Source organism: Mixophyes fleayi, chromosome 6, assembly GCF_038048845.1.
Source record: "Mixophyes fleayi isolate aMixFle1 chromosome 6, aMixFle1.hap1, whole genome shotgun sequence".
Taxonomy (NCBI): domain Eukaryota; kingdom Metazoa; phylum Chordata; class Amphibia; order Anura; family Limnodynastidae; genus Mixophyes; species Mixophyes fleayi.
Window position 1 is genome coordinate 26,012,108 of NC_134407.1, and position 72,089 is coordinate 26,084,196.

Below are 72,089 nucleotides of genomic sequence, written 5' to 3' on the forward strand. Positions count from 1 at the left end.
TGCCATGCTCACGGACCTGACTTCTAGGGCTGGTCAGAACACAAAATGCAGTTTGCGATGTTCAGCATTTGAAGTCTCTGTAGTGTTTTACTTACTGATGACAATAATGAGGTGTATACACATTGTGCTCATCACAGGACAATGTACCACAGGTGACTATAAGCTGCCCTTGAGCATAAGCCCTTATGTTGCCTCTTGGTTGTCATGGCTCTGAATGTGGCCATTGTATTTATTACACATTATAGAAATATTTAGCATTCTCCATGCAACAAGGTTTTGCAAATGATCCAAAGGTATTTTTTATCTGCTATATTTACATGTGGAAGGTAAAACATGGAAATAGAAGGCACTTCCCCATAGACATCAATTAACCCTATTTCACATGATGTCTAAGCTGTGATCAGCATGTGCTTGGTCCCAGGTCATCTATAGGGCAGCACGGTGGCTCAGTGGTTAGCACTACTGCCTCACAACGCTGGGGTCATGAGTTCAATTCCCGACCATGGCCTTATCTGTGCGGAGTTTGTATGTTCTCCCCATGTTTGCGTGGGTTTCCTCTGGGTGCTCCGGTTTCCTCCCACACTCCAAAAAAACATACTGGTGGGTTAATTGGCTGCTAACAAATTGACCCTACTATGTGTGTGTGTGTATGTTAGGGAATTTAGACTGTAAGCCCCAATGGGGCAGGGACTGATGTGAGTGAGTTCTCTGTACAGTGCTGCGGAATCAGTGGCGCTATATAACTAAATGGTAATAATAATTATACCACTGGCCCTGAAGCTGTGTTGTGTTCATGCAGAGTTAGTGCTTAATTCAGAAACAAAAGCCCTTATTTTTAAAAGGACACTAACTATTTAATCATAACGTGTTAGTAAAAGGTAAGAATAATCGCTGCCCTACAGTCATGAAAAGTGGAAAGTGATTTATCTCTATAGCCAAACATGGTCACTTGTATCTCAGTTAAAGACACTTTCTCTTAGATCACAGTTATATCCATTTAACTCCTGTAAAGATTGATGGAAATCACTTTGCATTCCCTGAAAACAAATACTCTGGTGTTTTGTTTTCATTGTCAATTATTTAAAGTCCACATCAGTCCACAGCTAGGAGAACAATAATGAGCTAATGTCTTTGTTTTAATCCGTACCTTGAAATTCACATTATAACTAACCAACCAATACTAATTTAAAGTGTGAGTCCAAATGGATGAGGAATTAAATAGATGATTGAGATGATGGGCAGATGGGGGGATGAAAGAGCAGAATGACAGCACGGGATAGTGTAAATGCATGGTAATTGTGGCTATGAAAGAGTACAATACTAGGACATCAAGGGCAAATAAATGGACTGGGGACCAAAGATAAATAGACTTCTCTCCTCCGCCCCTTGTCTTGTTCTGATTCCAGTTTAGTGTCTTCCCCTCCCCTCTCTTTCTCGTGGCTGCTGCTATGTCTCCTCCTCTACAGAATGCCCACTAAGTCAGAGACTCTCAGCTCACATAAACGGTTGTCATCATAGAGAGAATACACCGAGACCATCCTGTGTACAAGCTACAGCCTAGCACCTGACCAGACTCATTCCTGCTTAGGTCAATATTCTCTAGCAGACTCACAGGACTCCAGGCTAGCTGACGGCGTCCAGGGACCTGGCTGTAGGTGTGACTCTCCAAAGATCACCTGGATAAAACATGGGAATGGTAAATTGTGACACTGGGGAGGAAAAAGTTAACCCTAATCAGAAACATCTGCACACTCCTTTCTCCATTGTGGACATCTTGAGTCAAGCCAGAGGCAAAGGACCAGCTGAGAGGTCCCAGGAGTACGGGACACAACACGGGGAAGCAGGTGAGGTTGGGGCTTGTTTGGGGGACACTGATGGAAATTGTAGGGGGTGGTCGTTTGATCATGTTATACTATAAATGTGATAGTATCCTCACTGTGACAATCATTTAATGCGTGTGTCTTTATAGTAGACTTAGTTGACTTGTCGCTCTCGTACTGTTGTTGAACTGCAAGTCCCAGCACACCTTGCCACCTAGAAACTAGCAGGCACGTGCTGGAACTTACAGTTCGCCTACCTGACAACTGCACTTAAAGTGACCGAGTGCCCTGGTAAAGTCTTATGCTGTCCTAGAAAGTTGATTTTGATGAAGAGTTTAAAAAAAGTCATTGTGAGATAATAGAAGTCTGAAGGTTTCTGATTAATTAGCACAAACAGCTAGAAGCAATATTAACCCAATTTAAAATCAATAGCACAAACTTCTCATAAGTTGCTGATAAGTGACATTTCTCTGTTACCTATGAGAATATCTTAGTCAAGGCCAGAATACAATATTTTACAGCTGAGTTTGAATATTTGGTCCCCTTTTGTATTTCTTTTAGAACATTTTATATTTACATGCAGACTTGATACATGTGAATCTTACCCCTAATACAATCTATAGTTTATGTCTGGCTGCAGAATCACATTAGAAAACAGCACTGCAGGTGTTGGGTTACCTACATATTTTCCTGCACATTTAAGCACTAGTGCCCCTACACCTTGCTGACGTCACTGGATATAAATGAAAGTGAAATAGAGATAAGAAGACCTGCTGATTACTCAGAGCCTGGGACCCTGGTAATTGCTTTGGCCCCTTCGGGACGCAGGGGCAGGTAGGTTTAGTTGTAAGACTGCTGTCGCTGGCATTGATCAATATCCCATTACTGGTGGCTGCCTATCTCTGTGCACAGGCTTCCTGTGTGATGAGAAGACCCTGTATTACAGAGATGACAGCTATCGATCTAATCATTGGCCGTTCACGTTATCAGGGCAGGGAAGCCGGCAATTTCTTCTCAATAAAACCTGCTAGCCGGTGCCTGCACTGTGTACAACACGCAGGGACACAGGTCACTGTTTCCTGACAGAGAGCAATGTGACACATGTACAGTGGCAATATTCTGTATACCAGAGATAAGTAAGCTCTGCTTGCTTCTCGCAAGCATTTTTGAAGCTGGACTGCCATGGTCCATGACAACTAAGAGATTGTGTGGACAAGCCACATGCATCAGTACATCACTGTACAGGACTCTCCAGCCTGCTCTTCCCATGCCCCCCAAACACTAGGAGGTATCACTGCTATGGTCCAGTGACTGAATAAGAGTAGAGAAAAAAGTTGTTTTTTCCTTTGTTTAGTTCTAACCTCTGGCTGGCAGGGCATGCTGGGATTTGTAGTTCCGACCACTGGAGAGCCACAAGTTTCCTAAGCCTTTCATATACAGACACAGTAAAAACAAGCCTGTTACTATATCACTAATATTAGCATGTCATATTTCATTAAATGCTCTGAGATATTTACTTATGCGTTGTACCTGGAATCTGGCACAGAAACACACAGGTCACCACTGAACGTGGTTACAGTTTGTATTACAGTGTTAAGCACACTGCCTAAGATATCAGTGCAGTGAATTAAGTTAAGAGAATTGTTGGCAAGGTTATCTGGACTTAGAGAAAAGAGTTGACCCCTGTGTTCTTATGTGTTACTAAAGGAGAGGCTGATGGAGGATGATATTTACAGTTCTTGAGTTAATTGAGTGTCAGAAGCACTCGAGCATTGTCTTGACAGACAATACCAATGAATCAGTGTGGTGTGTAAGACATATTAGTTGGTTTTCCTTGTCTTCTAGATCAGATTAGAAACCTCTGATGAGCAGAATGATAGACTGCTGTGCAACTGTGATGCTATATACATTATATGACATCTCCCAGAGATTCGGGGGCTACTGGAGACACAGGGGGCACCACCCTAGTCTGTCTCTGTCTGTCTCTGTCCGTCTGTCTGTGTCTGTGTGCGTCAGGGAATTTAGACTGTAAGCTCCAATGGGGCAGGGACTGATGTGAGTGAGTTCTCTGTACAGTGCTGCAGAATTAGTGGCGCTATATAAATAAATGGTAATAATAATAATAATAATAATAGGGGAGACGGTGTACCTGTCTATTCAAAGAGTTACTGACATAGCGGAGACGGTGTACCTGTCTATTCAAAGAGTTACTGGGACAGGTGAGAAGGTGTATCTGTCTATTCAAAGAGTTACTACGATAGGTGAGAAGGTGTACCTGTCTATTCAAAGAGTTACTGAGATAGGGGAGAAGGTGTAGCTGTCTATTCAAAGAGTTACTGAGATAGGGGAGAAGGTGTAGCTGTCTATTCAAAGAGTTACTGAGATAGGTGAGAAGGTGTACCTGTCTATTCAAAGAGTTACTGAGATAGGGGAGAAGGTGTACCTGTCTATTCAAAGAGTTACTGAGATAGGTGAGAAGGTGTACCTGTCTATTCAAAGAGTTACTGAGATAGGTGAGAAGGTTTACCTGTCTATTCAAAGAGTTACTGAGATAGGTGAGAAGGTGTACTGGTCTATTCAAAGAGTTACTGAGATAGGTGAGAAGGTGTACCTGTCTATTCAAAGAGTTACTGAGATAGGGGAGAAGGTGTACCTGTCTATTCAAAGAGTTACTGAGATAGGTGAGAAGGTGTACCTGTCTATTCAAAGAGTTACTGAGATAGGGGAGAAGGTTTACCTGTCTATTCAAAGAGTTACTGAGATAGGTGAGAAGGTGTACCTGTCTATTCAAAGAGTTACTGAGATAACGGAGACAGTGTACCTGTCTATTCCACAAGTTACTGGGACAGGTGAGAAGGTGTACCTGTCTATTCAAAGAGTTACTAAGAGAGGTGAGAAGGTGTACTGGTCTATTCAAAGAGTTACTGAGACAGGTGAGAAGGTGTACCTGTCTATTCAAAGAGTTACTAAGAGAGGTGAGAAGGTGTACCTGTCTATTCAAAGAGTTACTAAGAGAGGTGAGAAGGTGTACCTGTCTATTCAAAGAGTTACTGAGATAGAGGAGAAGGTGAACCTGTCTATTCAAATAGTTTTTAAGCCCTGCCCTGAAAAAGCTCAAACAGGTAATTTTTGAGACTTTTCAGTACTTATCCCACCTGTTTGTACAGAAGGGAACTCTCAAAAAAAAGTGACCTGGTGGTTTTTATTTAAGACTATTATGACAAGCCCTGATCTATATACATGGTGCCTCTATTCCTTCCAGTTATGCTATTTCACAGTATGATAAAATTCCATGCCCATGTTCCTCTTCATTAATTAATTACAGCAGCCTGATTTGAAAGAGTTAGTATAAAAAAATGTAACTGCAATGTGTAGATGATGTAACTGGCAGGGCATGCTGGGTCTTGCAGTTCCACAGCAGCAGCTGCAGAGCAACATATAGTTTAAGCAGCACTGTGTGGGTAGCTTGAGTGCAACATCTCTGTACTTGTGCGCCAGTCAGGAAGTCTGACACAATCAAGCAAAACACAATCACGTGTTTGTTATACCATGCAATTTGCATTTTAGGTTTAGTGATACTTTAAAGAGAACCTATATCTCACTAGATGGGCTATACAATACAATTGATTTTCGGAAAACACGTGGGTGTAATTTATTCGGTTCAGAAAGATTTTTTAATATCCCATTTTCAACTAACTCAGATAATGTAATGATATAATAATGATAACATAATCTATATACAAATAAACCACTGCAAGAGAATATTCACATTAGTATAAGAAAACTTGGATATGGGCATTTGCCATAAAGGCTTGTGTGCCTGAGAATATCAGTGGGCTGGTCTGCGTTCCTCCACAAGGGGGCAATAGTGAGATACTGAGCAAACACTTGTTTGACCTTGCACATGCATGAGAATGTGAATTGCTTTATATATCAGGGTTTGTTTTACATCTCAGTTTGGCCCTGATACTATTCCTAAGCAATTACATTTCATCTTCACATCTCCCATGGATATGGAGAAGTAGCTGTTACTTTGCATAACAATTTATTTAAATAATGTACTTATTGCAGCAATTTTGGACATTATCACAGCTTGTTGCATATCTTTGCATTCATAGAGCCTCAAAAGACTTTTTTTTTCCAGTTCAAGCTAAACCATTTTGTGTAATAACTTTTGATATTTATCTTTCTTGATTACAATATTAATAGCAAATTGCGACTACGTTTTCCATAAAAAAAAAAAACTTCTGGTTTTATTTTTGGGACAAACCACATTCAATACAATTGAACATCTGGTACATACAAGCTATCAAAATAATGTTGATTGATGTATATGCAGTCTCTTTACCTGACAGCAGGGGGCTCTCTCTTACAGCTCAGAAAAGCTGAAAGGTTAATGTTTGTTTTCATAATAAGATAGACAATTTATGACAATATTTGCTTATCATCTTATCACTTGGATAATATGAATGGAAACAATTTTGTGAATATCTTCTTTAATTGTTTTGTTAACATTTTGTAGACTGATGATTATGCATGCAAAGATCCTACCAGCTAATATGTCAAATGGTCAAAGAGGAACACTTTGATTTCTATGCACCTCCAAACTGTTAGGTGTCTATTTGCTATGTAATTGCAGAATTGCCAAAAATGCTGGTGGCTTTTATTGGAACCTTACTCATTATTGTTATTATTGTCTCCTCATCACAGATGTTCCTGGAGCAGGAGATGGAGTAGGATCTTCTCCAGCACCCCAGCCAGAAGAATCAGAAGAAGGGTCAGTAAAAGGGGAGAATCAGCGGGACCACAAGGTTCCCGCTGCCAGTTCTAAGGCCCGCCGGGCCCGCACTGCATTCACATATGAACAACTTGTGGCGCTGGAGAGCCGGTTCCGCAGCAGTCGCTATTTGTCGGTGTGTGAGCGGCTGAGCCTGGCTCTCACCCTCCGTCTAACAGAGACTCAAGTCAAGATCTGGTTCCAGAATCGAAGAACGAAGTGGAAGAAGCAACAGCCCACTGGAAGTTCTGACGGGAGAGGGTGTAACACGCACCATTGCCCCAGGAGTTCTGGTCAGCAGTATATTCCATCGTTCTCATCCTACCCCTGCCCTACACAACTTCCTCACATTAACCCTAGTACAAACCACCACTTACCTCCTTTTCCCAAGCTCTTCCTGTCTCCTTCCTCCAGCTTCCCACTTTCACCAGCATGTCCGTTTCCTCAATTTGTAAATTCAGTCAGCATGGCATCATTCTACGTTCCTACCCCCTGAGGGGCACATAAGAGGCCCATAGAGCCCATAAATCGGCTTGTAAGGGATGCAAAGACTCTTCATGACAATTGTAACGGACTATAGAGAATGTGCTCAATTGATGAACAAACCAACCTGTTCTTCTAGACCTCAGCTTTGATTCTCAATATTTCCGCTTGTGATGTGAGAATAACAAGTTATTTGCACTTTCATCATATCACCTTTATCATAGTTACATCACAAGTACACAAACCATTCCAGTGAAACAGCGAACCGGAAAAAAGGAGATTACAAAATATTTTAAGGAACTTTTAGACTTTGATTATTTTGTTATTTTCATTGGACATTGAAAGCTTTGTAAATATACAGTTATTGGTATTAAAGTATAAAACTTGTGCAAATGTGATATATGATGAGTAAATTAGGGTAACGCTATAAGGATATGTGCAGCTGCTCAGTAAATGGGGGTTTTGTTTGTTTTTTCAGGTATCTGCATTCACAAGTTTAGAAAATGAGGCATCATTTACACACTTTCTTAGCGTCTTTTTTTAAAAAAATTGTTAATTAGCATTTAGATTCCCTATTCAGCAGAAGGAACTGACTCATAGCTTCATGTAATGGGACAAGGGTCAGCCTTATTGTCTACATGCGTGGGGCAGGTCCAAAACTGGACAACTTTCTTACAATGTGTTTGAAGGCACTACAGTGGATTGCCCATTAGAAATATGAAAGACACTTTTTAAAGTCATTGTCTGTGAATTCAACGTCCCGTCGAACAGAAAAGTGTAAAGATACTGGTCTAATGTTTAACTCTTTTACCATACTAGGTAGTTGTTTTGCCCCCCTCTGCTAAAAAGTGCCCTACATATCGGCACTGTAGTCAGGGCCGGATTAAGGGAATGGAGGCCCCTGGGCTAAGGAGGCCTCCATTCCCCCGTGAGGGCCCCCCCCCCCCGTGATCGGAGCTGCCCCCGCCCCCGACCGATAAATACTGCTGCTGAGCACTTTCAAGGGCCCCCTGGATGCCATAGGCCCCTGGGCTGTAGCCCAGTTAGCCCTATGGTTAATCCGGCCCTGACTGTAGTATACAGCAGCCGCGGCGCTGTCTTTTATTTTTTTTCGGGGGCGGAGGAAAGCCCTCCCAAAAAATCTTCCGTGCGCCCCTCTGACCCTAATGTGCAAAGGTGATAACGGCTCTTGCAGAGGGCATGGGCAAGAACCTAGCGGGGCCTAAAGAGTCCACCTGGTGACATTTAAGAACAGTGTAATCATTACTACTAAAAAACATGTACCAATATACATAATACTCTAACAGTTACTGGTCAGAGGGGATGCCACGTGGGCTTCATTTTTATTTTCAAGTAACGTGGCACCCTGCTCTTTTCAGAAAAGGACAGTAGGAAAACAAAGTCATGTGGATATGAATAATTCATCTGACTCAATAGGTTGTATTTAAAAACATATCTTTATTGTGTGCCTGGTTGTTAGTACCTAAATTATTTATTTATTACCAAACATACAACACTGTTCCGTACCTTCCCATGAAATGGAACAGAACTGAGTAGAGGAAACCGTGGACTTCTCAATGTCACCAGCAGAGGGCAGTTTACAGCTAACGGTCGTTTAAGCTCATAAACTTTCAAGCACCAGTGCGTCCAGACGGCCATTTCCTCCAGGTATGCATAAGGGTGGATGAACATTACACACCCTCTAATCCCTGAGACTCTGGAAAACTAAAGCAGTCTGTACCAAAACTACATGGAATACAACGTTCTCAGATATAAAGTAAAGGGTGAATGTCTTAATGTATAGCTATTTCTGTAAAAGAACCACTAAGCCTATATATGGGCTGTCTTATGTAAAACAAATGCTAATAAACCTTCACAAATATATATGTAAAAGGCTATTTAAGAGAATTGAGATACATGTATAATGACGGGGAACATACAGTTATGAACAGTAGATGTTTGTTATCCCATTGAAGCACAATGCAGGCAGCGTGTTTATTTATCTGAAAAGGGAGATAACAGAAATCATAATCTTGTATTTTAGTTATATAGAAAATACAAATATGTATACGCTTACCTCCCATCATTTAGAATCACAAAATCAGGACAAGATGAGACTTGTCCCTGTTACAACCAAACTCCGCCCACAAATGAGCACATTTGGGTAAACCTTTACTCACTTTTGGGAGGTATGTACTATATATAATATCTCAAGTTCTATCTAGGTATAGGAACATATTTTCTTGAATGATATTAGTAACTCTTTTCTATAAGTCAATCTATAGTTTAGGTTTAGTGGCCCTTTAAGTGGAAGTTGGTGAAATGATTCTGACATTTTCATTATTCATTAGATATTGGCTTATTTGGGAGTCTTGCAATTGTTTCTCAGGCATTACAGGTAAAATGTGAGGTAAAAGGGCAGTTACCTGCTGCCATATAAATGCAGCCAAATGACTGAGGAGCACTGCAGTCAGCTGCTGAGCACACTCATAGTAACTTACTGATACTAGTCTGACTTTTACTATTACTCTCCTTTATTCAGGATAGCACCAACATATTATGTAGCTCGGTACAAGCTGAGAAGTTTATGCAGCATACCAGACCCTTCAGCTTACATATTGTAGCGTGTTCCTAGCGCTACACCTATCATACAGTTAATCTGTCTATTTTCTCTTTAGTGTTTGTACCTAGGTCTTACCTTCATAAATTTAGATAGACCCAGGTACAAAAACTAGAGAGAAAACAGACAGATTAGAGCTGGGACAGTCTATTCTCAGCAGCTCCATAAAGTATGGAACCAATACGGCTACTCCTAGGAGACACTAGAGCGCAACTTAATTTTGGATCACAAGCAAGTTTAGATACACACCTGGAACAATTGTTCTCAGAAGACAATTAACCTACTGGTACGTCCTTGGATGGGTGGAAGCAGTGTCGGACTGGGGCATGAAGGACCCACCGAGGGACTGGAAGGCTAGGGGCCCACCAGAGGGGGTGTGGCCAGCCATCATAGAGGCGAGACCAGACACTAGAGGCGGAGTGGTCAACCCACGAAGGACAGATAGCACCTTAGTATAGTATATAAAGAATGCAGCGTGTATATAAAGAGTACGCAGTCTTGATCTGCCCCTTCCATTGGGCAGAACAGTCACCAAAAATTGGGATTGCCCCACTAGAATCAGAACATTTGACAGACCTACCTGTTCTTGTCACTTTCACCGCCCGTGGCTGCTGGTTTCTTTAGTTGTGGCTTGTCTGGATCCTGGAATGTTGGAGACCCTATTTGTAAAAAAAAATGGGTACATTTAGAAAATTCCAACCAGGCCCGGCGTTAAATCAGTATGACCCACGATTAATACTTTTGCCTTCTCCCCCTCTTCTTCATCACTCTGTGCCTTTTTGCCCACCCTTATTCTTCATCACTCTGTGCTCCCCCTCTTCTTCATCACTCTGTGCCCCCCCTCTTCTTCATCACTCTGTGGCTTTCTGTCCCCTCCTTTTCATCACTCTGTCCCTTCCCTTCTTCTTCACTCTGTGCGCCCCCCCTCTTCTTCATCACTCTGTGCCTCGCCCCTCCTCTTCTTCATCACTCTGTGCCTGCCCCCCTCTTCTTCATCACTCTGTTCCCTTCTACCCCCCTCTTCTTCATCACTCTGTGCCTTTCTGCCCCCCCTTATTTACCACTCTGTGCCTTTTTGCCCCCCCTATGAAAATACAGTCAGTATTTAACTTATGTGCAAAACAGAAAACTAATTTGCACCCCTTGCATTGTAACATGGTTTTGTCCAGGAGACTTAAATAAGAAACTTCTTAATTTAAGATCCCTAATGAATCAGGCCCCATATTTCTTAGGTTAAACCAGAACTACCTTTGCGAGGAGCTTGTAAGTGGTAATTAATGAGGCTAGTTATTAAATGAGCATTGTCACTCACCAGCCTGTGAGTGCTTCTTCCCGTGTATTTAGGAACCGTGGCCGTCCACCATCCTGAGGGTCTGCGCATGCGCAGCCCTTTCAAACCTTCAGTACCTGTCCCTTTAGTTAATTGGCTGATCAGGCAACACTCCCTATTTAAAGCACCTGAGTTCCATACCTCGTGGCCTGATCTTGGAGTCTCATTCCCCATGAGCCTCTGAAGGTGTTCCTGTGTTTCCTCGTGTATTCAGCGCTGCTGATTCCTGTGGTTTCCAGACCACTTCAACTCTCCTGTGGTTTCCAGACCACTTCAACGCTCCTGTGTTTCATCGTGACTGTTAGCTGATTCCTATCCGCTGCCTCCGTGCACTACAGTCTTCAGATCACTTCAACTCTCCTGTGTTTCATCGTGACTGTTTAGCTGATTCCTATCCGCTGCCTCCGTGCACTACAGTCTTCAGCTCACCTCAACACTCCTGTGTTTCATCGTGACTGTTTAGCTGATTCCTATCCGCTGCCTCCGTGCACTACAGTCTTCAGACCACCTCAACACTCCTGTGTTTCATCGTGACTGTTTAGCTGATTCCTATCCGCTGCCTCCGTGCACTACAGTCTTCAGACCACCTCAACACTCCTGTGTTTCATCGTGACTGTTTAGCTGATTACTATCCGCTGCCTCCGTGCACTACAGTCTTCAGACCACTTCAACCCTCCTGTGTTTCATCGTGACTGTTTAGCTGATTCCTATCCGCTGCCTCCGTGCACTACAGTCTTCAGCTCACCTCAACTCTCCTGTGTGTCACGGGCACTAGGAGTCTTTACCCAGGGATCACCAGGTGGTAGGCTTACCAGAGCAATGTAGATGGTAATAGAGTACTCTGGTAGCAGGGTGATCACGGAACAGGCAATGGTAGATGATGAGATGCTCAGGAAAGTCTATGACTAGCAGCACTGGTAATATGGAGGTATTAATACACGAGGAACTGTATGGACAAGGACACGTGAAGGTAGTCAGTGGTCTGCGATAGCAAGTTGTACCACTGCTATAGTGAGGAGGAATGTCCAACAGCAACGAGGAGGTGATGAGAGTCAGCGGTCTGCGGAGAGCAAGTTGTACCGCTGTCTGAGTGAAGGAATGGAATCCAAGTGGAGGTATCCGGGTAGTCAGTGGTCTGCGATAGCAAGTTGTACCACTGCTATGTGAGAGGATACTGGAACAGGTGATACAGGAAACAGGGATCAGTGGTCTGCCTTCAGCAAGTTGTACCACTGAATATATATGTGAGGAGGTATACGGGGAGAGACTGCAACACAGGATGTACACGGACACCTTAAACACGATCCACAATAATATGCACAATATATATAAATGACTGAACAGGTCTGCAAATATAGAAAGTCTCTTGAAGTAATCCAGCACAAGATAACACAGTCAATGATGGCAATAGACTCAGCGGATAGCAGACTCCAGAGGAGAACCAACACAGTCCAGCAAGGTATGCAATACACCAGCACAGTCAATGAGAAGTATGCATACCGTGGTTCAGAAGTAGGCAGTCAGATAGGAGTGCAGCGATACCTGAGCGGCCGGAGGCCGGGAGGATGAGAAGTCCCTGGAGGAAGAGTCTAGTAGGTGCAGCGCACAGGTAAGTAGACCAACAGGGACACGAATCCACAGGAATCAGTAGAACGTGGAACTGGACTCATGGAGGACCCAGGAGAATGGAGATGATCTAGCAGAGGAGTAGCTGATGAGATACGAATCCAATGCTGACAGGAGGGTAGAGACCAGCAGGACACAGGAAGGCGTGGAGAGCGGATCAGCAGCGGGTGGACGATAGCGCTGACAGCAGCAGCAGGGCTCTGCGGACACACGGAGGTAACCAGTAGCAACCAACAGGTACCAATAGCGATGGAACACGGGAGAGCAGAGTAGACCAGGAGCTGTTGATCACGAAGAGAAGCAGATGGTAATAATAGCAGCAGTCTCGGGGAAACACGGGAGAGATGAGATGAGGCTGAGGTGCACAGGAGCAGCGGATAGGAATCAGCTAACAATCACGATGGTAAACACAGGCGAGTTGCAAGCTGGAGACTGTAGTGCACGGAGGCAGCGGATAGGCATCAGCTAACAGTCACGATGGTGAACACAGGCGAGTTGCAAGCTGGAGGCTGTAGTGCACGGAGGCAGCGGATAGGAATCAGCTAACAGTCACGATGATGAACACAGACGAGTTACAAGCTGGAGCCTGTAGTGCACGGAGGCAGCGGATAGGAATCAGCTCACAGACTTGATGATGAACAGGTGAGTGGATGTGGAGAGAAGGCTGTAGTGCACGGAGGCAGCGGGTAGGAATCAGCAAACAGTCACAATGGAATATGATAGCGTTGAAGTGGTATAGAAGACTGTAGTGCACGGAGGCAGCGGATAGGAATCAGCAAACAGTCACAATGGAATATGATAGCGTTGAAGTGGTATAGAAGACTGTAGTGCACGGAGGCAGCGGATAGGAATCAGCCAACAGTCACGATGATACAGTTGATGGTAGAAGTGGTATGGAAACCACAGTAGTAGAAGTGGTTTGGAAACCACAGAGGTAGAAGTGGTTTGGAAACCACAGGAATCAGCAGCGCTGAATACACGAGGAAACATAGGAACACCTTCAGAGACTCATGGGAAATGAGACTCCAAGATCAGGCAACGTGGTGTTGACCACAGGTGCTTAATATAGGGAGTGTTGCCTGATCTGCCAATTGAGTTAAAGGGACATACACTGAAGTATAGGAAAGGGCTGCGCATGCGCAGACCCTCAGGATGGAGGACGGCCACGGTTCCTAAATGTCCGGGAAGAGGCACTCACGGTCCGGTGAGTGACACTGTGTTTCATCGTGACTGTTTAGCTGATTCCTATCCGCTGTCTCCGTGCACTACAGTCTTCAGCTCACCTCAACTCTCCTGTGTTTCCTCGAGACTGCAACAGCTGATTCCTATCCGCTGCTCTCCGTGCTCAACAGTTCCAGCTCAGCTCTACTCTCCCGTGTTTCATCGTGACTATACCTGCTGATTTCTATCCGCTACCTCCGTGTACCTGCAGAGTCCTGCTGGCTGCTACTCCTCAGTTCTACTCGTGTCTGCAGCAGCTGATCCGCTCTCCGTGCTTCTCAGTGTTCCTGCTGGTGTCTACTCGCCAGTCTGCATCGGATCTACGCCTCACTGCTTTCATCTCGTCTAGACCATCGCTACTCTTCAGGGTTCTCCAGGAGTCCAGTTCTACATACCGCTTCACCCTCCCGGGACTTCGCATCCTGCCGGCCTCCAGCCGTTCAGGTATCTCTGCACTCCTGTCTGACAGCCTGCTCCTGAACCACGGTATGCATACTTCTCATTGACTGTGCTGGTGTATTGCATATCTTGCTGGACTGAGTTGTTCTCCTCTGGAGCTTACTATCCGCTGAGACTATTGCCATCATTGACTGTGTTATCTTTTGCCCGGATAGTTTCTGTGACTTTGTATTATTGCAGTGCTGTTCAGTCATTACTATATTGTGCATGTCATTGTGGATCAAGTTCAAGGTGCCCGTGTATCCTCTGTATTGCAGTCTCTCCCCGTGCTCCTCCTCACTTATATATTCAGTGGTACAACTTGCTAGAGGCAGACCACTGATCCCTGTTTCCTGTGTCACCTGTTCCAGTGTCCTCTCACATAGCATTGGTACAACTTGCTAACGCAGACCACTGACTCCCCGGATACCTTCACCTGGATTCCATTCCTTCACCCAGACAGCGGTACAACTTGCTAAACGCAGACCGCTGACTCTCATCACCTCCTCGTTGCTGCTGGACATTCCTCCTCACTATAGCAGTGGTACAACTTGCTACCGCAGACCACTGACTACCCTCACGTGTCCTTTGTCCATTCAGTTCCTCGTGTATTACTACATATATATTACCAGTGCTGCTAGTCATAGACTTTCACGAGCATCTCTATCATCTGCTGTCTCCTGTTCCGTGATCACCCCGCTACCAGAGTACCATATTACCACCTATACTGCTCTGGTAAGCTTATCACCTGGTGATCCCTGGGTAAAGACTCCTAGTGCCCGTGACAGTAAGATCAGGCCATGACAGACCCAGATACGGAACCTACAGCCAAAGAGATGCTGCAGCATCTGGTCACCCGTGTGGAGCAACAGGAAATTCGCCAACGGCATTTACTGCGGTGCTACCAGGCGTTAGCCTCCCAAAGAACATCTGTGCAAAATACCACAGCTCATGGTGAAGCTCCTGTGCTTTCCTCCGTTTCCCCAGTGCCATCCCAGGTGTCTACGGCTTCCACGCTTCACCTGCCTACTCCGTCAAAATACGATGGAGACCCCAAAACTTGTAGGGGTTTTCTCAACCAATGCTCAGTTCATTTTGAGCTCCAACCTCAAAATTTTTCTACCCATCGTTCCAGAGTGGCCTATCTTATCTCATTGTTTTCTGGACAAGCTCTGGCTTGGGCTTCCCCTCTGTGGGAGAGAAACGATCCTGTATTACAAGATAGTGCCAAATTCATTTCTATGTTCCGAAGTGTGTTCGATGAACCAGGTCGTGTGACCTCCGCTGCTTCCAGCATTCTTCGTTTACATCAGGGGTCTCGTACAGTAGGCCAGTACGTCATTCAATTTAGGATATTAGCCTCTGAACTTCAGTGGAACACTGAAGCATTAATTGCCGCCTTCTGGCAGGGGCTCTCCGATAAAATTAAAGATGCACTGACTACCCAAGAGCTTCCTACGTCATTAGAAGATTTGATTTCTCTTTGCCATCGTGTAGACATGAGGTTTCGTGAAAGGGAATCTGAGAAAACAACTTCAGTTAAAGCACCTCTTCGCTCAACCCCTCAATTTCGTCCAGCTTCATCTCCTGTGATACCCATGGAGATAGGTCGCTCCAAATTAACTTTAGAGGAGAGGGACCGAAGAGTAAAAAATAGACTTTGTATCTATTGTGCTGATTCCACGCATATGCTCAATTCATGTCCCAGGAAATGCCGGGCTCTAACCAATACTGGGGAGATAAGGTTAGGGTTCCTGGAGTCCGCTCCTTGTTCTACGAAATTAAAAGTCTGCGCTTTTGATGTTTCCGTTTCCTTTGCTACCAAATCCTTTAAGTCCCAAGCACTTATTGACTCTGGAGCTGCGGGAAACTTTATTTCTGAATCCCTCGTGAATCAATGGTCCCTACCAGTGATTACTTTAAAGACACCGATTACTGTGACTGCTATAGATGGATCACGTCTCATCAATGGTCTCATCACCCAGAGTACGTCTCCAGTAACGCTTCAGATTGGTGTGCTACACCATGAAGAGATTTCGTTTTTAATTCTTCCTGTAACTACAAGTCCGATTGTATTAGGCCTTCCATGGCTTCAACGTCACTCTCCCCAGATTGATTGGCACTCTTCTCAAGTTACGTCTTGGGGAGCTGAATGTCATCATCGTTGTCTCTCTCAAGTGGTTCCATTCAAAAGACAGCAGTCGTCTATTCCACCAGGTCCTCCTCCACAGGATCCTTCATCTACGGATCTGTGCGATAAGGTTCAGTCTGAACGCCTTCCTCCTCATCGGGCGTTCGTGACGTCCTCGGGTGTTGAAGATGGATCTCAGGAGTCATCTTCAAAAAGTCAAGTGCTGGTGGTTTACGGTCACCATCCGTCTTTTCCGGAATTTCCTGCCCTCCCTCCCACCCAAGTTCCTGCTGTAGAGACTGTTTGTCAGACCTTCAAAAATATTTGGTCTCAGGTCAAAACCTGTTTAAAGAAGACATCTGCCAAATATAAGTCTTTCGCAGATAAGAAGAGGCGGGCTATTCCACCACTGAAAATTGGAGATCGTGTCTGGTTATCTACCAAAAATATTCGTTTGAAGGTCCCATCTATGAAATTCGCTCCCCGTTTTATTGGTCCATATAGGATCATTCAAGTGATAAATCCAGTTTGTTTCAAACTTCTACTTCCTAAGAACCTTCGTATTTCCAACGCCTTCCATGTGTCCTTGCTCAAACCTCTCATCATCAACCGTTTCTCGGCTCCTCCTTCAGCACCTCAGCCAGTTCAAGTTCATCAGGAGGAAGACTTCGAGATTACTCATGTATTGGACGCAAAAATTTCGCGAGGAATTCTTCGTTTCCTCGTTCATTGGAAGGGCTTTGGTCCTGAGGAGCGTTCATGGACCAAAGCTGAAGATCTCTACGCTCCAGCTCTTCTTAAGAAGTTTTATGCCAAAAATCCGGACAAGCCCGGTTCCAGGTGTTCTGTGCCCACCTTTAAAAGGGGGGGTACTGTCACTCACCAGCCTGTGAGTGCTTCTTCCCGTGTATTTAGGAACCGTGGCCGTCCACCATCCTGAGGGTCTGCGCATGCGCAGCCCTTTCAAACCTTCAGTACCTGTCCCTTTAGTTAATTGGCTGATCAGGCAACACTCCCTATTTAAAGCACCTGAGTTCCATACCTCGTGGCCTGATCTTGGAGTCTCATTCCCCATGAGGCTCTGAAGGTGTTCCTGTGTTTCCTCGTGTATTCAGCGCTGCTGATTCCTGTGGTTTCCAGACCACTTCAACTCTCCTGTGGTTTCCAGACCACTTCAATGCTCCTGTGTTTCATCGTGACTGTTAGCTGATTCCTATCCGCTGCCTCCGTGCACTACAGTCTTCAGATCACTTCAACTCTCCTGTGTTTCATCGTGACTGTTTAGCTGATTCCTATCCACTGCTTCCGTGCACTACAGTCTTCAGCTCACCTCAACACTCCTGTGTTTCATCGTGACTGTTTAGCTGATTCCTATCCGCTGCCTCCGTGCACTACAGTCTTCAGACCACCTCAACACTCCTGTGTTTCATCGTGACTGTTTAGCTGATTCCTATCCGCTGCCTCCGTGCACTACAGTCTTCAGACCACCTCAACACTCCTGTGTTTCATCGTGACTGTTTAGCTGATTCCTATCCGCTGCCTCCGTGCACTACAGTCTTCAGACCACTTCAACCCTCCTGTGTTTCATCGTGACTGTTTAGCTGATTCCTATCCGCTGCCTCCGTGCACTACAGTCTTCAGCTCACCTCAACTCTCCTGTGTTTCATCGTGACTGTTTAGCTGATTCCTATCCGCTGTCTCCGTGTACTACAGTCTTCAGCTCACCTCAACTCTCCTGTGTTTCCTCGAGACTGCAACAGCTGATTCCTATCCGCTGCTCTCCGTGCTCAACAGTTCCAGCTCAGCTCTACTCTCCCGTGTTTCATCGTGACTACACCTGCTGATTTCTATCCGCTACCTCCGTGTACCTGCAGAGTCCTGCTGGCTGCTACTCCTCAGTTCTACTCGTGTCTGCAGCAGCTGATCCGCTCTCCGTGCTTCTCAGTGTTCCTGCTGGTGTCTACTCGCCAGTCTGCACCGGATCTACGCCTCACTGCTTTCATCTCGTCTAGACCATCGCTACTCTTCAGGGTTCTCCAGGAGTCCAGTTCTACATACTACTGCTTCCTGAGTATTTGTTTCCCTGCTGGTCTACCTACCTGTGCGCTGCACCTACTTGATTACCGCTTCACCCTCCCGGGACTTCGCATCCTGCCGGCCTCCAGCCGTTCAGGTATCTCTGCACTCCTGTCTGACAGCCTGCTCCTGAACCACGGTATGCATACTTCTCATTGACTGTGCTGGTGTATTGCATATCTTGCTGGACTGAGTTGTTCTCCTCTGGAGCTTACTATCCGCTGAGACTATTGCCATCATTGACTGTGTTATCTTTTGCCCGGATAGTTTCTGTGACTTTGTATTATTGCAGTGCTGTTCAGTCATTACTATATTGTGCATGTCATTGTGGATCAAGTTCAAGGTGCCCGTGTATCCTCTGTATTGCAGTCTCTCCCCGTGCTCCTCCTCACTTATATATTCAGTGGTACAACTTGCTAGAGGCAGACCACTGATCCCTGTTTCCTGTGTCACCTGTTCCAGTGTCCTCTCACATAGCATTGGTACAACTTGCTAACGCAGACCACTGACTCCCCGGATACCTTCACCTGGATTCCATTCCTTCACCCAGACAGCGGTACAACTTGCTAAACGCAGACCGCTGACTCTCATCACCTCCTCGTTTCTGTTGGACATTCCTCCTCACTATAGCAGTGGTACAACTTGCTACCGCAGACCACTGACTACCCTCACGTTTCTTTTGTCCATTCAGTTCCTCGTGTACTACTACATATATATTACCAGTGCTGTTAGTCATAGACTTTCACAAGCATCTCTATCATCTGCTGTCTCCTGTTCCGTGATCACCCCGCTACCAGAGTACCATATTACCATCTATCCTGCTCTGGTAAGCTTATCACCTGGTGATCCCTGGGTAAAGACTCCTAGTGCCCGTGACAAGCATTTTCATATATACCTCACCATTGGACCCTTAGTGCTAACAGAGAGCGATAGCAGACCGCCCTTAGCACCCTTTTTAAAGTGTACATGCATGTACAAAAATGCATAAATTTATGCCCAAATCTAAATGATGCCCTTAACCCCTAACAAAAATGTTAATGAAAGTAAAGTTTAATATTAATATATAAATTCCCCAGTTCGTAGCAATGTTTGCAGACACTTTTGTTAATTCTTTACCTGCTTACATATAACAGTTACTGGCAGAAAAATGTTGAATCTCAACACTACGGACATGTGTCTGTAACTGCTGAGGCAGCCGTCCAATCATCAGCTAGCGATACAAAAAGGTCAGAACAGAAATTCAAAATGATTCTGCGTCCAATGGCAGAGCCACCGTCCAAGAGATTGACAATGTGAGGGGGATCCAATCTCTCAAGAATATTATTATTATTATTATTATTATTATTAGCCTTTACCTCTATGGCACCACAAAACAAGTGCAAGAGATGGAGGATGAGAGAGGATGAGGTAACCAGACATGGTGACATGGTAAAGCGGATGGCTAGTAGGCTTTTAAGAATAGGTGGGTTTTCAGTGCCCGTTTGAAGTTGCACAGCAGGTTCATAACTAGGGCTGTGCGACGGGGGGGGACCGCCCAGGGCGCAATGCTGAAGGGGGGCGCAATTTAGGAATATTTTAGGTTAATTTGGTTAAAATTGAGGACTAGGGGGGCGGCATTTGTCTTTCTCGCCCAGGGCACTAGAATTCTAAGTTACGGCTCTGAATGCACAGACTAGGGGATAGTCTGATAGAACGAGGGAGATCGTTCCAGTGGACATGGGGCAGCCCTGGAGAATTCCCGGATTCAGGAGTGATATGTGGTGATCAGAGACAGGGGAGGAAGGGCGACGGTCATTGGCCAATCGTAGAGGATGGGAGGGAATGTATATGGAGAGGAGGTTGGATATGTAGGGAGCAGTGGATCGGGAGTGGGCCTTGTATGTGGGGGTGAGGAGTTTGAAGAGGATTCTGTAGGGAAAGGGGAGCCAGTGTAAGGCTAGGCAGAGAGGGGAGACAAATGTAAACCGGCGGGAGAGGAAGACAACTCTAGAAGCCGCATTGAGTATAGATTGAAGCAGAGTGACATGGAAGCAGGGGAGGCCAGTGAGGAGAAGGTAGCAGTAGTCAAGGCGGAAAATGATCAGTGAGTGGATAAGAGTTTTGGTAGCATCCTGGGAGAGGAAGGGCCGGATGCAAGCGATGTTGCATAGCTGGAAGCGTCAGGCTTTGGCAAGAGATTGGATGTGGGGAGCAAAGTAGAGGGAGGAGTCAAAAGTGACACCCAGGCAGCAGAGTTGGGGAACAGATCAGATAGTGATCTTGTGTACAGTGATAGAGAGGTCAGGAGGGGAGGAGAATCTGGATGGAGGGAAGACAATGAGTTAGGATTTGGCTATATTGATTTTGAGAAATCGTGAGGACATCTAAGAGGAGATGGCGAAGAGGCAACTGGATGCCCAAGAAAGAAGGGAAAGGGAAAGATGGGGAGATAATAGGTAGAGTAGAATGCCTTTCTCGCCCAGGGCACTAGAATTCTAAGTTACGGCTCTGAATGCACAGACTAGGGGATAGTCTGATAGAACGAGGGAGATCGTTCCAGTGGACATGGGGCAGCCCTGGGTGTTTCAGTGGAACAATCAGATTATATCTATAATGTTATATTTATTAGATACACACAAATAACAAAGCGGTAATAGCTATATCTGAAAATATCAATCTCTATAGAATTTAAATATTCTCCTCATGTTTATTTATAAAATACTACTAAACTACAGAAACACTTAAAAACTGCAGAAACTAAATTTGGGAAGCTCATAACAATCCAAATTAGCCGTAATGTAATTGTTAATAAAAGATAAAATGTAAAGCTACTTTGCTTTAGGGAAAAAGGATGTTTCCATTTGTACAGTGCCTCATTGGTTTCTCTAAAAAGGAACCAACAGCAGTCCCCCAAAATTGCAGGGCCCCAACGTCCTTGGTAGCTGTGCTTCATTGTCAGAATGTCTTGGGGAAAACATTCCCCCTGTTCACCACTTACATTACCCGGTTGTCAGGGAAAAAGTCTAGATGGGAATGTAAAAAGTGAATTTTAAGTGATGTTCTAGAACCCACATTCTTGTTGTTGTCCAATAGTTCATTCCTGATGGACACGTAGTTGGCCCCTATTCTGATTCCTAAGAATCTGCGCACAGCAGCCTTGAAGGAGGACCATGCAGCAGAATCAATTTCCATCAATTTAGCATTAAATACTTAATCTGTAAGCAGTTTGGCGGCCTACAAAGATGATTTCATTTAGCTTTGCTTTGCTTAACTTTGGAAACTGTTCCTTTGGATAATTGAAAGCCTGTCCTTCTTTATCCAGAGCTTTCACGAAATTATTCATTAGGCCCAATTTAAGTGAAGCGGAGGTAAAAGGATTTTATGCAGCTCAACCAATGGAATGTACTTGATGTTTCTCTCTTCAGCAACATCGGTTTCTCTCTCTGGCCACTTCTTTGTGATATTGTGATTTTTATCGACTCTGCTGCCCCATAAACACAGAAAACAGCAGTACTTTGTGAATCCACTTTGTAAACCTAACAGCAGTGCAGCTACCTGTAAGTTATAACAAGGATTCCATCCATGATCCTCATACTTGATTCCCTCCAACAACACAGCCATACTTTCATATGTTCATGTTCATGTCCACTGCATGGGTCAGAGGCAGTGAATGTAGTTTGATCCCATTATGGAGTAACTCTGCTTTCAGACTTCTCTTCCAGGAACCAATAAACAGCTTCCACTCGCTAGTATTGTGCTGAACACCAAACTCAAACATCAAACTGTAAACATCAGTACACACACACATTCTTGCCGAGCACTTACTGTGATATTTAATATATACTTAACATATCTCAAAAACCTTTACGTGATATAACATTTCTGAATATATTTGGATTCTACAAACAAAATTACATGGAAATTGATATATATCAGATGCAAAATGGCTGTTGAGTAGCCCCCCCCCCCCACACTCATTATGGAGCTATGCACACCAGCTACTGGTGCTCGTGGCAATTCATGGGCCATTTCTGCATGGGGGCTGGGGGGCTAGAGCTTCACCCCATGTGGTGTGACTATGCCCCAACATCCTGCCTTTTTTAAAAAATATTCACTACTATAAAGCAATGGCAGACACTGCTTGTTATAATCTGTGGCAGGCCAATGTTGGGAGGTATGCCTGTGAAACATCTGTTAGAACAGAATTGACTGGCAGCGAAGCATTGGAGGCTATCTGTACATTCTAGTGCTTTGTAATATGTATGCACTATAAAGGATCATCATCATCATCATTTATATAGCGCCATCAAATTCCGTAGCGCTTTACAATTGGGAACAAACATTAATAAGACAATACTGGGTAATACAAACAGACAGAGAGCTAAGAGAACCCTGCTCACAAGCTTACAATCTATAGAATATAATAATAATAATAATATATGTTAGGGGTCACAGACATTAGACCATCTCTTTTCTGTTAGTTTGGAGGATAATTGTTTACAATAACATGTATTTCTATTATTGCAGTCTTTAATTCCTTTCTGAATTGATAAGTTGCCTTCAAAGCAAAAAAAAAAAGTAAAAAAATCAGCATGACATGTTGTATCATGCAATCTCATCTGCCTCACAGCCTCACTGAAGAAAACAGAAATGTGTATATAAGCTTGTATGTACAGATCTGGTACACCACAGTCAGTGATGGACACACAGATGTATATATAGTATACAGAGGGCAGTATACAGTGCAGGGTAATGACTGGTAATAGACTGTATATAGGGCAGCAGGGTAATGACTGGTAATAGACTGTATATAGGGGCAGCAGGGTAATGACTGGTAATAGACTGTATATAGGGGCAGCAGGGTAATGACTGGTAATAGACTGTATACCGGGCAGCAGGGTAATGACTGGTAATAGACTGTATACCGGGCAGCAGGGTAATGACTGGTAATAGACTGTATATAGGGGGAGCAGGGTAATGACTGGTAATAGACTGTACAGGGCAACAGGGTAATGACTGGTAATAGACTGTATATAGGGGGAGCAGGGTAATGACTGGTAATAGACTGTATATAGGGGAGCAGGGTAATGACTGGTAATAGACTGTATATAGGGGGAGCAGGGTAATGACTGGTAATAGACTGTATATAGGGGAGCAGGGTAATGACTGGTAATAGACTGTATATAGGGGAGCAGGGTAATGACTGGTAATAGACTGTATATAGGGGGAGCAGGGTAATGACTGGTAATAGACTGTACAGGGCAACAGGGTAATGACTGGTAATAGACTGTATATAGGGGGAGCAGGGTAATGACTGGTAATAGACTGTATATAGGGGGAGCAGGGTAATGACCGGTAATAGACTGTATATAGGGGGAGCAGGGTAATGACTGGTAATAGACTGTATATAGGGGGAGCAGGGTAATGACTGCTGGTAATAGACTGACGGGCTCAGCGCATTCTACAGCGGCCCCGCCCACTTTCCCTTATGTCAGACACGAGGGCCGGAGAAGGGAGATGGCTTGAGCTAGGCAGGTAATTGGCTAGGTGGTAAGCGGGGCGACCAATCAGCCACCACCTCGGGTAACACGTCACGCTCCGTCTGGTCAGGGATATAAGGCCAGAAGGGGGCGCGGTCTCGGTCTCAGCTAAGGGATTGCCGCAGGTGTGTGGTTCATTGCCGGGTCCGCAGTGCAGGTAATCCGGGCATCTGAGAGCGGCTCTGATGCTGCTGACTCGTTGTATTAATGGCGGGGGAGGGTGTTAGCCTGGGCCTCCTATCATGGCATTGTATTACTGCCTTATCGCCGAGCCTCATGTCGCTGTAATGTCAGAGGAGCTGTCAATCATCTGCCCGGTGCAGACATCCGTCAGCTCTCATCAGTCTGATGTCTTATTAGTGTACGTGACCCCCTTTATCTCCATGCATTATGGAGCTGCCCCTCCCAGCATGCCCTGCTGGCTCCTTGTCAGCATCTGTGGACTCAGCAGCTATGGTCCATGAAAGTCTATGTGCTGAGCAAGTCTAATGCAAAACTGCATTGGGTTACAGGAAGGTTGTGGCTCTGCTGCTATTGTGGGACTACAAGTAGGAGCATGCCCTCCTGATTCCCCCAAATGTTTGGACCACTGCAGTGTCATTATCCATCTAATGGATGCAGGCTTTTACAGCAAAATTGCAAGAAGTCATTTGAAGTTTGCTCTAATGGAGCTTAAAGTAACAGTGTTTTTCACCCTCAAGTTGGTTTGTTGGTGCTCTGGGCTTGTTGAGCTACAAGGTTGGCTTAGATTGTAAGGAGGGATGTCCCATGTGTTGTGTATGTCCTAGACAGCTAAAATATAAATGTAACTTTAACTAAACTTTCTTTATGAAGATAAAAAGATATTTACTATTAAGGTGATGACTAAATATTTGCTCTTTAGACTTGTACTTCTTGTATAAATACGCTTGTTAACTTGCAGAATGAATGAGGGGAGCACTCCAGACAGTAATGTGTTACTGTCAGCAGTGCATCAGCTGTATATTGCAATTGTAGACAAAATAGCTATTGAGGGCTGGCTGGTATGTATTTGCCCCCTTGGCCTGTCTCATAGTGGGCTACCTTGTGCTCGGGCCTGTGGTCGTTTTTTTTTTTTGTTTTTTTTTTTGCTCTTTTAAAATGTTGCTGAGTTGTGTCTTGTGTGACCCCCCCCCCCCGCCCACCCCCCCCCCCCCCCCCCCCTCATGGGCTAAAATATTCTATTAGAGGCTGACCATGGAGACCTGAGGAAATATCCACTGTTTGTTGTAGAATCAGAAAACCAGCACTAATTTATTCTTTTATTCTAAAATGGTATATGTGGAAGTGTAATTTTCCTCTTATAGCTTGGTTAAACATACTCTGAATAGTTTACTGAGGGAAAGGTTTTGGGTGCTTGATATGTTGAGGTGTTGTTTAGACTATTTAAAACTGGCCACAATATTTTCAGAATACTTCTGCAAAATCTTCTCAATATGCAACTAAGCACACAGATTACAAATCACTTTGAAACTGATCTATTTTGTGCAATTGTCTTTCAATATGATCAGAGGTGAAGATGTTTTCATCTACATATTGTCTTGGATTGTCAACAACACATGTGACTTCTACAATTTCCGAAATTATTAAGGGGTCTGTTTGTGAGCAAACTTAAATTGCTCATGTTAATTTTAATTTCTAATCTGCAATAAGAAATGAATTAACGTGGCACTTTATTAAAATTGATTAGCTGGGACGGTGGCTCAGATAGTGAACAGTATATAGTAAAGTGAGATTGGGAGAGCATGAAGCCTACAAAGGAGGGATCTGAAAATCCCTCTCCTGCAATGCTCTCCCCGTAGGTTATAATGACTAATGCCATGATGTGTTCGTTACTGAAATAAAGGTCCTAATTTCGGAGCTTTTTTTTTTTTTTTTTTTTTTTTTTTTTTTTTTTTTTTTTTAATTGACTGTTGTATGGTAATGTTTAACATCTACGTATTTATGCCTTGTAAAAATGGGTCTTATTTCTCTAACACATAAACACGTTTTGCTAGTGGGAAACTTCTGTGAGGCTGTCTGCTAGTAAACCTTTGCTCAAACAAAACTGTTCAAAATCTTTAATCCTTTGGTACTACAAGTAACAGGGGAGGGCTGGCAAATGTTAGCCCGAGGGGGCAAAACTTGACGCAGCAGCCTATTGGGAACATTTTAAAGGAAAAAAAGCAGGTGACCTGGCCAAAGGTGGCCCACTTCTGGACAGACCCAGAGGGCAAATGCCCCCTGGCCCCCTAGCCCAGCATGTCCCGGACAAGTAGTGTATATTGTACTCTTTAGTAGACTGTGACTCCCTTTGTCTCTAAATTGACAGATGCAATGTTTTAAGGTTATCTAATGCTAAGGTTCTCTGTATAATCATACACGGTGCCATGTAATCTACAGACAGGAAAGTGTTACTGTTATTAGTAATAAAATGGTTAATTAACGGTCTAGACAGTGTTGGTGCTGGCAGTTCTGGACGTGGAATAAGTGGATGGAGGTGTAATATTTATGTAATTCCCAACAGATGAATCTGTGTGAGCTGTCTGGCCTCTGGGGATAAATTAATGGAAATTAAATGCAGTTTAACTTTTTCAGGTGCAGCTCTCAAACTCTAACCTGTTTTGTGGTGGTTTTTCAACTTCTTCTACCGCTTACTCATTGCTTGTGCATAGTGCGTGGCAAACGTGGCACTAGCATAGTTTGGCTAGAATACCACTTCGAGAACCTTGGCAAGCAGTCATTGAACTGCAGAAGGTTATTTTCCATTTGGTAACTTCAGGGTAACCTGGTGTTAGCTGGGTGTGTGGATTCCTCTGTCTCCACTGGCTGTGGTCTAGAGGAGTGTGCGTTACAGAGGCCAATTATTAGTCAGCCAGCAGCTGCACACGTAGGCATCTCTACTGTCTCAGATGTTTCCTCACTGTTGCTGTTGCAATACAAACTGTAACTACGTCAGCATGAGCAAAGCAGACTGAATGGTTTTAAAAGATCAACACTATCTTTTCTCTTTAGTTGTTTTGATAGAAAGTGATATAAAATAAAAAGCAACATTAATGAACAGGACTCCTGGCCTGGAGGGGGGTGGAATAGAATTGGAAAAGTGGGTGTTTTATGTTGCAGTGGCTATTATTTTATGTGCAATCCTAGGATATAGATTGGTTATTAGGGGGCTTGTTAGTATCTTTAGTTATTTCAGTATCCCAGTGTCCCAGCTGATGATTGGTATAACATTGTGTAGCCAGACGTGACAGTTTACAATCACTTATTCTTGCATAAAAGAATTTCCCCAAGTTGACACCAGTGTGCAGAGCCATACATAAAATTTTAGCACCTGGGATGAGAAATAAAAATGCTGCTCTTAGCCCTCAATTTTGACTAAATTAACCTAAAATATTCATAAACTGCGCCCCTTCCCCCCCCCCCCACCCTTCAGCGTTGCACCCTTATCGCACAGCCCTAGTTACACCCCTGCAAGTGTGGGGCAATCTTTATTTATTTTATTTTTTTTCCAGGGTGTTGATTGAATAATCCGTTGAGAAGAGTGGATTTTGGGTTGGTGGAAAAACACAAATGGGGAGAGGGGCTGAGATGGAGGGAAGCTGTATATGTTCCTTGGGCAGATGTGATATACTACACCTGGCTCCTAGGGCATACTTGCCTACTCCCCCAGAATGTCTGGGAGACACCCAGAATTTGGAGAGACCCCCCCTGACTCCTGGGCAGGGCTGGCAAATTTTAGCCTGAGAGGGGGGGTGGGGCAAGACTTGAGTCGGCAGCCTATTAGGAACATTTGAAAGGAAAAAAAATGCAGATGACCCAGCCCAAGGTAGCGCACAATGAAACTGGCCTGGGGGGGCAGATGCCGCCCAGCCTGCCTTGCTCCCGGGAGCTTAGACAGAGCTCCCTGACTTGCGTAGAGGACCTTGAGTGCAGTCTGCACATGCGCGTCACAGCTAGGCGCGTGCCGGTAATTCATGACCGCTGCCAGAAGAATATTGTGCCCATCATGGAACCGGACATCTGGAGTTATACATTGGGAAAGTTCCCTTGGTGTGTGATGACAAACAAGGGATGAAGTGCTAAGTAAGGGGGGATCGCTGTGCAAAATGGGGGAGGGATATACAAGTAAATGAGCGTATCTGTGCCAGAGGGTAGTCTTTGCAAATGGAGTGGGGAGCTGGGGGTTTGTTCAGGAGGAATTTGTGAGCAAAGGGGATATTGCTGCAAAATAGAAAAGAAACGTTGGATTAAAAATGACAGCGTGCAGGTACTTGGATGGCAGGAGGCGTTAGTATGATTATTATATAACTAAAATGCCCTTCTGTGGAGCAGAACACACCCTCAGGACATGGTTTTTCAACAGTATGACTTGAAGGAGATCTACAACAAGTCTTTCACAAGGCTTCCTACATTCTTGAAATACTCTTGTAGGAATGTCACTTGGTGAAACGTAAACCTGTTTCTTAAAGTATTGTTGGATAGATTTATCAAACCTCTGAAAAGGAAAAGGGGAGGTGTTGCCCATAGCAACCAATCACAATCTACATGTCGTCTTCTAGAATGTACTAGATAAATGCTAGCTAGAATCTGATTGGTTGCTATGGGCAACACCTCTTTTCAGAATGTTTGATAAATCTACCCCTTTGTATGGTCTTGCACATGTGTCTGCGATTGGGTCCATTTAGTAAATTGGCTGTTCCAGTTCTCTACAAACGGTTTACTCTAAGACTTTGGAAAACAGTGATTTTTAAAACCTTTGACACTGTAGGGGAATGTTCCTGTAACCTTTTTACTTTGTGATGAAGTTCTTGGAAATTTTTTAATTTGTGTTTAAATGACACTTGATATAGGGAAGTTAATTATGTAAACATAAGTGACCTTCTGTACACTAGTATGGAGGTTCCAGGGCTGGGGAATTTGCACCAATGAGACATCACCTAGCTGAGATAAGGATATCGGTCTGATACGCCACCCTGCTATCGGTGAGATATTTGCTACTCATTGTATTTCTAAATTCTTCTACTAAATTGGTGTTTCCCAACTCTGATCCTCCTTTCTCCCCATATTCCCCAGAAATTAAAGATTTTAGGCTTATCTGATAAGGCATGGATATCTTTAAAATCTTTATTCGATTAGCGGTGCTTGAGCACTGGAGGGGGGTGGGGTAATTACAGACAACTTTTTATCTTAAGTTGTCCGTCTTCCCATTGCTTTGACTGCTGTCTCTGAATTTTATTTTGGTTTGTGGTAAATTAGTTTTGGCTTGTAACTGTAAAGATTGCAAAACTTGTGATCATTTAAAATAAATTCATATCTTTTACCATAAGCTATTCTAAGACGGAGTTCACATAATGCAGGAGATATTAAGGGTGCGGAGTACATCTGGAACAGCCGGTGACACCCCGTGGGTGTGCAGGGAAATTAGCAGAGATCCCTTGCTGTAATAAGTGGTAATGTGCACAGACTGACATCCGTGATGCAGATCTTCATTACGTGTCCTTGTATCCTAAACTCCAATAACCCAAGCCTGCAATACCAGCGGCTGTTGTGTAACACTACAGTTACTAAACCTGATCAACTTTGCTAAAAACTGTCAGCCAAAATGATTGACCCAGCAAAGTTTACTTAATCTTGTGTGTGTTTTCACGGTCATTATTGTGCACGACTGGAAGTGAGCTATCTGGAACTGGAAAACTGCCTAATGTTCCAGGGTTATTGCTGTGGGTATGTGTTGGATTTAAACTTACAAATCCATATGTGATGTCTTTGTAGTTCTAAACAGAATCTTTTTTATTTTTACAGCATCTTCTCAACCTTTCAAGAATGTTTTCCAAAATTATCCAGAGACGCACCCTGGGTGCGCTGTGCAGTAACCTCAAGGCTTCAATGAGCTCAGCGGGACCGGCTGCCACAGCAAAGCCAGATGAAGAAGTGTTGACATCAGAATATGTGTTTGAGAGAGAAGCGAGATATGGGGCACATAACTACCACCCTCTCCCCGTGGCCCTTGAAAGAGGGAAAGGTTTGTTACATTAAGTCCAGCAGACTGAGTGTATGAGAGAGCAACAAGATTCATGTTCATCAGCAATTTATGTATCCTTCCAAATGCCTCCTGCAGGCTGGTTTAGGGATTAGGTCATTACACTATACAATCTCATCACACAATACACAATATAGGGGGAGGGTGATTCTTAACCTTGATATAGCACTAACATAGTGACTTAATTTATCTGTCCCCATCCCAGCACATCTTGCTTTAAATGCCCTGCTCTGAATAATGGTATCCTCAGTCCATGAAATATTTGGTGCATTTGAGTAAGCAATAGTAATCCCACTAGAAGTATAAGGATCTGAAACTGCCAAGTGTCCTTTGTTGATAGACTATAGTCTATTAACTATCTAGGATGAAAATGTGTTTTGTTTTGCTTTTTTCAAAGTTTATTTATCTGCTTTTATAAAAGTCATTCTCTAATGCATCCAGACAGAATAATTTTACAACCGTGCAGAATCACTTATATGTAGCTTAAGTAGACACCTTCACATAAACTTGGTGACCTCCTTGTATGATATACTGGTCAGCCAAGTGCTCCTCCTTATTCAGGCAATGAGGACTGTTGAAGGGTTAATTGTGTTCCACGTTGGCCTGCAGGCTGGAGGGCATACTTACTTACTGTCTGTCAGAGGTATCCCCATCACTGTATACTACATAAGTGATACCATGCACTCTGCCACGTACCAATTTTGGGCCTGACCTGCCAAGATCAGGGTTATTGGGTATGGAATCATACTGCCATCCCTGTGCCTCCAGGTAAAGCTTATATTGAGTTGTCAAATTAATTTTTAACACCCTAACATACCATTGTGACATTTGTAGAGACCAGGACAACCACAACTCTGCAGAAAAGGTGCAGTCAATAACTTTATGTAGTTTTGACTGCATGCAGTTCTCTCCATTGCAGTAACGTGTGCTAGTGGTTCTAACTCTGGTGAGACTGATTTTTGCAACATGTCAAACATAGAATGCTTTTAAGGAAGTGATGTCTGTTTGAAGGGGATGCAGTGTTCAGTTACTTTCTGGCACTTACGGTGACTTGGTGGAGAGACTCCAACCCATAAACTTGTTTCTAAATTATAACATGAATGTGTTCTATAAGATGTTAGAAGCATGACGTCTGCATCTCTTTACTTGGAGGGTAAAGAACTGTGATTATGTATTTGGAGCCCTGCTGTATTACATTACATACCTGTGTTTACCTTTCCTCAAGGTGTCTACGTGTGGGATGTGGAAGGCAGGAGATACTTTGATTTCCTGAGTGCTTACAGTGCTGTGAACCAGGGACACTGTCACCCCAAGATCGTCAGTGCTTTGAAGTCTCAGGCCGACAAGCTGACCCTTACTTCCAGGGCTTTCTACAATGACGTACTTGGGGAGTATGAGGAGTATGTAACAAAGCTGTTCAACTACAACAAAGTTCTGCCCATGAACACAGGTAAGAGTTGCAGACTACAGTACTCTAGCACCCGGCTCCAGTACTCTAGCACCCGGCTCCAGTACTCTAGCACCCGGCTCCAGTACAGTGTTGGTGTTAGGAGGACCAGCAGTGTAATTCCATGTGCTTCAACTGAATCATTTTAAAGTGGAAATAATTTGCAAACAGAAGCAGCTATTTTGTCTGAATCCATATTATTTGGACTACACCCTACCAATTCACTACTTGCCTCATTAAGGCATGAGGTACATTGTAAATGCCCTTAACAGACAAGTTTTGGGAAGTGATATCTGTCAGTGTAGCAAGTTTAGGCTGAACGCTGGGAAGTTCTGTACTGTGGTGTCTAAAACATTATTTAAACACTCAGTAAACTGGTATCTGATAGAAAAATCGTACAGTGCAATTACTGCTTTAATATTCTTTGTGTAGTGAGCAGCCTTGAAGATGAGACAGGGTCCAGATCCCCAAGTGTCAGATTGACTCTTCAGTGTCTGTTAAGTGTGGAGTATTGGTTTTACTCTAGTTTGTGTAACTTGTCTCTACAGGTGTTGAAGGTGGAGAGACTGCATGCAAGCTGGCCCGGAAGTGGGCCTACACTGTAAAGGGCATCCCCAAGTACAAGGCACAGATCATCTTTGCAGGTAAATTACACGTACTTCATTTGGCCACACATTACAAACACATCATTTAGTCAATTACATTGTTAATGAAAGTGATTGAGATCAATCCTGCATCACTGCAAATGTCTTTCTGCTGTCGGACCAGAATTGTAGTCAGTCACTTATTTGATTTACGATCTGATAAACGCTCGCCTCATTTGTATGTTGGTTACATGGAAGTATAAATGTTAGCAGGATCGCATGTGGGGCCAGCATGGGAAAATGTGTGGAATGTTTGAAGCTCAATGTAAACTTGTCTTATCTTATAAAGAGCCAACATAATACACAGAACTGTATATTAAGATTGTAAATCTAAAACTTCCAGACGTTCAAATGAAAGCTGTACTAAATGGGATGATTCTGCCTCAGGTGTACTAGAGGTTGATATTTATCATATGACTCAATAGTCACTAATCTGTGACTCTGAAGTTTAAGGGAGGAGCAGGACACATCCTATAAGCATCTGGTTCTACCAGATTCTTTACACTTTATATCCAATATACTGTTCTATGCAAGCTGGGGCAGCCCTAGTCAAAGGCCATTATATTTTTTTTCATTTTTGTAATGACTTCATGGTTGGGGTGTTGTCTTCCTGAAATAGCTAACTTTTTTTTTTCTTAGTCAGCAGCACTTTCTCCTAAAATGTCTGGATTATTGCAGTATTTTGCAAGTTTAAGATGTTAACCTGTGATATCATAGGAACAGTTTCCAGTCTTCTATGGCGGTAATTTGTGTAAACTCTGTGGGTCACTACTCTAGTGTCGGCTAAACCTTTCTGCAGTAATATTTGGTTTCCTCTGCATTTCTCAACAGTTTAAAAGCAATTGTATCATATTTCTCCAAGCTGGGAGCATTTAGATGTCTTTATAGCCTTCCCTGTTTTGTAATGGTCATGTTCAGTGGTCTGCTGCTTAGAGGAGCCCATGGGATGGGTGCTGAGTACGCACTACACCCTTGGGTCAGTGTGTTCAACTTCAATGGTCTTTACCTGGCTTCATGTAAAAAATTACAACTTTGAAGCCTATAAGTATTACATGACCAGGGGTGCGCTTGGTGCATACGACCATGTAAACTTCACTGTCATAAAGCAATAAAACACTGCACCCCCTATTCCTGCCGTATGTAGGGATGGGACTACGCATCTGTGGAACCTATAGCAACATGTTGTAATGGTCCTGGAGTACATGATGTGCTGCAGCTGACCAGCAAGGGTGAAAAAACAGCAGACATGGACCCTGTAGCAGTTGTACTTCCTGCTACTACACTGGTGTCAGATCTGACATAAGAGTTTAGCTTGGTTTTCCTATGTAAGCCATAACAAATGTAATGTATACAACCATAGGCAAACTGAGGGGGGGGGGTTCCTAGTGCCTGGAAACCCCCCTCCAAGCCTGGGGCACTGTATAATTGAGGTGGCTGGACCCTGCTCCCGCTTCACACTGCTCTGCTTGAAAAGGGAGAGCTGCATGCACCTAACAGTAGTGCACGCAGCATTGCCCATGTGTATTATAGGGATGGGAAGAGTTGGAGAGAAGCCAAGCACTGTCTATTATAGCCACACCCCCATGCATGCTGGTCACGCCCACTGGAGGTGTGGAAACCCCCCTTTACAAATCCTGCGTTTGCCCCTGAAGACGACCATAATGGAGTTTTGTAGACTGAGCCCACTATTAGTAGTAGGTTCTATTAGTGGTGGGCTGGCTACACTGGAAAGGATAAGTTGCCTTTACAATGTTTGGGGATATTTTCTAGTAGTGCCTGAGCTGGCCTATCAAGCATGTGGTAATGCCCAGTATAACTTCACTGACTGCCACAGATATCAGGATACCAGCACTGTTTAATCTGTTGTCACAATTTGTACAGTCTTATACCTGACTCACCTGTCTGACCATTTTCTTTAGCTGGTAACTTCTGGGGACGGACCATGTCTGCTATATCCAGCTCCACAGACCCTTCCAGCTATGAGGGCTTCGGACCATTTATGCCAGGATTTAAAATAATTCCCTATAACGACCTCCCTGCTCTAGAGGTAAGCTGTCTGCATCCAGATGTTTCCTGTGTGTTCTGAAGGAAATATGATTGTGGGCACATTGTTACTGTTGGTTGTGAAACCGTGTTACGTGCTGCCTTGTTTTGTTTAACAAATGGTAAGATTTACTTCCAAAATGTATTTTGTGCCAAGGAAAACATTCTCCGTTGATAACTGCTCATCTTAACTTCAAAACACTGAATATTTCTGGTACCCTAGTGACAATAGATCAAAGGGTCAGTGACTTCTTATTCCCACAAAGACCATCAAATTCTAATATTTGTGTCCAAATTTAAAGTAGTGGGAATTGGATAACTATTGCAGTTTGTCACTTCCTGGCTTCCTACTAAAAAAAAATTAATTGGTGAAACCGATTGGGTCTGACAGACCGTTTCATTTAAATGTATTGGCAGCTACTTTCCTGACTCTTGACCAGTCTCATTTACAAGATGTTGTAAAGAGAAACACGTCTCTTCTATAAAGAAAGTGATGTCTTGTGTCAGTTTGACACTTTATGATCACACTGCGCCAAAATTGTGTTTGTCTTCAGACCACTAAAGATTGAGGTGACAATCTGTCACGACCATCCCCATGTGTATCCAATTGCCAGGTTGTGCTAACCGTAGAACTGCCTGATCGGCCACCTCCAGAAGTTTGGCTATGTGGCCACCCACATGAGTGACCAAATTGTACAGAGATCCGGGTGTTCAGCAGTCAGCCCAAAACATCCTGATCTTGTCATTTAAAGCAGACCTATGTTGGCTATACTTTAAGTTGCAGTGGACAAATGTAACACTTGGTCCTCTACAGAGTGGTCTGGCTAATGTAAAACTAAAGAAAAACATGATGTTCGGTTGTTAGTTAATATCTAGGGAAAAAAAACCTTTGTCCTTATGTACTTTGTACATTAAAATAACATGCCATGGCTCTACCTGGATGATGAAATGTACATACATCTAGTAGCAAGGCTGGAATTTGCAAAACATGTTTTCAAGGATTTCCTGTTTATGGAAGGGTCACAACTTCAACTGCTGACCTCGGCTCGTGTAGCGAGTTACACCACCGTAACTGGGTGCAAATCATTTGTTTCATGACACATCAGCTTGTGATAAACCTTAAGAGCTGTGAACAATCAGCCCAGCAATGCTCTTCCTGTGAGTCCGTTTTGTATCCTGCACATAACTGGTAAATGAGCAATGTAATAGAATGACAGTCTTCTTACTTCAGCTGTCATGTTTTTCTCATTAGCGCTCCCTGCAAGACCCCAATGTGGCTGCATTTATGGTTGAACCGATTCAGGGTGAGGCTGGTGTCATTGTCCCCGATGAAGGTTACCTGACTGAAGTGAAGCGGCTGTGTTCTGCATACAATGTAGGTGGACTTTACTTTATATACATGAGGAACTGTCTATATACACCACAGAATGCAACTACGAAGCTCCTCTCTGCAGGTGCTGTTCATTGCCGATGAGGTGCAGACTGGATTGGCCAGGACTGGGAAGATGCTTGCAGTAGATCACGAGAACGTTCATCCAGATATCGTGGTGCTAGGAAAAGCCCTTTCAGGAGGGGTGTACCCTGTGAGTATATGTGGATTATATGGTTTATGTAAGGAAATTACAGAATAGACCACATTTTGGGGGCATAGAAGTAACCTGTAATATCTAGCGTAGAGGAATCCTGAAGTAACTGCCCAAAAGTAATGTTCTAATTCACAGTAGTATAAACATGGTGCTTAATTGGATCATCAGTTTATAGAACATATTTGGGAACCAGACAAAATTATATCTGCCTTTCACTTGCTTCATAAAGTCTTGTATGTACTTACTGACAATACCTTTTAAAGTAGAATTGTGATCACTAGTTCAATTGTGAAGCGGTCTCCCCACAAACAAAGTGTAACAGATAATAGACCAGCAGTCTTTCTGGATCCATATATACATAGTCTGACGATCTAAACCCTAACCAGCCATTTGGATAGGGACATATCTGTAAGGTTAAACCTGGGGCAATACAGAGTGTTACAATTCATGGAGATGCGCCCCCTGGATATGAAGAGGTCTTTGTTTTGCTTTCTAACAATGTTCACTATTTGCTTAGGTCTCTGCTGTTCTTTGTGATGATGAAGTGATGCTCACAATCAAGCCAGGAGAACATGGCTCCACGTATGGTGGCAATCCTCTGGCCTGCCGTGTAGCTATAGCCTCTTTAGAGGTAAGGTCTCACTTGGTGCTCTCGTCACTATACAATCCTTATCAAATAGAGCAGGTGTGTACATAGAGACCTGTGGACTACAAGTAATCGGTCAATGGGCTTTATTGTTTACAGGTGATTGAAGAGGAGAATTTGGCAGAGAACGCCAGAGTGATGGGTGAACTGTTGAGAACAGAGCTCACGAATAATTCCCCAGAAATAGTTACTAATGTTAGAGGGAAAGGATTACTGAACGCCATTGTCATTAAACAAACCCAAGGTAAGCTGTTTCAGGACTACAAAGTGATAACTTGTACATTGTTTACACCAATCTACATTAGACTGTTCATGATGCCTATAAAGTGACTAAGTGAAAGCTGGACTTTAAGGCTTTGTTGACCCCCATTGGCTATAATTGCTGTATAAATAGCTAGACATTCTTGTGTCCTGGGCAAAACAACATCTGCATCTCTTACCCCCTACATATCTTGATGGGATACCTCTCAGCAGCAACGCACTGTTGGAGGGAATGTGCTTAGGCCTTTACAAGAACATCTCCTTTCTCCAACTCTGTGCTGCGCTCTCCTACCTGTTCTTGTTGCTCCTGGTGTCTTAAGCTCAGTTGTTGCGTGACCTAGGACCTGGAATGTTGGGGCCCTGTTTGGAATAGTTACTATTCACCTCCTGGAAAGCTGAGTAGATAGTGAACAATCTAGGCTTCAAACCCTCCCCAACCAGCTGGACACTAATCAGTAGCTTATTTAATAAACAGGCCTCCTTCCACCCAATCAGCCCCAGAATTGAATTAATGGCATTAATTTAAGAAATATGCCTATTTCCCTCATATAGTAAATTAAAATTGCACACATTTCATAATTAGGCCACTTCCTCCTAACCAGCCTGACACTAAGAAATTCACATTTAATAAATGGACAGACTTCATCCCCCACCAGCAGACATTCAATAAATGGCATTCCCATGTAATACAAAGGTCTATTTCCCCCATCAATCCCTTGCTTGTGTGCTGGCTCCACTCTGCTCCTGATTACCGATGGCATCCTGACGTGCTCTTTGCATGTCTGCGACTCTCCAGAGAGCCGGCACCTTACTCAATGAGTCGGCTGTCGCTGGCCAAGTGCTGCACCTCATTAATGTTTACCTGGGGAGTTGATTCAACACAGAGGAGGCAGACATTGCGCCCCCTCATCCTTACACATTACAGCCCTAGTTTTTTTTGCAGCCATCCAGAAAATGGCTGTAATAAAACATGGGTGTAGACAGATGGACTCATTCCTTCTAGCATTTATCTGTCAAACATTACCTGCTGCCTGTCCTGAATGCAAATTAAAAATAGAAGACAAAATCTGTGGCATATCCAATGCTTGTATTGGATATAAGTGTAGTCTCATCGCCTTCACATTCATCAGTATTAAGCTATAGGCAGCTCTCATTCATGAAACCAAGGCTTAAATTAAAGTGTCTTGGGTATAACTTTATAGTTCTTGATCAGTGCTCAAATTCAACTGAAAAGAACTTGCCGGCAGCATGCAGACATAACTTGGTGCTGCAGTGTCTGCTGAAACCCTGCACTGCCACTTTAAAACCACGTTAAAATAGGCAAAATATCCCCACTCTGGAGTGCGGCTGATGCTGCATCTGGCTGGTAACAGCTGGGGACAAAGCAGGTTCTGGGGAGTCGTCTGATCACTGGCAGCCTGATCACAGCAGTGGTTCAAGTGATCACTCTATACAAAGAGAATCCTGTAATGTCACAAGTGTTCCCCCATCAGAAATTTGTCCCTGGGTAATGCAGACCTGTCTCAGATCTCCTGCCTGTTGGGTCTACTAGGTTCTTAACTGAATCAAATAGAAGACATTCTAGATCCAGTGAACCCTTTAACTACTTCCCCATGATAACCATTAGTAACATGGGAAACATCATGTGCACTTTATGAAACTTCCTTGATTGCTTTTTAAATAAAATTGCATCCACCCTATTTATCTTGTGTACACAAAAGCAAGCAAACGGCAGTCGCCACAAGTCACCAGATCATACTTTACTACTGTGTTTAAATAGGGGACATCAATAATGGATTAAAAACTAACCTCCCTCACGGGATAAACTCCGGCGCTAGTAGTAAGGATAGATTGTTACTTCTATTAAAACTTGCACTTGTAGACAATGTATTGCATATACCTGGTATTACTGCTGCTAATTCTGGGCCTGTTGTAAGTCCCAAATTCGGGAAAACTTTCAAAACACAGAAGAATAGCGCTGTGATGATTCTAATACCTATATGGCAGAAATTTGTGTCCCAAGATTGAAAATCGAGAAGGATTGGTCTCTAATAAACATACAATTTTAATAAGGACACAAGTAAAAAAAATACAGCATAAGAACAAAAGACAAACTGATGCTGTCAACATACACAGTTCTCAATAACAATATATATCACTGATACCACAAATATAATTGTAAACACTGGCTTCTGAAGTTAATTTCCAGCACTGTGAAAGTCCAAAATATTACAAATATATAGTTCCTTTTCAAGAACATTAAGATCACAAGAAAGAATTAAAGTATTAATGGCACTTTCACATGCTAAGGACTCTCCTACAGGAGATGCCTTGACGTTGGCAGACCTATTTTGTGGGAACACTCTACTGAACTGTGGGAGGTAATGATCTTCTCAAGACATGTAAAGTCCCGGCTAGTAGTTGTTTCTTGCCCATTGTTATATAAATCCCTCTGAAGAGTTGAAGAAAGAGTACAAGTACGAGTAAGAAGCATATTTTTGTTTATATCTAGGAACCGGCTTTACCTTATCTTCCCTATGTGAGGGTGATTGGGACACAGTGAGACTAATATCTGTTTGACGGACTGTGTTGCTAAATAGGAATATCACAACACTTCCCTGTTTGTTTGAGTATGGGACCTACTATGAAGTACTAAATGTAGCTGATGTGGGGACATTGTTCTCCCTCATAGTACTATCAAAGGATTCCATAGGAAAGTTCAAAGGAAGCGTGATCTTAACATTCTTGAGAGAACTATATATTTAATATTTTGGACATTCACAGTGCTGGAAATTAACTTCAGTAGCCAGTGTCGTTTACAGTTATATTTGTGATATCGGTGAGATGGTTTTTATAGAGAATTGTGTACGACAGTCAACAGTTTTGTTCTCATGTTGTATGCTTTTGCATTTTTTGTTAAACTTGGATTTTTTTTTTTTATTGGAGTCCAATCCCTCTTCAATATTGGAACACTAACTTCTGTTATATTGGTATTAGAATCATCACAGCACTATTCTGTGTTTTGTAAATCAATAATGGATTATTTGGTTTAGCCTTCATGGAAGAGCAATGCATAAACTATATTTGTTGAAATGAGTTGACATTGGTTAGATCTGCTCACTTAATATTAAAGTCTACAAGATATTCCTGAATGTAGTTTTCAGCTGACACTGTTTTGCCTTTTCAGAATGTGACGCTTGGAAGGTCTGCCTCAGGCTCCGTGATAATGGACTTCTAGCAAAACCTACCCATGGCGATATCATTAGATTTGCTCCACCTCTAACAATCAGCGAGGAAGAGATGCAAGAGTGCGTTGAAATCATCCTCAAGACACTTCATTCTTTCTGAGTCTGAAGTCTTGTACCCATTCATGCAGCTTCCTCATGTTACTGATCCTTCATGGACTCGGAGTTTCTGGAATTGGTCCACAGGATGTAAAGTCTACTCTCATAACCAGCTAGGCAGTAAGCTGGCAGCAATCCCTGTGTTGTGATGTCAGTAGGGCTGGAAGGCTTTAGTGATGGCTAATGGACTAGTTTGCCCCAGTAAGGTCATACTCTGAAAGTTATTTGTGCTTGTATTTAGTGTTCAGTATGTGCTGTATGTATTGTAGTCATTAACGTAGATGTTATTTAATATTTGTTTCTAGAGATTTTCTGCTTTGTTTAAAAATTAATAAATGTAGCTTGTTGGTACCTTTTTGAATTGTCTGATTAAATTGTAAAGTGTTCTGTATTATAAAGGAATAAAATTTGAGGTTTGTTGGCAAAAGACTGGCACCATACTATGTCCGATGGGTAAGCTAAAGTGCCTTGTAAAGTCTTTTATTTTTCATAGAAACATAGAATTTGATGGCAGATGAGAACCACTTTGGCTAACTAGTCTGGCCACTTTTAACCTATGGTAACATCCAAATCTATTTAATTCTTCTACTTAAGGTTTATTCTTAAATATTCATATTCCCTGATTCTACAAATGTTTCCTGCATTTTACATCAGACTTCCCAGGTATAAGGATTTGTGCTTTACAGTAACCTTTGTTACTGTGAATTACTGACTTGGGTCATAATATACTATATATGGTTTTTGTTTTTTTTTTTGCTCCAGAAATTATCATGGTTTCTCTTATTGTGCAGATGTGTTCTGAAGTTTTGTTATAAAAAATCTGCTCCATAATGTAAAACTGTCATTCAATAGGATCAGTTAGTAAGGGATTTTTGGCTTACTCAAAGCTTGGACCATTAGTGATTAACCAGATTTCACACCAATTTAATTTTCAGTTTAAAATTAAACTTGTATAGACTTCAGGAACTTTAACAAATTGAAGTTTTTTGAGTACAGGAGAAATGTTTCTACCGACCATACTTCAGGTCGGCCATCCCACTTAATGACTCTATAGCCAGCTTTGGACAGCAAAAATAAGACTATCTTGCTCTACTTGCACAATAAACGTGAACACAGCTTCAGATTTTTCAAGTCCATGTATAGAAATTTGTACATATTGGTCAACTTTGTCTTGTATGTTAATAGTCCTTAAAGAAAATATGGACTCCTGTGAGATTTTGCTACTGCACAATATCGGACAAGAGGCCTACACATGGCTATTCAGTACAAGGGTAGCCAGGATATTAAATGCATTGTTGGAAACTCGGGGGATTTGTGGAGACAGCAGATATGTGCTTATTGAACATAAGCATAGTAGGTCTCTATTCTGATTAACTTGGCTGTCTCCAATAGGTTAGGTGAATGAGCCAGTGAGGTCCACTAGAAATACGTGTTTAGAGACTGCACTGACACACCCTGCCTGGGTGCCTTTTAGGAGTGCTGGGTCTGAGCTAGTTTGACCTTCATGCTTTCTAGGTAACGTGCTCTTCAGACTGATGGATTCATACATGGGTATTGGTGATGGTAGGGGAGTATATTGCTAGTGTTATTTATTTTGCGCTTTGTCAAGTTCTAGAATGTGAGCACCTTCGCCACAGATACTCACATCCACAGCCCTTGGTGCAGTCATTTAAAACTGCTGGTATAGAACTGTTCATAATTCCTTAATGGCCTCTAGCAGTCCTTTTTTACATAACTGTTTTTAAAATTAAGGGTGTGCACCGGCCACTTCTAGTGTGTTGTGTTCTGATTAGCTTGAAGTTTTGGGTTCTGATTTGTTTTGCCAAAACACCCGACTAAAGGTTTTGGTGCTGATTTAGGGTTTTGGGCTTTTTTTTTTTTTTTTTTTCACTCCTACGCTATTAACCTCAATAACAATCATTTCCACTAATTTCCAGTCTATTCTAAACACCTCACACCTCTCAATATTTTAAGGCCAAAAGGTTGCACCGAGGTAGCTGGATGTCTAAGCTAAGCAGCACAAACATGTGGCCCATCTAGTAGTGGCACTGCAATGGCAGACAGGATGGCAGTTTGAAAAACTAGGCCCCAAGAGCACATAATACCAAAAAAAAGAGGTGCAAGATGGAATTGTCCTTGGGCCCTCCCACCCACCCTTATGTTGTTAAAATAGGACATGCGCACTTTAACAAACCAATCATTTCAGCGACAGGGCCTACAAAACTGTGGCTGAAATGATTGGTTTGTTTGGGCCCCCACACAAAAAAAAGCTATTCATCTCTCCCTGTACAAACTAAACTGGCTCTACTGAGGCAAGATGTTGTCCTCATCCTCTGATTCCTCGCCCCCTTTAGTGTGTAACAGTGTGAACCTTGCACAACACGGAAATCCGTATCCAGTGCGCTTGACTCAGGCACATCCCCACTCCTTTTCCTATGTCGTAGGTGTCTGTGTAGGCTTGAATGGCCTTTTGCTGCTCCTCCATCCTCTGCAGCATATAGAGGGTGGAGTTCCAGCGCGTCACAACCTCTTGTTTGAGGTGATGGCAGGGCAGGTTCGGACTTTTTTGATGTTGCTCGAGTCTGCGGTAGGCACTGGCAGAAAGCGTCCAGCAATTTTGTGTGCGACCGCAAGCATCTCCTGCACACCCCTGGCACTCTTCAGGTAATGCTGCACCACCAAATTTATGGTGTGGGCAAAACATGGAACGTGCTGGAAATTGCCCATATGTAATGCCTGCACAATGTTACTGGCATTGTCTCACACCACAAATCCCCAGGAGAGTCTAAGTGGGGTAAGCCACTGCGAGATTATTTACCTCAGTTTCTCTAAGAGTTTGTCAGCGTTGTGCCTCTTATTAAAACCGGTGATACACAATGTTGCCTGCCTCGGAACGAGCAGCCGTTGTGGAGATGCTGCTAATGATGCAGTTGCTGCGGAAGGCGATGCATCTACCCAGTGGGCTGTCAGTCATATAGTCCTTAGTTTGCCCTGAACCACTTGTCCACATGTCCGTGGTTAAGTGGACAGTGGATACAACCGCGTTTTTCAGAGCACTGAGGACACTTGTTCGTACTTCTCTGTACATCCCGGGTATCGCCTGCCTAGTGAAGTGTAATCTCGATGGGATTTGACTCTAGAATCTGTTTCAGCACTTGCCATGGTCACTTAAGGTAAGGAGTGCTAGTTTTGTACTGGTATAGAGTTGCCTCTTTACTATGCTGGGTGAAGTTATCAAATTGTGGCCACATTTTGATCCGTTGCACCAGCCTCTTCCAAATGCTTACAAGAAGTTACAATGTGAACAGCAGCCACATAAACCTACCTGTCTCCAGATGGCTCTTCATTAATGCCTTGTCTTTCCACCATTGTGGACTGCATTGCATGTCTTTATCACCTCTCCCTATTTACATTGTCAGCTTCTATGTATCAACTTTTCTTTTGTCTCCTGCTTTATCTCTCTTCCTGCATGCCCCTTGCTTGTTACAAGCTTTCTTTGTTTTCCATGTCCCCTCTGATCATTTTACCAAAATGGCATTGAAGGGGGTGGAGTGGGTATGAAGTGCCTAGGCCACTCTGGGGGTCCTATTGGTTGTGATCCATGGTGTTCTGGCCCCATCTGTGCCAAATTATAGGCTGGGATTACTTTCTGCAATCCTGGTTTTCACAGTGGCTGCACCCAGTTGTCTGAAGAGCTCAGGTAAGTGAGCAGGGACTGGGGAAGATGCAGGAATATTTGAGGGGGATGGGGCCAAGCTCTCTTGCGGGAAAACAGTGTAAAAACTTGCAGAACCTTGTCTTGCCTGATCCAAGACAAATGCATCCACTAATATAGGCAAATCAAATAACCCCCAACCACTTGAGTACTGCATCAGATTCTGATGAGGTATTGAAGTGAATGGGAGACCTTTTTAAACTTGTTTGCAAGGTGCCACCTTAAATTATAAATATATCTAAAAAAATTTTTTAAAAGGGAATACTGATTATTTTATAATCTTTGTTTTCATTTAACAATCCATTTTTAGCCAGACATTTTGTCCCTGGAAAAAATGCACACATGCTTTTTCTTTGGAAAAAGCAAAACCTCTGTATCTGCAATTTGGCATTACAATTAAATTGGATATATAAAAGTACCAATACACTCTAATGGCAGGTTTAGCAGTAAAAAAAAAATTGGCTTGGAAACTAGGTAATGATCATAGTAAATATGTTAAATAATTTAGGAACATTAACCTGTCACATAAGTAGAAAATTAATAGGCACACTAAAGGAGGAAAAAGCAGCTGATAAATTTGGGGCACTTATGTTCAAAGAGCAAAGAGGTAATGTATCAAGGAAAATATCTAACAAAATATGGTACAGTAAGGCATGCCTCTGAGACATCAAGCTAAATTAGCAATTTACAGTCTGGAGTTGTAAGATCAGTCCTGAGTTCCATAACAAAACTGATAATGTCCATAAAAGATGTTTAGCAGTTTGTACTTGAGTGAAGGCAATTGTGATCAGTTACACAAGTGTCTCAAAGGTGTGTTTTATGGTCACATAAGTATAGGTGAATTTAAAATTATAATCATTTGAATTAATAGGTGAAACATAATTGAGTGATAATAATAAAGCTTCAATATAATGACCATAGAGTAATAGGGTTGCCCCTATATGTGTATATCGTATGTACGCAACCTTTTAATATGCCCATTTACTGGTTGGAAAAACTGGGGGCAAACCCAGTGCCCATGGACATTCCCAGTGTCTCTAAATAGTGTCAAAAAGGAAAAAAAAATTGAGCATGAGAATAAAATGAAGTCAGTTTGTCAGATAGCCTTCATTCTTGAGTAAATTTACATTTACACCATCCTCATTGGGGAGTGTGAGCATATAAGGTATGAACATCTAATGTGAGACGTCCATGAGTGGGGTGCCAATTAAATTAAGACTAGGCATAGTAATATGGATATGAGATCTCCGAGAGGCAATGGGACTTTGGAGGAAAGCATCAAAAAAACAAAACAACAAACACAATAGATTGAAAGTGTGGGAACCTATTACAAATATTATGGTATGACCCAGTCGGGAGTCAACTGCATTGTAAATTTTGGGGAAGTGATAAAAAAAAATATGTGACTGGATATTAAATAAAAAAAAATGTTATTCCTCCCTGGATAAAGCCTTCATGGACATGTCACATTCTCAAAGATTCTTCAGTTCTAATCAGAACTTCTTAGTGGGTTCATTTGATAAATAATTGTAAAATTCCCTATCATCCAACTGCATCATGACCTTATTTTTTTATTTTTTTTATTTTATTATAAATCTTCTCGAACTAATACAATTGCTTTTTAATTATTAATCTGCTGGAATAATAATTAAAAACAAATGTGCTTGTAATTCCTTTAAAGCAGTGTCCTTTTTGGAGTCTTCACAATCCAAGTTACAGGAACCAAGCCAGAGCACTGTTTTGATGTGATCTTACAGGCAAAATACTATTTTAATTTTCATCATAAGATTCAAATGTATTCTTTAAGTTCTATTAAAGCATCAAAGATATTTGGATTGGTGCTTGAGGCAAAATGGAATCCTTTTGTTAAAAAAAGAGTCGTGATTTAAGTTTTTTCCTTGGCAAGAGTAAAGATGGCCTTAGGTTTTATTTCACCTTTGGCCTTCTTGGTAATTTCCTGCCTCCTCTCTGTCCTATAGGTCTCATAAATTGTTTCCAGTTTAGGAAAAAAAATCTCGAAGGGGTTGTGGTGAGAAAAATATTTTAGTGCATGGTCCTTCTCTAAATAATTGAGTTTTCTTGGAATCTTTGTTCTGGCTTCAAACTGTGGCAGTTTAATATAATTTTGAATTCTAGGCAGTTTTGCCCCTTCACAGGAAGAATTACATTTTTTTTTTGTGTAATTCTGTTTCTTATTATTGTATGAATTCATGACTCAACATTAGACACATTTCTTCTGCACTGTGTCTTACGTCCTACATTCTGGTAGCTCAGAAAGTTCTAACAATTCCGTTAGTAATCCGTGAGAGCTCTTCTACGTTTCCTTCTCTTATTCTTTTGCATAAGTTTCCACTTTTGACTTTTTATTTAAATATGGGAGTATATTTAAACTTTTCACTTCCTCAGTCTCTACTGTTATTTTTCTCACTTTATCTTGCATATATATATATATATATATATATATATATATATATACACACACACATATGAGATATGTGGTTCTAACAGCTCAACAATACAGGATCATCAATAATCTACTGGGAATTAAAATCCCAGAGCCCATTATGATTCACATATTTTTAAATGTGTTACTGTACCACCAGCGTCTCATGTCTGTTTTTAGAAGTTTTATAATTTCATAAACATATCGAGGTCCTCCCTTATCCATAATCCAATATTAAATATTGGTTAAATTTGGATAAATATATCTTCTAGTTGGTCTCTCATTGTAGCAGGTAAAATCTGGCATAATATCCAGTTATAAAAGGACCAACAATTTGACAGAGAAGCAAAGTAACAAAAATCTATATCAGGCACTGATTTAAAATGCCATTAAAATGAAATAAAATAGGAGCAGAGGTGTCAATCTTATGTAGCTGTTCAGTGGCACCTCACTAATTATACTCTACAAGAACACATCAGAGAAGCACTGGATTGTGTCCTTGAGAAATAACACTTAGATTTGTGTATATCTGCAATTACTTTACTATTAAAATTAAATTACATAAACAATCTATGATTAATACAAATAATTCCATTGTAAAACTTAGTGCAGTATTGATAGACAAGCAATACAAATTGGATTATAAAGAGTTAAATATCATATTTCTAATGTGGGGGTCAATTGCTAAAGAAATATCCGTTTTAGATAAGCCTCGTATTTGCACTGAAGTCGTTAATGTTTGGTGCAATTAATTTATTAATGACTCTGAAACATCCCTGAGATACTTATACTACATACACTAGAGATTTGCTTATGGGAGTTAGAGCTGATCTTGCAACTCCGGAGACTGTTCATTTCTAATTAATTAGCTCAATGTTTCCCAGGAGTTTCTTTACAGTACTATATGTTGCAATAGATAATTTTCCTTGATATTTTTGCTCTTTGTTGTTTGAATTTAAGTGCGTTGCCTTTTGCTGCTTATTGGTGTATTAATTTTATCTTATTTTTATATGACATGTTTATGTTTTAAACATTATTTAAAGTAAAATGAAAGATTGTTTAGGATCATTATCTAACTCCAAGCCATTTTTTTGTATCTGTAAACCCCGCCATTAGATTGTATTTGTACTTTTATATTTCTAATTAAATTTTAATGGCAAATTAATCGCTGATCAGAGACACCATCCAGGGCTTCTCTACTAGTGTGGTTTTTTTCTATTGCTATTTGTAGTATAAAATAGATATCTACCAATTTTTTATTTTTTATTTTTTTTTTTAAACTATTTCCCCTTATTTCTAATATACATGAATATAATTGATATTGAATATAGCATAATTTATTCATATAATTATAATTTATTTAATCAGCACTACGGGTTCCATACCATTTATATTTTACTTTTAATTGTTTCTGTTTTGATGGTTCCCAAACCCACAGAAATATGGTCCTTATGTTATTTCTAGCATGAATAAATAGCTCTTCCTTTCTGGGCTAGTTGGATTAAATGGAAAAGGTACCTGGTACGTAGTTAATACAATTTAACCATCACTGGTTGTCAATTTCGTCTACAAAGCACATCAGAGCTGTGGACATTTCCCCGCAGGGAAAGGTCAGCCCAGGCTTCTTCTTCAGTTAATCCGCTCACCAGAAGTGCCAATGTGTTTACACTGCACAAACGATTGAATCCAAGATTACCTAATCTGCTTTGACAATTGGCCTCAAAACTAAATGTGTGTTTAATTATTAATCAAGCTCAGTGTCAATCAACAACTGGCAAATAAAACCACCAAAATGTTCACCAATGACTTTTCTCTCTCTTACACACCCCCTGCTTTGCTCTCTCTCTCTAAATGTCGGTCTATCCTCTAAAATAAGTAAGCATTTGACAAATTGATATTTGGGGCTGGGGGCATATCATTAAAAAGGTTGACTGTAGTACTTCATATATAAACTGATAGAAGTGTCTGCTCTACTGGATGGGATTTGCCTGAAAGGGCTTGAGTCATGCAGGAGAGCAAAGCAAAAAGAAGTAGTAACTTTGCACCTTGGCAAAAATGTGGAGACATATTTATAGTTGGGCATGTCCTAGAAGAACTTTCAATTTCAGTGTCACAATAAAACTATCAAGTATTGGTGTCCTACATGAAAAAAAAGCCAGTATTTTCCTTCCGTGCAAAATAATAAACTAATTTGCACCCCTTGCATTGTAATATGGTTTGTACAGGATCAAATTTAATCCTTTTTTTTTTTCTTGCTCTCCTTAATGAGTCAGGCCCAAAATGTACAAATCATGGTGAAATTTAGGTGTATTTTTTTGTACCAGAGAGTTACTCTGATTTGATGGATCCCAGCGAAGATGCACCAATCCCACATCAGGCACTCACTTCAGATTTGGCACATGAAAATAGAAAATTAGATCTAGAGGGGATGCTGGAAAGTTATTCATGTCTTTTAGTCTTTCATTTGGAGATAAGTTTTGTTTTTATTTATATGTTTTAATTGTAAGAATGGGAAAAGGCCGCGATAGAGGGGACCGCAGAAGAGCAGGTCAGGCAGATATAGCGTCTGTACCTTCTGTTGAACCACACGCAAAAATGCTAACACAGCAGCCTCTGTTGTGTTACCTGAGGCTGCTGTAAGCATTCAATCCCACTGGAGTGCACAGGCTCAAGATTTGTCAACCAATATTTGATTTGCAGACCTGGCAGGTAGTCCCAGTTTTCAAGACGATGATTTCAGCAGAGAGTGCCGGAATCTCCCTTTGAACCTGGGAGACTTCTCCTGTACTCATTAGTGACGATGAACCAAGTCACGTCATATTGCAAGTATTGTCATTGACAAGTGGATGTGTCTGAGGCCGCAGATCCTGTCCATGCCATGGTGTCTGACACTTTTGTGGCTGTGCTAACAACTGCATCTGGGGGCAAACTCCCTTCCACTATATCCACTACTACAGTGGCACAGGATACCACCAGATGGCGCCTTGGTTAGCAATAGTGTGTTTGTATGTGTCTGTGTTAGGAAATTTAGACTGTAAGCTCCATTGTGACAGAGACTGATGTGTATGACAAATATTCTATGTACAGCGCTGCAGAATTGGTGACGCTATGTAAACAATATTAATAATAATTAGCAGTAGCTCCAAGACAAAGACTAATCCCTCTGCTGCCATCACTATAAATACTTTGCCTACTCCCAAGGATTCATCTGGTGATAGAGTATTCAGGGAGCTCCAATGTTTTAGGTTCTATTGTCTGCAGCGTCTGCTACAGATGTGGATAGCCTGCAGTTTTCACCGGCTTGTCAGTATTTCCTGCTGGGAAGAGAAGGCTCAGTGAAGGTGTTGGTGGCAGGTACCTGTGATGTGTGCAGTGACAGGGTGTGAAGGGCTAAACAGAAGATGGATCTGTACAACACAGGCATATCACTTCCCTGAACAATCCCAGGCTATGAAAGCAAAGTGCTCTGAATTAATCTGTCCAGCTACGTGCATTTTCTAGTTCAGGTTTTTTTTTTTTAAGTGATTACAATAGGGGCTATGGGGGGTGGATAGGAAGAGCAAATATTCAAGAGCAACTTAAAACACTTTATACACTGAAAATATTTTCAAGTCAACATGTTTGTGTATATATATATATATATATATATATGTCTATATCTATAATATAAATGTCTAGTGGCGTGTGTTAGTCTGTCTGTGTGTGGAAAAAATAAAACCAAGCTGCAGCACCACCTGCTGGGTGGAGTTATACACTGACCTACTAAATTCTTAGTGTGTGTGGAAAAAAAAATTCAGAAAGGGCTGAAATTTGGTATACTAAGATGTTTTTAATTTGTTAATTTAATTTGTTAATTGTTAAAAGTGTTTATAAAGATTTAAAAAAAAAATATATATATTTCTTGAAGGAGAAGTGACAGTTGGGAGTGGTTGGTGGTTTGCGGAGGTGACAGTGGGGGGTGGTTGGTGGTTGAGGCCTGGGCTATGGCCCAAATGCATGACAAGAACCTTTTTAACACCTTAAGTAGCTTGATTTGACTAGAGTGCATGAGTATCATGCACGGGTTAACTTGTATATATATATATATATATATATATATATATATATATATATATATATAAATATTAGAGATGTTCACTGATCCTCGTGTTCTGGTTTTGGTTTTGGATCTGGATTAACTTCGTGTTTTTTTGGGGTTTTGGCAAAACCGCCCTTGCATGTTTTGGTTTTGGTTTTGGATCCCTATTTTTTTCCTAAAATCCCTATTTTTTTTTGCTAAAATCACCTAATTTTGCTTCCCCCCCTACATTATTATTATTATTAACCTCAATAACACCATTTTCAAGCCATTTGCAGTCAACTTTGATCACCTCATAGGTCACAATATTATTTTCATGCACTTTCAAACAAAGACTGCAGCAGTTCTTGCCAGTGATAAGATGAAGACCATTGTCATGCCTGGGCATAAAACCAAAAAATCCACCTCTTATGTGTGGAATTATGTTTACACAAATCCTGGCAACAGTTGTCTAGCCATTTGTAGCATTGTAAAGCCACAGTCAGTAGAGTTAGGGACCTTAACCATCTAGGAACCTCATCCATGTTACGACATTTGAAGTGAGTTCATGGAAAGCTTTTGTGAAAATCAGAGAATTATGCAAAAAAATAATAACAAGCAGTTCAGCATCAGCTACCTCCCTTCTCTCATCTAGATCCCAGCACCTGCACTCTACACCCCCAACACCTTCATCATCAATATCTTCACAAGTGATCTGAGTTATTCCTGCATCCAAGTTTCTAAGGCGAGATGACTCCTTCCCTATCCAGGACTCCTCAGAATAATCCTTGAGCATTAGGCCCACTGCTGCTGCTGGGGTTGGATCTTCAACCCAGAAGCAGACCAAGAAGAAGACTACTAGTAGTTTACAATAAATTACTGTTAAACAATCCTTTGCAAGAGGAAGCAAATATGAAAGCTGTCACCCAGTCACAAAGTGGATCACAGACACCATGGCGACTCTGATAATATTAGATCTGCGCCCAATATCCACTATTAATGCAGCTGGTTTTACACAGTTACTTGAGGTCTTGTGTCCCCATTACCAAATTCCATCACAACACCATCTTACTAGAAAAGCTATTCCTCACCTCTACCAGAAGGTTCGTAAAAATGTAATTATTGGGCTACAAAATGCCTTTCTACCCACTGTACACTTAACCACAGATATGTGGACAAGCGAAACTGGGCAAGCTAAAGATTATATGATTACGACAACCCACTGAGTTGGTGATTCGCCTTCACCAGCAGGGACAGCAGCATGTACCCAAGTATGTCACATTTTTCAGAGGCAGGCTACTCCGTGTATTATCTGCTTTAAGAAGAGGCATATTATTATTATTAACAATAATAATAATATCGTAGATTTGTAAGGCACCACAGTGCTCCACAGCGCCGTACAGTAGGGAAGACAAGGACATACATAAAACAAGACATATGTAAAACAAGAACAGACAAGGCAGACAAAATGAATGGAGACATGAAAACAAAGGGTATGGAGGACCCTGCTCATTAGAGAGCTTACATTCTAAAGGGAAGAGGGCACAGCTGAAACAAGAGGAGCGAGTGTGGTTCATAGTGGAGATTGGAAAAGTTGTGAGGGTGCATTAGTGTGAAGAGTGTTATTGAGGATAAGGTCACCCCTAAAAAAGAAATGGGTTTTCAAAGAGCATTTAAAGATTTGAAGGCTGTGGGAAAGTCTGATTGAGCGTGGTAGGGAATTCCATAAGTGGGGAGCAGCACAGGAGAAGTCTTGAAGGCGGGAATGAGAGGCGGTTATCAGAGACGAGACAAGGCACAGGTCACAGGTAGTACTGCTGACAACCTGTTTGAAAAACTAAGGGATGGCATTGCAATATAGCTTATCCTGCTTGGACTCTCCTAAAGGATATGTGATTTCTGATAACGCCACCAATATTGTTAGAGGATTCCAGCAGGGGGAATTCCATCACATTCCCTGTTTTGCTCACACAATCAACTTGGTGGTCCCGAACTTTTTAACAAATGACAATGACATGCAGGAGATGCTGTCTGTGTCCTGAAATATTTAGGGTAATTTTCGGGATTCTGCAACAGCATGTAGGAGAATGCAGCAGCTGCAAGAACAATAGAATTTAGGGGGAATGCACTTTAGTCCAACGCAGTGGAGAATACTTTCCGTGTTGTGCAAGGTGCTGAAACCACTCAAAGTAGTCACCTGTGAAGAGAGTGCAGACACTGTTAGTTTGAGTCCCCTAATTAGACTTTTTGAAAAGCAGCAAGAGAAATTGAAAGAGGAAATGAAACAAAGCAATTCCGCTAAATATGTTGGACTTGTAGATTAAGTACTTTATTTGCTTCGCCAGGATCCAAGAGTTATCAACATCTTGAAATCGGATCATTACATTTTGGCAACTGTGCTTGATCATAGGTTTAAGAGCTATGTTTTCTCTTTCTTTCCAATTGACCCAGATCTCAAGAGATGCAATGAGCTCCTGGTCGGCAAGCTGACAGCTCAAGTGGTACATTACACAATGATGTCTCCTTCTTCAATTTCTCTGGAAATTGCTGCTAGGAAAAGCTTAGCTTTCCCAAAACACCCAGTGATGATGTAGATGAGTGTGCACAAAATTTTGACATTTGGTCTGGTCTAAAGGAATTACCCAAAAATCGTGACAGCTCTTCCGTAAAATGAACTATAAATTCCATGAGGAAGGCCATTACCGGCAATTACATCAAAGTACACAGACTTCTGTGATAGTGGATTCCAGTGGGGATGAATTAGCATTGTTTGAGGATGATATACACACTGATGAGGGTGAATATGATGACAGTGTAGATAGCAGGTGGTAAGATCTAGCTGAGAGGAGGGAGCTAGCTGATGCTGGTATGCTTGGTAATATTTTGGGTAGAATGGCATGTTGGCAATATTTTGCTTTTCTACAGTAATCTTTCACCTTTATTAGAGAGGTATTTTTTTCTTTAAAAAGGTACAAGCTTTTTATTTACATTTTTGTTTCCCTGATTTAAAACTACTAAGTACTTGAACATAGGCTTTAGCACATGAGGTAGAGGGATTAGTATCATCATGACTGAGACTGGAGAGGGACAACAACAATGTCATCCCTCCTGTTTCTGTATGAGCTATGGCACAATACAATGTCACTCGAGACTTTGAAGAACTCTGAGAGCCCTATTATTACAATTTATGTTTCAGCACTGAACCCCGCCACCTCTCCTGTTTCTAAGTGAGCTATGGTACAGTAAAATGTAACTGCAGATTTAGACCAAGCCAGCCATCCCTCCTATTTGTATTTCAGCCATGACAATTAGAAATGGAGCTCTCCTCTTTGTCTGTTACCTATATAACACAGTACAATGTGACTGCAGATATAGAAGACCAAGCCTGCCAGCCCTATTATTTCTATTTCAGCAATGACAATTAGCAATTGAGCAATGGAGCTCTCCTCTTTGTGTTTTACCTATATAACACAGTACAATGTAACTGCAGATTTAGAAGACCAAGTCTGCCAGCCCTATTATTTCTATTTCAGCAATGACAATTAGCAATGGAGCTCTCCTTTCTGTGTGTTACCTATATAACCCAGTACAATGTGACTGAAGATTTAGAAGATCAAGCCTGCCAGCCCTATTATTACAATTTCTGTTTCAGCACTGAACCCTGTCACATCTCCTGTTTCTGAGTGAGCTATGGTACAGTAAAATGTAACTGCAGATTTAGACCAAGTAAGCCAGCCCTATAATTTCCATTTCAGCCATGACTCTTAGCAATGGAGCACTCCTCTTTGTCTGTTACCTATATAACGCAGTACAATTTGCCTGCAAATTCAGAAGACAAGCCTGCTAGACCTCCTATTTGTATTTCAGCAATGACTCTTAGCAATGGAGCACTCCTCTTTGTCTGTTACCTATATAACGCATTAGAATTTGCCTGCAAATTCAGAAGACAAGCCTGCTAGCCCTCCTATTTGTATTTCAGCAATGACAATTAGCAATGGAGCTCTCCTCTTTGTGTTTTACCTATATAACACAGTACAATGTGACTGCAGATTTAGAAGATCAAGCCTGCCAGCCCTATTATTTCTATTTCAGCTATGACAATTAGCAATAGAGCAATGGAGCTCTCCTCTTTATGTTTTACCTATATAACACAGTACAATGTGACTGCAGATTTAGAAGATCAAGCCTGCCAGCCCTATTATTTCTATTTCAGCTATGACAATAAGCAATGGAGCAATGGAGCTCTCCTTTCTGTGTATTACCTATATAACCCAGTACAATGTGACTGCAGATTTAGAAAAACAAGCCTGTCAGTCCTATTATTTCTATTTCAGCAATGACAATTAACAATGGTGCAATGGAGCTCTCCTGAATGTCACTGGAGACTTTGAAGAACACTGCTACCTCTCCTCTTTCTTTTCTACCTATGATGCTGCCCAACTGCACTAGAGACTGCCAAGAACTGTGCTACCGCTTCTGTGTCCCTCTGTGAAATGGCGCTGGATCGCCATGGAGGGCGGTACTTATAGAATCCAAAACTCGCAAGATCCGACGACGTAACAATGACGTTTTGCCTCATTTTCAATTCCGAGGGAGTGCAAAATTATCGCGGCTCTGTACTCGAACCAAACCTGAGCATCTCTTTCTCTCTCTCTCTCTCTCTAAATATATATATATATATACATATATATACATATATATACATAAGAACATGGACAGGAAAGTGTTTCAATGGCGAACCTGGATAATTCTGGCCACTGGTCCAGTTTCTTCTACAAATACTTTAGCAAAAAATAATCAAGCTGAACTACTATAGGGAAATTCTTGTTATGTTGTCACTGTTTACTGTCCATGGGTTGCTAGACTACTCTTCGTCCTCTTTTTCAAGAAGTTTTAGTGGCAGGTTGTTGAATTTTATTTTTATGTTCATTACCACTGAAATTATTTTTCTTCTACATATTCTTTTCTTCTCGCTCTATGAATAATTTTTGTAAGCATTTCATGTCAATGCTGTCTCCCTTCCAGATTCGGAGAGAAATGTGCCTATTTTATTCTTGAAGCCTGGATCCAGCAGGGTTGCAATGAAATAATTATGTTATGTTATATTATTTTCTTGATATTTTCAACCTGCTTGTCATTTAGCATGTATAGCTACTACTGTATGCCATAGTGTAACAGGTTACGAAGATTACAGTCATAAATGGAGCTAATGGCGAAATGCGTGTTTGGGTGTGCACAAGTCGAGTGTGAATGTGGCTCTTAGGGGAATGGCTCCACATATCAGCAAAATATAATGTGCTAATATCTAACTTTATAGTTCGTTAGTCTGCAGCATGAGTGAAATGAATGCCCATTAGACCTGCAACTCGTAGATCATAGACTAGACATGCTACAATAACTCAGTGAGTGATTATAACTGAGGAGATTGTAGAAGCAGGGAGTATTATCTCTATTCCTATGACAGGGAAACATATTAATCCTGATCTACTACAGCCTGTCAAACAGTATTCCATAATAGAGGGATTGTCACAAGCGACCTGCCTCTGCCGGTTCCCTGATCTGAATACTTATCAAATAATCAAACAGTCAAACAACATATCATCTTTATTTTGTCAGGAAACCTCTCCTTACTATCTTTACCTTTCACCAACCGCACTCTGCGCACTCGTGACTTGGAAGTTTACTGTAAAGGGACACACAGGATTCCAATAATTTAATCTTGCACTCACCTATTCCTAAGGTTACAGATCTAACTGGTCCCTTTCCCAATAGAAGCACCCACTTCCACACCTCTCCTCTACCACCATCTACGTATAAGGCCCGTTGAACGCCTACGACTAATTACCCAATTGCACACCATCTGCGCTCTGATAGCTAAAAGATTCAACACTTCCTACACTGGTATTTAAAGGGTTAACACAGCCAATCAATCAACCTCTTATAAGCAGGCAATTCATTAATTTAGTGCAATAAGGACAGCACTTATTAAATTTAAATCTAATATACAAAAAAGTACAATGTTTACAGGTTATAAAAACAATTAATAAAAGATGACATAACATAAGCAAAACCTGTAAAATAAAAGGGAGAAAGTTTCAGAGTATAAACTTATATAAGTGTTGTATAGTCTGCACCAAGGGAAATTGGCTTGGAAGATGGACATCTTATCAATGTTGATTGATTTCCCAAAGTTTAAACAGATCTTGTAAATGGTCTCATGTTTAAAAGGCACTTTTTCACACGTCCCCTCCTACAGGTGATGGTCTCCAGGTGAGGCCTGTAACACAATTTTACAACCACAATTTACATCGTCCCTGTTTAATCCCCAAAACTAAAATGTAATATATCTTTTCTAGGGAGTGTCACACCTACCCAATTTTATCATTAATAAATCGAATACAAATTTACCAATCTCCAGATACCAAACAGAGATATTTCCAGTGTATTAGTTGAGCTGATACTCATTTCCTCTCATTCCCTGTGTGACACACAGCATTATTCGATGTATGATATGCCCTTCCTCCTATTTATGATTATGTGGTGATCACTAATTATATCGATTGTAGGTGGTATTTTGGAAATTGAATTATATTTGCCTATATAAAATATAGCAAGCCATGGTCTCTTTGTGTAAGACCCCTTGAGAGGTCGGTTCCTTAAAGTCTCTTCAGGTGCCAAAAACCACTCTAGTACCATGGCATGGCTCACCCCAGGGTGAAGCTGCTCAGTTCCCCCTAAAGGTGACAATGTTATCTTGTAGTTCTTGGGTCTGCAGTGCCACAGATAAAACACAGGCCAGTAGTTCTATCCTCACATTTTACACCTTGAGTTAAGTCATTAACCCTGTGTGAGCAGGCTTTGCTTTGAAGTAATTTGCATTACACCCTAGTTTACAGAGAAGCACAAATTATAAATGGATTCATTTGATATACAGTATTTACAATGCAGTCCCTTATGATTATGCTTTATTCACTACAGATTTATTATGGGTTAATCCTTATAACTGTAATTCCTCCTTTTTCACTACAGGGATTATGAATCATATTGAGCTGCTATAACACTTTGATGGGCTGTCAATGTAATCCTTCCAAGCTCTTTGTTTTATAACATTGTATTACATCATCATTAATTTATTTAGAAACATATAAGGATAGAATTTTGGTCTCAGATTGGGGATTTTCCAACAAGTACAGTTACAGTGTAACAGCTAAATAGTATAACATGTAATTTACTGTTCAATTATCAAAATAATTTAATTTAAATATTTAATAAAGACACAATAGTAAAATCTAGTTTGCAACATAACTTATAATATTGATAATTGTAAACTGAAATGCATATGGGAATTAAAAATGAAAGTAGAAACAGCTGAGCTTGTGGTCTGCTGCTCTCATGAAATAGCTCTCAAGCATGTTTTTGCATTAATTAAACAATGTATCATATTTCATGGGAATAGCATATTGATATAGTTAACTATAACCATAGAGACATTTCTTACAACAAACAATGAGAGTTATGAAATACTGTTGCACTGTAATGAGAGAACAAATGTATTTATTTTAGATAGGAAAAAAGGGTCATTTTTGTGATATAATATATATGTTATTTATTCATGAAATTGTCTGTCTCTTGTTATCCCTTTCAAATATCTGACAACAATTTACATTATAAGCACTGGATGTAGTATAGAAAAATGGGAGTGGGAATCAGCGCTCCCCAGAGGCAGCAAAGAGTATTGCTGCCTCTTGGGAGGTGGATAAAGGGATAGCTCCAACTCTTTGCTGGTAGACAAGAAAGTAATTCCCTGGGCATAAAAAACCTGGTGCACAATAAAGAGTGTTCATACAAAAATTTAATATATGAAATGTGTTTCTGCACTAAAAGGTAGCATAAAAGGACACCAATTTGTGACAGTGGTGTGGAATAAGAAGGCGTTAAATATGGATAGGCAGGGTCACCATCAGGGGGGTACGGCCAGTACTACTGTGAGGGGCCCGGACAGACTAGGGGGCCCAGACAGACCTCTCCATCTATCCGGACTCCCTGGACTGTCCGGGCCCTGCAGTCACCGACCACGCTGCCCCTTTTTATTTCTTATCTTCTCCGAGATGCTGCAGCTCTGCCTCCCAGACTCTGATAGGCTGGGAGCGCTGCGCGGTGATGTCATCACCGCGCAGAGCTGCAGCATCGCGGAGGAGAAGGTAAGTAAATGAGCTATTATTTTTTTTGAAGGGGGGGGAGAGATAGAGCCCGGGGGGGCCTGGGGGACCATAACTGTGGAGGGAGGGGGGAGAGGGAGAGCCTGGGGAACCATAATTGTGGAGGGGGGGGGGAACAGGGAGAGCCTGGGGGTCCTGATCTGCCGAGAGAGAGGGGGAAAGAGGGGGACCTTAACTGTGGAAGGGGGGAGAGGGGGACCTTAATTGTGGAAGGGGGGGAGAGGAAGACCTTAATTGGGGAGGGGGGGGAGAGGGGGACCTTAACTGTGGAAGGGGGGGAGAGGGGAACCTTAATTGTGGAGGGGGGAGAGGGAGAAGGGGACCTTAACTGTGATTGGGGGGGAGAGGGGCACCTTAACTGTGATTGGGCGGGAGAGGGGGACCTTAACTGTGATTGGGGGGAAGAGGGACATTTACTGTGATGAGGGAGTGGGGGAAAATGTACTGTGATGAGGGACAGGAGGCGCATGTATGGCAAAGATGGAGGGGTGCACATGTATGGGCAGGGGTGCACATGTATGGGCAGGAGGGCACATGTATGGGAAGGGGGGGCTCCACCAGATTATTTACTACTGGACCCAGGGAGGGGGACACACCAAATTAATTAGTACTGGGCCCCACAGTTTCTGATGGCAGCCCTGTGGATAGACAAGTTATGCTGTGTGCAAAGAGTCTCTAATGAGGATATAAGAGTCCAACCAATACAGTACAAGATGATTCCAATGGCTAGGGTCTAGAATGAAGTAGACGGCTCATATCAGTGTATCCAGCAGTGCAGAAAATATATAAATGTCCAAGGCAGACAAGCATGGTGCACAGGTAAGACCAATTCTGTGACCAATTCAGGGAAAAGAGGTTCATGTAGGCAGTTGTACACTGTTGATCGTAGTTTTACATGGTAATCAATAAGCAACACAAGTCCAACCGAATGTGAAGCTTACTACTCCAGTACTCCGAAAGCACAGTTATAGTAATGGTACTTCCAATAAAGAAAGTCAATTCCGTGATTTGCCCACTCTGTAAATCCAAATTGCAAAAGTGAAGACACGCGTAGGGTGAGCACAAGTCGATTGTGAATGTGGCTGTTAAAGGAATGAGTCCACATATCGGCAGAATATAATGTGCTAATATCTAACTTTATAGTTCATTAGTCTGCAGCATAGGTGAATGAATGTCCATTAGACTTGCAACTCGTAGATCATAGACTAGACATGTCACTATAACTCAGTGCGTGATTATAACTCAGCAGAGTGAGGAAGCAGAGAGTATTATCTCTGTTCCCTATGACAAGGAAACATATTAATCCTGATCTACTACAGCCTGTTAAATAGTATTCCATAAGAGGGGGATTATGAATCATGCTGAGCTGCTATAACACTTTGATGGACTGTCAATGTAATCCTTCCAAGCTCTTTGTTTTGTGACATTGTATTACAGCAACATTTAATTTTAGAAACATATTAGGATAGTATTTTGGTCTGAGATCCGGGATTTTGGAACAAGTAGAGTTACAGCGGAGCAGCTAAATAGTATAACATGTATCCTACTGTTCAATTATCAACATAATGTGGGCAGCAAGGTGGCTCAGTGGTTACACTTCTGCCTCACAGCACTGGGGTCCTGAGTTCAATTCCTGACCATGGCCTTATCTGTGTGGAGTTTGTATGTTCTCCCCATGTTTGCATGGGTTTCCTCCGGGTGCTCTGGTTTCCTCCCACACTCCAAAAACATACTTGTAGGTTAATTGGCTGCTATTAAAATTGCCCTTAGTCTCTCTCTGTCGGTGTGTGTATGTTAGGGGATTTAGACTGTAAGCTCCAATGGGGCAGGGACTAATGCTGTGGAATTAGTGGCGCTATATAAATAAATAGACAATGATGACTCTTTCAGGCCAAAAATCATAATTAGACCAGTGTAAAGTTTTGGTAGCAAGTGTTTCCCACAGTACTATTCTCCTACAATTTAGTTTGATTCTTTCTATAACTATTAATTTCTTGTGCCCATAAACAACATTTTTTTGGAGGGGTAACTCGTACATATTCTCTGCTCCCAAGGCCCCTGTAAACGGTGATCTGCAGCGTTTACACCGTCCCCTCTGCATGCTTAAAAGAGCAGAGTGGGGCTTCCAGAACAAATGAATACATGTTGCCGGGCCGCCCCTCACTGATAAGCCCCCATATAAGTCACATGGGCTGCAGCAGAGATAGTCCCACCCCTGCTTACCAGCATAAATTGCAGTCTACATGGTTGGCATCTATTGTGCGTTGGTAGCTTCATACCACTCTTCCTAAAACAATTTCAGGAGAGTGGCAGAGTGATGGGTATGCCTGGAGATTAGTGGAGGCCCCAAAACCTCTAATCTGCTTGGGGGCCTCTAAATTTGGCTCTGGCAAATTCAGGGAGGTTACAGACCTCTCATGTGTTAAATACCCCACCAGAGAATGTGTTAAGAAACTCTGTAAAATGATCCCTTTAATTGGATGGTGCACCACGGATTAGACAAATGTTATACAAAAGTGGTCCAAATGGGGGGCACATTTTAAAGAATGAACACCAACCATATGAATGATTTATTATAGATATGTTTGTATAGGCTAGGCAACCAGGAGGCACCACATTGATATTCTAATGAGTAGGATCTGTACCTATAATGTACCTATAAAATGTTACTAAGTTGAAACATGAACAAATTGTGAGAGACCATCTAGGTGCACATATAAATGTGTTCCTTGTCTTGCAATTGTCTCAATAAAATTACTTGAACCAATTCTTTGTTGGACATTTACATTGAATTAAAGGGTCTATTTACAAAGATGCGATCCGCCATAAAAACTGAGAAGACTGCAGTTTTCTCCATAAAATGGACATCACATAATCTATGAAGGCTTCAGCGCATACCATAACCCATGTAACGATGCTTAATACAGGACCCTATGGGGATGCAAAGGAATCCAATTTATTAAACTGGGAAAAGCGATGCTTATAGTATGGCATTACCTGTTATTTTCAATGGAATCTGGCTTAAGTATCTCTGGCTGCGTTGGATCCCTCCCGCAGGGTGTAAGCGCTATGTGCATGCGCATCGCACTTTCTCCATTCACCAGCAGCGTTAGACTGCCAGTGAATTATAAAAAGTCTTTTAGAAAGAGAGGGGTCAACGCCGGAGCTCCCAGAGCAGCCCCAGCATGGTAAATCGCAGCAGTCCCACTGTTTAATAATAAATAGACCCCTTAATATTGCAACACTAATTACAATTTAAGTTCTAAGCACAGCTGCAGAGTGTCAGTATGTATATAGCGCGCTAGTAAACGAGTGTATCACTCAAACAACATATTAGGGCTCTAATCAATAAGTATATTAAAAAGATTTATTGAAATATAAATACCTACTTAACAATATAAGAACAATATTAAATTACAATTCAAGAATAGATGTTTATGCCATCATATGGATCCTTATAGAAAAATGACTTGCTTATTTGAACTATATTAGAAATATACATCATATTCCAAGTGGTATTAATTCTTGCCATAGAGATAATGACTATAATATGAATATGAATAAAATATATATGATCTGAAACATATAGACATCACTACTTAACAGATCACACGCGGTTTTATATTTATATCCATTCTATTAACTTTCTGTATTAATTTTTGTCATGTACTACACACATTTCACCATGTTAATATTTTGCTCTTTTCAGTAGTAAAGTGATACTTAGCTGTTTGTATTGTTTTTGATGCATACCAGTAAAGTATAGGTTTTATTAAGTCTTATCCCAGAGTGCCCCCATTTGGAATATTTTTTATTGCATGAAATTCAGAGAGGTTTCAAGAAACCTGATCACATGTGTAACAGGGGCGTAAGAATGAAAATTTTCATGGGAGGGCAATAGGCCAAGGACTACTATAGGGCTTGGAGCCCCTTTTTATCATGTTTGGTATCTCGTTTTATGACAGATGTAACAGTGACTGTAGATATACAAAGACTCCAAATCCTATGTTAATTTTTATCAGTGTTTAAAGTGTTGGCCAACCCCAGTTTCATTGTTTATTTTACTATGAAAATGTATTTATACATTATTAAAAAAAATATTTTTAATATTAACTACTAATTAGTAGAATAGCTGTTAGAAAAATAGATAAATTCAATTGTTCATCTTAAAAATTCACATTTTTTCATAGTCATTAACCTAGTTTTTATTCAGATTTCGTTGACAGCCTAACCTCATTTGATTGGGAGTATTTTTAAATCTATAGTCACTGCCTCACTGATTATGGTGTGTGCTGTAAATTTAAATTGCTATACGTTATGTTTGTTACTGGAGGCACCGCACGAAATTCAGAGTAAAAGTAAAGTGAATAGTTGTTCATCATCGATACAGGTTATTTATTAAATGTTTACGAATGGAACACTTAGAGTTTTTTAAATTAACAAATCAATCTGTATTCATCATCATCATTTATGTATATTGCGCCACTAATTCCACTGCGCTGTACAGAGAACTCACCCACATCAGTCCCTGCCCCATTGGAGCTTACAGTTTAAATTCCCTAACATACATACATACACACACACACAGACAGGCAGAGAGAGAGACTAGGGTCAAATTTTAATAGCGGCCAATTAACCTACTAGTATGTTTTTGGATTGTGGGAGGAAACCGGAGCACCCGGAGGAAACCCACGCAATCACGGGGAGAACACACAAGCTCCACACAGATAAGGCCATGGTCGGGAATCGGACTCATGACACCAGTGCTGTGATCTATATAAAAGAACATTTTGTAGTTATACTAAGACAATCTATCATTTAAAAAAGTTTCACAAGTTTAGAACAGATACCATGACTTCAGAAAGGAGCATGAAGGCTCATGCGTAGTTGGAGAGGCAAAACACAGTCTTTGTCCACCCAACAGAAATCATGGGGAGGCAACTGCTCCCCCCCCATTCTTACACCCCTGCATGTGAACACACCAATATACATTAATCATTGTGAGAGGGTTTCCATAACTGCACTTCACTTTCTACAAATACAGTACTGTACTGCGTCCCATATGTAGTGGGTTGTTTTTTTTTTAATCTTCAGTTGACCTAACCTCATCCACATCCCATCATCACTCTGGTATGCTACAGCTATTTCTATTTTCAGTGGTTGTGAGAGAGGAAATAGATTGCTGACACTTAGAGAAATTAATACAAACCCGCTCATTATGTGGTATGTGGTTATCTGAATGTCCAGGGTTTGGTACAGCCTAACTATGGAGTGCAGGAAGTATGGAAAAAGCACTGCTGGTTAACAATGCTGACTTACTTTATATGGATTTGTAGTTTAGTTACAAGGGAACAAGATTAGTGCCATCTTGCCATAGGTATTCGCCCAGGAGTTTCTGAACGCCAGCTCTTCAGTAGCAGAGGATTGGTGGAGGGTGTTAGAATCTTCCTGTCAGAATTAGATAAGCTGCCAGTATTTTGCCTGCATGCAAAACCCCCTTGTATTACAACATGAATTGTCTAAGTGTAAATTTGCACTTTTTATGCTTTCCTCCTCACTCTAAGTGAGGGCCATAGTGATCACAATTTGAAAATGAATTAATAAGTGAATATTCTTGTATTTATTATGAATGTAGTACTTTATAAATGCAGCAATTATGGGGGGGGGGATTCAATTAGCTGCTAGGTGGGGCCAGACATCGCCTCATCATATTGTACAGAATCTGTGCTCATTTGCTCTATGGGGGAAAATGTGCATAGATTTGAGTAAAAAAAAATCAAGGCATTGGGCCTCCATAGACTGTTCCTTAGACTCATCATCATCATCATCATCACCATTTATATACTGCCACTGATTCCACAGCGCAGTACAGAGAACTCACTTATATCAGTCCCTGCCCCATTGGAGCTTACAGTCTAAATTCCCTAACACACACACACAGACAGACACAATGTTGATAGCAGCCAATTAACCTACCAGTATGTTTTTGGAGTGTGGGTGAAACCGGAGCACCCGGAGGAAACCCACGCAAACACGGGGAGAACATACAAACTCCATACAGATAAGGTCATGGTCGGGAATTGAACTCATGACCCCAGCGCTGTGAGGCAGATGTGCTAACCACTGAGCCACCGTGCTGCCCACACATGGCGACACTTAGCAGCTCACTGAATTCCCCCCACAGGGATTTGTCTGCACACAGCATTTTAGTTTCTCATCTTATTGTGGTATTATTTATTTATTGCCTAGTTTTGGTCCTTTATATAGTATCTATTTCTATAATACAAAAATGTTATTCTATTTACTTTACAACTTTACATAACTGGGGTTTGTTCCAGTAACCGGTTTGGAACAGGGGCAGTCCCCCGGAAAATCAGTCGTACTATGATATCTAGATATTATAATATTTAAACACATATATACTTGTTTTTATTGCATCGTGAGGACTTATATCTGGAACATACCTCATAGGGAGACCTTATCAGTAGGATTTTCAGGTTGACTTAGATCAAAAAATTGACACAGACTGCATTGTGGGGACATTTTTTTTGTATTACGGCCTTGTGACATCCATACACCCACATACACTGACACCTAGCAATGGCAGGATACAGTCATGGTCAACCGCTGGTTATCGTTTGAACTGTTTTTAGTTACAACATTTCTATTTATAGTTGTCATACGGTTCTTTATGTAGAGCTTCATAGCTAACCAATTTTGATCTCTCAGTGTGGATGTCTCAGCCATGATCCTTTCCAAGCATCCTGCATGTATGAATAAACTTCATCATGTGCTTCTACACAGCTGGGACCAGGGGCGGGCTGGGCCGGGGGGCCGGGGGGCAGGGGGGCATCGGTCCCCCGGGCTGCTCCGCCTGACCCCTGTTCGGGCCAATATTTTCTTTAATATTTACCTGCGGCCGCATCACAAAACAAGCGATGCGGCCACGACAGCGCACAGGCGGCCGCATAACTTGACAGGCGATGCGGCTGCGTCATCAATGACGTGGCCGCATCGCTTGTCAAGTGATGCGGCCGCCTGTGCGCCCCCCGGGCTGACATTCGCCAGCCCGCGCCTGGCTGGGACATAGTCTCTTTCTCAGGTTTTTCTCCGAACTTCTTTATGATATGAAAGGAAGCAGAGTTGTCCATTGCGAATCTGCAAAATACAGAGTGCCTCAGTCATTAAGGAGAGCAAAGCAAAAAAAAAAGGAGTAACTTTGCACCTTGGCAAAACTAGGTTGCATTGGAGGGGGAGGTACATTTAAAATGTGTAGACAGATTTATAGTTGGGGTAGGACATTTCTAGATTAAATTTCAGTGTAAAAATAAAGTTCTAAAATATTTGTGTTCTACATGGCAAGAAAACAGCCTGTATTTTCTTTATGTGCAAAATAATAAACTAATTTGCACCCCTTGCATTGTAACATGGTTTGTCCATGATCAAATTTACTCCTTTTTTTTGCCTTTTCTCTCCTTAGTGGCTCAGGCCCAGAGAAAGCAACGTGATTTGCGTAACAAAACCATGTGCTACACAGACCTTTGGGCTTTGGTCCAGTGTTGCCCGATCCATACACCGTCTCCCTTCTGACAGGAAAGCGCTGACTGAATACATGCCCACTTGTCGCTCTGGTTCAGGGGATTGCTCCTCCTCTGACTCTTCACTCTGTAGCTGGACCGGTTTTAAAAAAAGAACCGATATGTAAATGACCTGGGTAAGAGTCAAAACCATACATCAGATACGAGATTCCCAACCTACCGTGGGGATGAATGTCCATCTCTTCCAAATTCTTGTCTTTGAATTCAGCCAGTCTTCCCCTCTCGAGGGCCGTTAAAAGTTTGCTGATCTTTGCGAGTTGGAGGGTACCCTCTGGGAGGTGGTTATGCTGCAGTTCCCTCTGATGTCATGCCCAAGGAAGTCTGCCAAGTGATCCAATTATGTTTAGTTTAAGTTGAGAACCTTTGAAAGTATGGCAACTTGCTTTGAAAGCTTTGTGAAAGACGTGTGATTGGATGGATCTCTCTGTCTGTCTGTGTGTGTATGTTAGGAAATTTAGAATGTAAGCTCCAATGGGGCAGGGACTGATGTGAGTGAATTCTCTGTACAGCGCTGCGGAATTAGTGGTGCTATATAAATAACTGATGATGATGATGATGATGATGATAGGCTTACTCTGCCACCCAGTCTGTCTGGGAAGAGGATGAAGGGATTTTCTTTTTACACGGCTTACCTGGTTCTTTTCTCACTGTCAGTAACTGACTATTACCTGTGACCACTCCTACTGGTGTCACCTTGCCACCAGACTGCGAATTCCAACTGTGCAATAGTCTGACATGTTCCAATTAGTCATTTTTTTCGGGTGTTTATGCCACGGAGGGGAAAGTGTATACACTCCACCTCCAGCTATTGGTGGATACATTCTTTTCTAGTTTATGATGTCTAAACCATTAAATCACCGCAAAATTGCCGAAATTCAATCCTCACCCTGAATGACAAAATATAATTAATAACCAATGTATTAAGCTGACGTTCACGTAATATGATCATGTAGTGGTTCTAATGTCTTTTATAGTTTTAATCTTAAAAAGATGACAGACAGCCAAATGCTTAACATTCCAAAATAGCAATACTGCAATGCTGCAGTATGAGAGAGAAAAAAAGAAACAAAATAAAACAAAAAACAAAAGAAAAACCCAACAAGAAATAACAAAAAAATAAAAACATTTTATATATAAATAAGAAATGGCGGCACAGAAGGAGTTTACAAAAAGCACAAAATCTAACGTCTATTTCTTAAAACAGTTCACATACAGCAGCTGTACATCATAGGCCACATATTCTATTAACAAAAAGGACACCACATCCAAACCTTTGTTTAACCCTTCAGAGGCAGATGAGTTTAAATTGTCTATCCTGTAAGATTCCCTCCTACATAAGGCTAGTGTAACCTGTTTGTTCCCTTTAGATTTAGGGCAACTCACATCCGAATTATGTTTAGAACTAAAATGTCTCGGCAAACTGTGTGTTATCACTTTATTAAAGTTATTCCTTAGATGTTTCTGTATTCTTAGCTTAAGATGTATTTTTGTTTTGCCAACATACACCAAATTACATTTGCACTTTATTATATAGATCACATATGTAGTTACATGACATATGTTGTATGACAAGGTATTCCTTCCCTGTTCTTGAACTAAAGTGACCATGCTTTTTTCCCTATAAATTTACAAACATTGCAATGAGTGAACTTGTAACATCCATTAGAACTAACTGTTGTTGTAAACTCTATGGGTTTTATCGGAACCTCCATCAGTGTCCTAGGATTAGGATTGATTTCAAATTTCTGGTTTTTTTTTATACACTACCGGGGTCTCAGTGGTAACGTTGAACCTAGTATCGGGTCTTTTAGTAGCAAACTCCAATGTTTCTGGAGAATACTGACAATCTTTCTGGAATCTGTACTGTACTCAGTTATAAAAGTTTTCAACTTAGAAGGGATTAACCTTCTTGTTGTCAACTTTGTCCATCTTTCTATATTGGACTAAGTCCTGTCTACCAATGACACTCATCTTTCTTGGGCTTTGAGAATGAGGGAGGGTGAATAGCCCCTTTCTAAAAATATTTTCCCAAAATTTGCAAGTCTGATAAACTGAGAATAAGGCACATCTGTGAGGAGTTTGTATGCTCTCCCCGTGTTTGCGTGGGTTTCCTCCGGGTGCTGCGGTTTCCACTTTCTCTCTGTCTGTGTGTGTATGTTAGGAAATTTAGACTGTAAGCTGGGGGGCAGGGACTGATGTGAATGAGTTCTCTGTACAGCGCTGCGGAATTAGTGGCGCTATATAAATAAATGGTGTTGATGATGATGATGATTATTCTTCCATCGTGGGAAGTGACTGCTATTAGAGGAACTATAGCTGTTAGAATCGACCTCCTTGAAGAACGTACTTGCATTTATTTTATACAATATATCAACCTCCAAAAAATCCAGATTACTTGCATCTGCTTTATATATAAATGGCAGATTGAGGTCCTTGTTATTAAGACTCTTAATGAAATGATCATTCTCCTCTACTGACCCAGACCAAATGAACACCAGATGATCAATGTACCTCCTATAAAATATTATTGTAGAGCCCATAAACTCAGAATTATACACAAAAAGACATTTCCATTCCCCCATAAAAATATTAGCATAACTGGAGGTAAATATTTATCCCATAGCCATCACTTGTTGCTGCAAATAAAAACATCAGTCCCCAAATTTGGAAAAAAATATGGGTTAAAATGGATTCTATCCTCTTTGGAATGAACTTCTTAATGTTCTCTGGTACCTCACTAATCCTTAAAAATACATAATTTATTGATTCAATTCCTCTATCGATTAAAATCCTCTCTCTAAAAGGGGTAATATGATCCTTTGTATAAGAATCCAATTTTTTAACAAATGGCTGCAATTTTAAAGCCGTAAGGGGTGAAAGATTTGCTGCAAATCTATCCCTGAGAATATGGACCTATCAGGAGGATACTCCCTATTTTTGGGTATATGGTAAAAATTGGGAATAGTGGGATGTTTATTGAAAATGAAATCAAATTCATCTTGTCCAATCACCCCATTTTTGCTTCTAGTAAAACTTCATATAGTTCATTATTAAATTACTCCATGGGATCATGTGTTAAAACCTTCTCTGTAGTGGTGTCATTTAATTGCTTCCTTACTTCCTCCACATAATAGGCTCCTTATTTGCTAACCGAATTACACTCAATCTATTTTCCTTTAAATCATGTTAAGCTGTTCTTTCCTTCCTAGTTAATTTGTTCTTATATATATATCCTGGTTTTTTTTTCACTAAAGTGGCAAATTCCTTAACAAACTCAAAAAATATATTCAGAAAACTCCTTCTGGATTGAACAGGGTAAAATTTGGATGAACATTTGCAGAGGGTTTTGTTTCCCATCCTCTGATGTATACGACAGCTTTGGACAGAAGTTTTTTTAAGAAATGTCTTGAATTAATTTATTAAGATCTATGAATAAATGGATCTTCTTAACGAATCAATTGTGAGCAAAATTTAAACTCTTCGTTAAAACTTTAATTTACGGCGATACCACTGTTTTTGATGAAAGATTGAATGTGCCTGTGGTTTTCGGTTCTGAAGTTCCTGGAATCCTCCTCTTTAGGATCACCTTCCACTATCCATGGCATTCTGATCCTTTCATTTTCATGTTCTAAAAAAAACCTTGTACTAGGTGTTGGTGAAGGGGATCTCAAAGCAGAATATCTATTTTGTAAATGAATCATTTGATAAATTGATTCTTTTAAAATATTCTTCCAAACCCTTGAACTTTGATAGTGAATCATCCACTTTCTTCCAATCACTGGGGGAAATTAACTGACTGCTTTATTTTACATATCGCTCACTCAGAACCCACAGCCTAAACAAACACACACGCCTGTCCTAATACCCCATCAATCAGATAAGTATGTGTAGAAGCTGTTTGTAACCACAGGTATCACTCGAGATTGACAATTTGACCAGAAACAAAAAGGCTGACATGTCCCTGTCTTGTGGGGACGGTGTCCCCCCCTCTGAGGACATCCACACACACAATGACACCTACCCATGGCTCGTCAAGCAAGGCTATACCACCGCTTTGAGGTGAAAAATCGATAATTGTATATTAATTTAATTTCATCATGTGCTTCTCCACATCCTTGATCTTCTCTCAGTCCAAGGATTTTTTTTCTTCACTTCTTTAAGACCTTAAAGAAAACAAAATTGTCCATTACAGATGAATCTGAGCTAAACTGAGAAAACAAAATACCTTTGGAAACCTTGGTTGTGCCTTTATCCTGTGTTGCTGGATTCTTAAATTGTCACCCTTGTGAAGACAAAAGGAAAGATTAAAATCCATATATTGGAGATGATCGGTCAAATCTACCATATTTTTTTAATTCTCTTTATTAATTTTATTGCCCAAAAATTATATAAAACATGACAAAAACACCATAAAACGTACATCATCATCATCTTTGCTTTTATACACATCAATCTTATCTAAATTCTCATAACTCTTTATACATTTATTATCTTAAATAAAGAAGTCAAATATTTAATCTTAAACTGTCTCTATAGCAATCAAAAAAAGTTGCAAAGAAGATTTAAATGTCTCTTTTATATTCAAAGGAAGCAAACATTTATAGGGATTCCATGTTTCCAAAAATGTTTCCATTAACTTTTCTTTGTTTAAGGTTGTTTCCAACCAGTCCATTTGGAAAAGATACAAGATCTTATGAAACTTCAGCTCTATACTAGGAGGGTCTATTGATAACCATTGGGATAAACTGGTCTTCTTAGCTGTCGCTGCTATCTTCAATAACAGCGTTTTATTATTCATTGTCAAAACATTGTTTAGATCTTTGCCATAAACATTCCAAAAAACCCAATCACAGTTAATCCTAAATGTAATCTTTAAACTATTTCTTATATAATCTTGTACTGCATTACAAAACTCTCTGACTTCAGAGCAAGACCATATACAATGTATTATATCTGCATTTATTTGTTTACATTTATAACAATATGAATTTTCTGATTTTTCATTGATTTGATTCATTTTTGGGGTTAAATATATTCTGTGGAAGATCTTAGAATTCATTTCTCCATATGAAGTGGCCACCAAGGGCTTACTCATGTTCACATGTGCTTTCAAAAATTTACGTCTATTCATATAAGGAAATTCTTGCGTCCATTTTATTATACCACCTCTTATATTTTTGTTATCAATACACTTTCTCACTTGTGAGTATATATATGAGGTATTAAAGATTTTTGGAAGTTGGTTCCATAACATTTCATCCAGTACAAATTGTCTATCTGCATTTTTAATCTCTCGTATTATCTTATGCACATAACTTTGTAAGTATGTAAACATTGGTATAATAATATTTGAAAATCTATTGTTTAGCTGTTCAAAATAGTATACTTTAAATCCTTTGATATTCCTCAGTTGGTGAATTGACCTTAACCCTTTGTTCTCCCAGTTTTTAATTTCTTTAAAAACCTGACCATCCTTAAAGTCTGGATTATGGCTTAATGGAAGAAACAGAGAATAGTGTGCTGATATTTTAACATTTTTCTGTATATGTCTTCAGGCCTTACACACTGTATATATCAAAGGATTTTTTTTAATATTACTCGAAAAACATGCTGGATTTATATGCAACAAAGCTAACAAATTTATGTCTGTACTTAAAGCCTGTTCCACTTTGTAATTTGTATATATATATATATATATATATATATATATATATATATATATTTGTCCCCTTTATCCAGTCAATCGTATATCTATAATTTGCAGATAGGTGTCAATCCTTTATATTTGGTAAACTTGTTCCTTCCTTTTCCTGGGATTGTTGCAATTTAGCCAAGGATAGCCTTGAATTTTTATTTGACCATATAAAATTTGAGAAGGCCTTATTCAGGGCCTTGATATCCAATTTAGTAAACATTATTGACATCATGTGAACAAGATATGGGTGTAGTACCTATTACCGGTACTGACTACCCCGACAGAGAAGACGACAGGAGGAGATCGAATA

At 41.3% G+C, this 72,089-nt stretch overlaps 2 protein-coding genes across 2 annotated transcripts; both read left to right on the forward strand.

The window, feature by feature from the left end:
* Positions 1–1,681: 1,681 nt before the first annotated feature.
* On the forward strand, positions 1,682–7,463 carry NKX1-2 (NK1 homeobox 2). The gene is made up of 2 exons (XM_075215155.1): positions 1,682–1,844; positions 6,531–7,463. The coding sequence occupies exons 1-2, from the start codon at positions 1,688–1,690 to the stop codon at positions 7,091–7,093; spliced, it is 720 nt and encodes a 239-aa protein (XP_075071256.1). The 5' UTR covers positions 1,682–1,687; the 3' UTR covers positions 7,094–7,463.
* A 16,628-nt stretch (positions 7,464–24,091) lies between these two features.
* On the forward strand, positions 24,092–40,479 carry OAT (ornithine aminotransferase). Its single transcript, XM_075216078.1, has 10 exons — positions 24,092–24,198; positions 29,844–30,063; positions 31,307–31,531; positions 32,077–32,172; positions 34,092–34,219; positions 35,468–35,590; positions 35,670–35,798; positions 36,319–36,432; positions 36,547–36,691; positions 39,896–40,479. Exons 2-10 carry the CDS (start codon positions 29,865–29,867, stop codon positions 40,054–40,056), a joined length of 1,320 nt encoding a protein of 439 aa, XP_075072179.1. The 5' UTR covers positions 24,092–24,198; positions 29,844–29,864; the 3' UTR covers positions 40,057–40,479.
* The last annotated feature ends 31,610 nt before the right edge of the window (positions 40,480–72,089 follow it).

Bases quoted from the DNA above. Each gene is read 5' to 3' on its own strand.
- OAT (XM_075216078.1), top strand. From the start codon at position 29,865: ATGTTTTCCAAAATTATCCAGAGACGCACCCTGGGTGCGCTGTGCAGT. The intron at 31,532-32,076 runs GTAAGAGTTGCA...TTGTCTCTACAG, and splicing joins AGTTCTGCCCATGAACACAG to GTGTTGAAGGTGGAGAGACT. The intron at 32,173-34,091 runs GTAAATTACACG...CATTTTCTTTAG, and splicing joins GGCACAGATCATCTTTGCAG to CTGGTAACTTCTGGGGACGG.
- NKX1-2 (XM_075215155.1), top strand. From the start codon at position 1,688: ATGGGAATGGTAAATTGTGACACTGGGGAGGAAAAAGTTAACCCTAAT. The intron at 1,845-6,530 runs GTGAGGTTGGGG...TCCTCATCACAG, and splicing joins GACACAACACGGGGAAGCAG to ATGTTCCTGGAGCAGGAGAT.